Source organism: Oncorhynchus masou, chromosome 7 (genome assembly GCF_036934945.1).
Source record: "Oncorhynchus masou masou isolate Uvic2021 chromosome 7, UVic_Omas_1.1, whole genome shotgun sequence".
In the NCBI taxonomy this organism is placed as follows: Eukaryota; Metazoa; Chordata; class Actinopteri; order Salmoniformes; family Salmonidae; genus Oncorhynchus; species Oncorhynchus masou.
Window position 1 is genome coordinate 14,850,823 of NC_088218.1, and position 72,089 is coordinate 14,922,911.

Consider the following 72,089-nt stretch of genomic DNA (forward strand, 5'->3'; position numbering starts at 1 on the left):
CTCAGTGACCATGGTCCCCCTATATCACCATGGCAGGTGACCAGCCCATCGCTCAGTGACCATGGTCCCCCTATATCACCATGGCAGGTACAGCCCATCGCTCAGTGACCATAGTCCCCCTATATCACCATGGCAGGTACAGCCCATCGCTCAGTGACCATAGTCCCCCTATATCACCATGGCAGGTACAGCCCATCGCTCAGTGACCATAGTCCCCCTATATCACCATGGCAGGTACAGCCCATGACCGCTCAGTGACCATAGTCCCCCTATATCACCATGGCAGGTACAGCCCATCGCTCAGTGACCATAGTCCCCCTATATCACCATGGCAGGTACAGCCCATCGCCAGTGACCATAGTCCCCCTATATCACCATGGCAGGTACAGCCCATCGCTCAGTGACCATAGTCCCCCTATATCACCATGGCAGGTACAGTCCCCCTATATCACCCATACGCTCAGTGACCATAGTCCCCCTATATCACCATGGCAGGTACAGCCCATCGCTCAGTGACCATAGTCCCCCTATATCACCATGGCAGGTACAGCCCATCGCTCAGTGACCATGGTCCCCCTATATCACCATGGCAGGTACAGCCCATCGCTCAGTGACCATAGTCCCCCTATATCACCATGGCAGGTACAGCCCATCGCTCAGTGACCATGGTCCCCCTATATCACCATGGCAGGTACAGCCCATCGCTCAGTGACCATAGTCCCCCTATATCACCATGGCAGGTACAGCCCATCGCTCAGTGACCATAGTCCCCCTATATCACCATGGCAGGTACAGCCCATCGCTCAGTGACCATAGTCCCCCTATATCACCATGGCAGGTACAGCCCATCGCTCAGTGACCATAGTCCCCCTATATCACCATGGCAGGTACAGCCCATCGCTCAGTGACCATGGTCAGATGTGAACTCCACGGATACACGGAATAAAAACACCAGCTTTTAACAGCATACATATCATGTTGAGGAGGTGGGGGGAACCTGACAGTTTTGGAAAGAGAATTCCTAGCATTCATTGATCCAGCTCCACTTAGAAAGGGCAGGTAGAATGCAGAATTCTGTGAATGAGGTACAATTCTGAGAATAACATTTATAAAAACTCCCTCTACAAAGGGTTATAATAGGAGGTATGTCTCTCCCATGCTGGTTTTAGATCAGCTCACTAGTGGGCTGCAGAATAATCTAAAGATGCTCACGCTGTTACCATGGAGGCACAACGGTAATAAGGAAATGAGAGATGTCATTAAGACAGTTTAATATCTAGATAATATAAACATTAAATATATACAAAACAGTTTGAAGAAACTGTTGAAGAAGCAACAGTTTGAGTGGATAAGCAAGTTAAAATGCAGTGTCCGGGTTAAACATTTTGAGTGGATAGGCAAGTTAAAATGCAGTGTCCGGGTTAAACATTTTGAGTGGATAAGCAAGTTAAAATGCAGTGTCCGGGTTAAACATTTTGAGTGGATAAGCAAGTTAAAATGCAGTGTCCGGGTTAAACATTTTGAGTGGATAAGCAAGTTAAAATGCAGTGTCCGGGTTAAACATTTTGAGTGGATAGGCAAGTTAAAATGCAGTGTCCGGGTTAAACATTTTGAGTGGATAGGCAAGTTAAAATGCAGTGTCCGGGTTAAATATTTTGAGTGGATAGGCAAGTTAAAATGCAGTGTCCGTCCGGGTTAAATATTTTGAGACAGAGTGGACGTGGCAGTCATTCATGTGGAACTGTGATGTCAACACCAGTGTCGATTTTGTGGTGTCAACAGCCGAAAATGATGAGTTGGTCAATGGCTCATAGCTGTCATACTGATTCCTATAATGAGAAAGGGAAGAGGGATTAGACATCAACTCCCACTGAGTGACACAAATGGATCAGTTGGCTCCCATGTGTACTTCCTGCTTTCTTACAGGACCTAATCTTTCCATAATCCTTGTTTATGTCTCTAGAGTCTCGACTGATTCCAGGAAATCCTATGACCATTACAAAACATTACAGTATGCAATATTAATGTGTAGATTTAATGTATTTGTGCTTTAGGTATGGGGTAAATAAACATGTTTATTTCTGTGGTGTGTTTGACATGCTACTCCCAGTCACTGTGCTACTGATGGGTGCAGCCAGCAATGGTAAAGCTTGGCTTAGCACTGCCTCCTGCTGGTAGAAACAAGAAATACACTTCTGTCTCTGTTTCTCATCTTTCTCACTCTCTCTCTGCTTCTTGGCATTACTAACCATACAACTGTGCAGTTTGGGCTCTCCCATTCCTGAATATCTCTCTTTATTATTACTGCTCTAGAAAGCCACCAGATGCCATGGTTGTGTGAGTGGGCAGCACTTTGTGCTCTTTGGCAGGGCTTTACACACACACACACACACACACAGACAGCATGTACTCACACACTTGGCACGCATGGTTCTGTGAGTGGGCAGCACTGTCAGGGCTTCAAGCATACACACACACACACACACACAGCGCTTGTTTAAGCTCTTTCAGTCTTGTCTTTATTGTAGTCTCATCCACCAGCCGGCTCTCTCTTGCTCTCTGTCTCTCTCTCTCTTGCTCTCTGTCTCTCTCTCCATTTCTCTCTATCTGTTTCTCCCCCCCTCTCTCTCTGTTTCTCTCCCTCTCTCACTGTCTCTTTCTCTGATCCCCCCCCTCTCTCTGTCTCTCTCTCTCTCCCACGCTCTCTCTCTCTGTCTGTCTGTCTCTCTCTCTCCAGTAATTCCAGCCTGGGGACGAGGTTATCTTTATTGTAACAGGGTCAGTGGAACTACGTACCATAAAAGTAGCCAACCTGCCGATCCCTCTGCCATAGTTATACATTAATAGAGACCATTACTACCAGGTCATAAACAATGTCACAGAGATGAAGGATATTCACCCTGAAGTCAGTTACCTTAGAACATTAGGTCAATGTGTGAGGCTGTGAAGCATACAGCATGTCATTGGGCTTGATCTTACAGTGTAACATGTGGTACAATAGTAGGCTATACGGTCTGTTGGACCAGAACTCATCTGGTATCTATTCATCTATTAACAAGTCCATATTACGTATTATTAGGCCTTCAAAGGAAAAACATTCAGTTGAATAACTGAGTCTGAGCTGTCTACAGTCAAGTAAGAGCGAGGGATCGGTTCCATTTAACCGTGAATTCTACTCCGAAATGAACATTCCGTTAACCGAGATTCTGTCAGTTTGAAAAGATCACTATAAGGACTCTAACACTAGTCCTGCACAAATTGTGAAGGTTGGTTGTTCATCAACCTAGACAGGAAAGTTTCAGAAAATCCTGGTTCTTTAGTCTAGGATGTCATAAACAAGTGGACTCTGGGACACTGTCGTTGAGCTTTGAAGGGTAAATGAGTTGGGTAATCACTTGACAATGGTTAAAACTGAATAGGAGGTGTGGTGAAATCGAAGTTTCAAAAGATCAAGACATTTGTAGTTTATTCATCAATAGCCGAGGGCAGGAAACGGAACCTCAAGGTGAGTGTCATTCAAGGGTAGAGGCTTGAACAGGTGGGGCTCCAAACTCACATGCAGGCATTGTGGGTACACACACAAACAACTAGACATAATCTAACAGCACAAACTGGCCACAACGGTGTCCATAGTGCTATTGGCTGTACATCCAGAAGGGGGCATCTGTGAGTAACTGAGTGCAGCGAAAAACAACTCTGTAGTTACTACTGCAGATGGCCATGCTAGAAAGAACTAAAGTTACGATTTTGTCCGAACTAATGCGCAACTACGTACATTTTTGGTACTCGATTTAGTTACGGTTAAGGTTTGGGTAATGGTTAAGGGGAGCGGTGAAATGGACTATGTGGTTGTAACGTGCCGTCGTTTCAAGCATGATCAGATAGTAACAACTAAGCCACACCCTTCCTTATTTTATGACGCAGTGATCGTGTGAGCTCACTAGGGGGTGCAATAGAGACTTCTTTATTCAACTGTCACAAAGTGCACCACAGATAGAAAGAGCCAGATGTCTCACCGGATGTATACATCTGAAGCGTCCCATTTTGAACCTCCACTCACTCCGTTTTGTAGACTTGACCCTTCGCCAACGCTTCAAATGTTTTTGTTGTTTAGGAATGCAAGGGCGAATTGAGTTATTGCCGCAAACACACTTTAGAGAAAAGGAATTCCCTAACGGAAATATGCAAATGCTTGCAAACACGTGCCAATAGGATCTTGCTAGCTCGTGCCTGGATCTGCCCACCTCCTTGCTTGTTCTGTCCAATATGCTTAATTTGCTCACCGATGAGATATATTGAGTTAGTTGCCAGTATCTTTGGTATACCACGCAATGCCAGGTACAGTACAGGCCTGTAGGGTGTCTATGGTGTCAGGCACATTCAAATAATAAAAAATAAAACCACTGCTTTATTACTACTAAATTCTAAGTGTGACAGTTTTACAATTCTGTTAAAAAGACAAACTTCACTCTCACAACATGTACAGAACTGAGGCCTTGGTCTCTATAGAAATATATGCAAATGTTACATACATTCAACACAAAATCAACATTGGTTTAAGATGCAGGAAATAAACATGTAAAACGATAGGATATTTACATTCCAATTAGACAGCACTGGGTAAAAATTGACTTTACTATTATTGATTATGAGAAGTAAGGCAGTGATCTTGCAATCACATCACACATTTTAAGATTGTCATTGTAAAGTTTGCTAGTACTGCAGTAAACTTGTTCTCACATGGGTTAAGAAAGAACAGAGATACACACTGGCAGAGTAGAAGTGTGAGCAGGCTTTAAAGGCACATGGCTTAAGTTTGAGCAATTGCACTTTACCAACTGCATATTTCTATATAAGCGCAAACTTTAAATGAAGTATTTTTGCAAACTATCGTATTTCATGTAACAACAGGTATGTTTATATGCATTCAATAATCTGATTAATGTTAATACTCTGATTAATATTATAGTTTGATTAAAACGTTTACATGCTTTGCGAGAAGAACGATTTCCTCTACAATCCGGTGGACAGGTCATATTCAGGCAACCTGAAAATCACCAATCAACATAAACGTTCTATCACATCGATCATATCATTTTTGGGAAGCCTATTTGATTCAGAGTTTGGACATACTATATAATGTTTGCATGTGAAAACTATACATACTTTCAGATTTTCCAAACTCACTTCACCTGCGCCAGAAAAGGAGGTTCACGCTGCTCATGATAGCACATGTGCAGATCAAATACACCACTGGAAGTGAGATTAAGTTGTTTACATGCCATTGATACACCACTGGAAGTGAGATTAAGGTGGTTACATGCCATTAATACACCACTGGAAGTGAGATTAAGTTGTTTACATGCCATTGATACACCACTGGAAGTGAGATTAAGGTGGTTACATGCCATTAATACACCACTGGAAGTGAGATTAGGATGTTTACATGCCATTAATACACCACTGGAAGTGAGATTAGGATGTTTACATGCCATTGATACACCACTGGAACTCAGATTAGGATGTTTACATGCCATTAATACACCACTGGAAGTGAGATTAGGATGTTTACATGCCATTGATACACCACTGGAACTCAGATTAGGATGTTTACATACCATTATAATTGGAAAGATTGCGGCATATGCTTACTTCGCTTTTGACCTTACACCGATTAAGAAAATCAGAGTAAGGTGTTGACATGACTGATGCCAAACTCTGAGTATTAACCCTAATTAGCTAATATTTAATCATTTGTGTGCATGTAAACATACTCAGAGCTGTAGTCATTGGTGTCATAGGTTTGTCTATGATCCTAAGAATTTGTAAGGTTTAGCAATTTACTTTGCAAATTGTTCTTTCCTGCAAAGCATGTACACTTTTTATATATATATATATTTATTTAAATAAAATAAAAATTCTCCCCAATTTCGTGATATACATTTGGTAATTACAGTCTTGTCTCCTCGCTGCAACTCCCGTACGGACTTGGGAGAGGCGAAGGTCGAGAGCCATGCGTCCTCCGAAACACGACCCAACCAACCCGCACTGCTTCTTGACACAATGCCCGCTTAACCCGGAAGCCAGCCACACCAATGTGTCGGAGGAAACACCGTACTCCTGGCGACCGTGTCAGCATGCACTGGCCCTGCCCGCCACAGGAGTCGCTAGAGAGCGATGGGACAAGGACATCCCGGCCGGCCAAAGCCTCCCCTAACCTAGACGACGCTGGGCCAATTGTACACCGCCCCATGGGTCTCCCGGTCTCGGCCGGCTGCGACAGAGCCTGGACTCAAACCAGGATCTATAGTGGCACAGCTAGCAACTGCAATGCAGTGCCTTAGACCACTGCGCAACTCGGGAGGCCCTAAGCATGTAAAACTTGTAGTGTACTCAAGGCTTAAAAGGGCTTCTGAAATAAGTAATTTCCACTTTGAAACTTCTGACTTGATTTTCCTGTACAACAAAAAATATATAGGGGCGGCAGGGTAGCCTAGTGGTTAGAGCGTTGGACTAGTAACCGGAAGGTTGCAAGTTCAAATCCCTGAGCTGACAAGGTACAAATCTGTCATTCTTTCCCTGAACAGGCAGTTAACCCACTGTTCCTAGGCTGTCATTGAAAATAAGAATTTGTTCTTAAACCTGTTAAGGATGCTGCGAATTTTCACAGCTTTTTGTTAAAAATCGCGCATAATTTCAACGCCCTGCTAGTCATGCCAGGAATATAGTATATGCATATGATTAGTATGTGTGGATAGAAAACACTCTAAAGTTTATAAAACTGGTTAAATGATGTCTGTAACTATAACAGAACGTGTGTAGGAGGCAAAATCCCAAGGAAAACTGTTCACAAAAAAACAAAACAAAAATATCAATCCGCCAGTCTCTGTATTGTCTATGGCAAGGGAAAATAGATAGCGACCGGTTTACAGTTCCTACAGCTTCCGCACGATGTCGCCAGTGTTGGGAATTGTATTGAAGTTAATCATTGGTCAAATGAGTAATAGGCACTTCCTGTCGTCGGGTATTCCGGAGGAAGTTATGAAAGGTAGAATATGGACGATGATTTCAAGACTTGCTGCTATTGAATACAGATTGCCCCGTGATCAATTTAATCGTTTATTAATACCTAAAGTTGGATTACAAAAGTAGTTTGAAGTGTTTTGTCAAAGTTTATAGGCAACTTTTTTAATTTAAAAAAATGACGTTGAGTTTTTTCCTGGATCTGACCGTGTTCATAAATGGACATTTTGGGTATACATGGACCGATTTAATCGAAAAAAAGACCCAATTGTGATGTTTATGGGACATATAGGAGTGCCAACAAAGAAGCTCGTCAAAGGTAATGAATGTTTTATATTTTATTTCTGCGTTTTGTGTAGCGCCGGCTACGCTAATTATTTTGTTTACGTCCCCTTCGTGTATTTCTGGGGGTTGCATGCTATCAGATAATAGCTTCTTATGCTTTCGCCGAAAAGCATTTTAAAAATCTGACATGTTGGCTAGATTCACAACGAGTGTAGCTTTAATTGAGTATCCTGCATGTGTGTTTTAATGAAAGTTTGAGTTGTATCGAGTACTATTAGTTGGCGCTCTGGAATTTCCGCTGATTTTGATCCCTGTACAGGGACCGCAGCCACCGGAAGGTTGAAAGTTCCAATCCCTGAGCTGACAAGGTACAAATCTGTCATTCTGCACCTGAACAGGCAGTTAACCCACTGTTCCTAGGCCATCATTGAAAATAAGAATTTGTTCTTAACTGACTTGCCTAGTTAAAAAATACAAATAAATTAGCCCCTACAAACTGTATTATAAATACAAAATGTATTATAATACATATAATTAAAAGTTCCTTTCTGCAGGACTATTTTCCTGCAGTAACAAACTCACCTTAGCTCAAATTAAGATCCTACATCTGTAACTCAAATTGACCTCTATTTCTCAGATCGGGATGTAACATTCTTTTTGTCATCCAGTGCTCGTTGTCTAGATGTTTGTTTCTCTTGATCCACAGTGATCCTCTGGCCCACAGATCCACAGCTAAAACACATCAGTAGGAACAAGAGTTCAACACACTGGTAGAGTTAGCCTAAATTGGTTCACAATTAAGAGAATGAGGTGGATGCAGTATATATTATTTTACAGTCAAACTTACCGTCCTACAATACCGAATCATCTTTATGATCATTTTTCCTCGCCAAGGCTTCCTCTGCAAAATAACAAACAAAACAGGATAGTTGGAGCGCTCGAAGTCCCATTGCCATCGCTAGATAGAGCTACCACCTTATTGCTAACATCTAAATATAATACTGTTTATGCCATTAAGCAAACTCATTTATCCAAAGTGACTTACTGTACAGTCATGCATGCATACATTTTTCATTTGGGTGGCCCAGGAGGTTAAAGTTATATTCCTAACTCCTATTTGGTCCCTTCAGATCAAACATAGAAGTGGAAGATGCTGGGCATCATACCTTCCTTCCCCTGCCCCCCTTCAGCTGCTGTTGTGTTAACAGCAGAGTAGGAGACACCTGAGAGACATCTAATGATACTTCTGGCACTATTTCTGCATCATGCAGTCTAGAAGCAGCTCTATGACTTGCCTGTGGATGCAGAAACTCCATTTGATGTGTCAGTGGCTGAAGAGAGAGAGAGAGAGTTTAGCTTAATCATACACAGATCCTGTTTGTTGTGGTCAAGTAAAGGAAACACTTACTAGGTCCCACTTCTCTCTGGTTTTTCCAGAATTCTAGTAATGGAAAATAGAGAAGAGATATTCAATTAGGTCAGTAACCTCAGCAGTGACTAATGCAAGTAATACACTGGAGCAAAGGGACATGATCGTGAGGAATCGTGATGGCAGCGAAAACAATGAATGGAATTTAAATGAACATTACTACAAAAAAATGAATGGAATTTAAATGAACATTACTACAAAACAATGAATGGAATTTAAATGAACATTACTACAAAACAATTCATGGAATTTAAATGAACGTTACTACAAAACAATGAATGGAACTTAAATGAACATTACTACAAATTAAACGTAATGCATGTTTCCTACCTCCTTCCCAAGGCATTGATTCTGAAAGAAAAAAAGGAAAAAGGGATTAGTTTCATCAAATCACAACTATTACCCAAGATTACAGACAGACAGACAGACAGACAGAGACAGACAGACACACAGACAGAGACACAGAGACAAACAGACAGACACAGACAGACAGACAGACACAGACAGACAGAGACAGACAGAGACACAGACAGACACAGAGACAAACAGACAGACAGAGACAGACAGACAGAGACAAACAGACAGACACAGAGACAAACAGACAGACAGAGACAGACAGAGACACAGACAGACACAGAGACAAACAGACAGACACAGAGACAAACAGACAGACACAGACAGACAGAGACAGAGACAGACAGACAGAGACAGACAGAGACACAGACAGACACAGAGACAAACAGACAGAGACAGACAGAGACACAGACAGACACAGAGACAAACAGACAGACAGAGACAGACAGAGACACAGACAGACACAGACAGACAGAGACAGACAGACAGAGACAAACAGACAGACACAGAGACAAACAGACAGACAGAGACAGACAGAGACACAGACAGACACAGAGACAAACAGACAGACACAGAGACAAACAGACAGACACAGACAGACAGAGACAGAGACAGACACAGAGACAAACAGACAGAGACAGACAGAGACACAGACAGACACAGAGACAAACAGACAGACAGAGACAGACAGAGACACAGACAGACACAGAGACAAACAGACAGACACAGAGACAAACAGACAGACACAGACAGACAGAGACACAGACAGACACAGAGACAAACAGACAGAGACAGACAGACACAGAGACAAACAGACAGACAGAGACAGACAGAGACACAGACAGACACAGAGACAAACAGACAGACACAGAGACAAACAGACAGACACAGACAGAGACACAGACAGACACAGAGACAAACAGACAGACACAGACAGACAGAGACAGACAGAGACAGACAGAGACACAGACAGACACAGAGACAAACAGACAGACACAGACAGACAGAGACAGACAGACACAGAGACAGACAGAGACAGACACAGACAGACAGAGACAGACAGACAGACAGACAGACAATCATCCTACCTTTCTCATAGATCCAAACTCCTGTGGTATAGAAAAATAAGAATACATTTACTTTGACAATCCACCTCATACATGTGTAAGTCAAATTTGCAATATATATATATAATTTGTCCTTACCTGTTTTAGCTCTATGACCAAGAATGAACGATAGAACTCCAGCAACAGCAAGAACAAAGACAGAAATACCAAATAACCTGGCCTTGGTCAACCAGCCATCTGCAGTGAGGAAGGAATACATTTAATGTTAACATTTAATAAAATATGACACAACTTTCCAGTCCAGATGCTTTTTTCCAGATGCTTTTGTTCTATCTTCCCAAATCCCTCAGCTACACTGACTATACCAAACATTAGGAACACCTTCTTAATATTGAGTACCTCACCTATCAACAATCCCAGATTCATACATATAGTAGTCTTAGGCTATAACAACATACTGGGCAGTGTAACAACATCTATGAGTGTCCTGTCACCTGGGCCAAATAGGTCTTTATCAAAGACTTCACTGGCCTCGCTCACAGGGTCCTTGAATTGACAGGTGTAGCTGATTTTAGTGTTCACTCTTACGAGAGTCCTCTCACCTGAGCCTAACACCACTGGCTCGCTGACTTCACCTTCCCCAACAGAGTTCTTCATCTTGCAGAAGTACGTGGAACTGTTGGTGGATTTGCCAGCGTCGTTCTTATTGACATTAATCTGTTTGTCTAAGACCTCCCACGCCCTCTCCCCTTTTTCCAGCTGTAGGTGACTGGTTCAGCATCAGTGGTGTTGCCCTCACAAGTCAGAGTGCAGGAGGTTTTGTCTGGGTTACAGGAATAAGTGATTGTGGGTTTGGGGACTGCGTCTGAAAATAGAGGAGATCAAGACAGAACAATGGTTTTATTGGGGGGGGGGGGGTGCTTGTACTCGCTGTTTCGTGCACGCCAGACACACATGCAAACAGACACACACATGCAATTTCCATTCAAAAGACACTGAACCTTAGCCCGAAAACAGCTAATCATAACCCTAGCCCTAATCTTAACCCGAACTAACTCCTAACCCTAATCATAACCCTAGCCCTAATCTTAACCCGAACTTGCCCTAATCTTAAGGGCTTTTGGGGCCCTAATCTTAAGTAAAAATTCTAATCTTTTCCTAATAATCAAAAGCCCTAATTTAACTTCCTAACCCTAATCATAACCCTAGCCCTAATCTTAACCCGAACTAACTCCTAACCCTAATCATAACTAACTCCTAACCCTAATCATAACCCTAGCCCTAATCTTAACTAATCCGAACTAACTCCTAACCCTAATCATAACCCAGCCCTAATCTTAACCCGAACTAACTCCTAACCCTAATCATAACCCTAGCCCTAATCTTAACCCGAACTAACTCCTAACCCTAATCATAACCCTAGCCCTAATCTTAACCCGAACTAACTCCTAACCCTAATCATAACCCTAGCCCTAATCTTAACCCGAACTAACTCCTAACCCTAATCATAACCCTAGCCCTAATCTTAACCCGAACTAACTCCTAACCCTAATCATAACCCTAGCCCTAATCTTAACCCGAACTAACTCCTAACCCTAATCATAACCCTAGCCCTAATCTTAACCCGAACTAACTCCTAACCCTAATCATAACCCTAGCCCTAATCTTAACCCGAACTAACTCCTAACCCTAATCATAACCCTAGCCCTAATCTTAACCCGAACTAACTAACCCTAATCATAACCCTACCTAATCTTAATCATAACCCTAATCATAAGCCTAGCCCTAATCTTAACCCGAACTAACTCCTAACCCTAATCATAACCCTAGCCCTAATCTTAACCCGCCTAACTAACTCCTAACCCTAATCATAACCCTAGCCCTAATAACCCGAACTAACTCCTAACCCTAATCATAACCCTAGCCCTAATCTTCGAACTAACTCCTAACCCTAATCATAACCCTAGCCCTAATCTTAACCCGAACTAACTCCTAACCCTAATCATAACCTTAGCCCTAATCTTAATGAACTAACTCCTAACCCTAATCATAACCCTAGCCCTAATCTTAACCCAAACTAACTCCTAACCCTAATCATAACCCTAGCCCTAATCTTAACCCAAACTAACTCCAAACCCTAATCAAATAAAGATCAGAATCATATTCAGAACATATAGTACAAACTGGATTCGTAACATACAGTATCATACAAAATACAAAAACATTTATTATAATAATAAAGAAATACAAATGGCAAGATGTAACATATCATACGAAATGGATGACGTAGTATAACAAAAGGGGAGGACTTTTGGCACGCTTGCACCACATTCAAAACTACTGGCTGAAATTATACAAAAGTTTGAGAGTGCATCTTTAACCGTAACCCCAAACCCTAAACCCTAAACCTAACCCTTAAACCTAAAATAGCATTTTTACTTTTCAGGACATGCTAAATGTCTTGACTTTCCAGAATATTTCTTGTTTTCCTATGTTGTCAGGACATTCTGGTCAAGATTAGAGGTCGGCCGATTAATCGGGGCCAATTTCAAGTTTTCATAACAATCGGTAACCAGCCTTTTTGGACGCCGATTACATTGCAATCCACGAGGAGACGGCGTGGCAGGCTGACCACCTGTTACATGTGTGCAGCATCAAAAGGACCTTGTGGCTGCAAGGAGCCAAGGTAAGTTGTTAGCTAGCATTAAACTTATCTTATAAAAAACAATCAATCTTCACATAATCACTAGTTAACTACACATGGTTGATGATATTACTAGTTTAACTAGCTTGTCCTGTGTTTCATATAATCAATGCGGTGCCTGTTAATTTATCATCGAATCACAGCCTACTTCAACGTCGCCAAACGGGTGATGATTTAACAGAAGCACATTCGCGACAAATTTACCTAATCATAAACATCAATGTCTTTCTTAAAATCAATACAGAGATGTATATTTTTTAAACCTGCATATTTAGTTAACAGAAATTCATGTTAGCAGGCAATATTAAATATGGAAATTGTGTCACTTCTCTTGCGTTCAGTGCAAGTAGAGTCAGGGTATATGCTGCAGTTTGGGCCGCCTGGTTCGTTGCAAATGGTGAACTAATTTGCCAGAATTGTACCTAATTATGACATAACATTGAAGGTTGTGCAATGTAACAGCAATATTTAGACATAGGGTTGCCACCAGTTCGATAAAATACGGAACGGTTCCATATTTCACTGAAAGAATAAACATTTTGTTTTCGAAAAGATAGTTCCCGGATTTGACCATATTAATGACCAAAGGCTCGTATTTCTGAGTTTATTATATTATAATTAAGTCTATGTTTTGATAGAGCAGTCTGACTGAGCGGTGGTAGGCAGCAGCAGGCTCGTAAGCATTCATTCAAACAGCACTTTACTGCGTTTTGCAAGCAGCTCTTAGCAATGCTTGATCCACAGCGCTGGTTATGACTTCAAGCCCATCAACTCCTGAGATTAGGCTGGCAATACTATAGTGCCTATAAGAACATCCAACAGTCAAAGGTATATGAACTACAAATGGTATAGAGAGAAATAGTCCTATAATAACAACAACCTAAAACTTCTTAACTGGGAATATTGAATAACTGGGAATATTGAACCATCAGCTTTCATATGTTATTCATATATTCATATGTTCATGTTCTGAGCAAGGAACTTAAACGTTATGTTTTTTACATGGCACATATTGCACTTTTAATTTCTTCTCCAACACTGTTTTTGCATTATTTAAACCAAATTTAACATGTTTCATTATTTATTTGAGATTAAATAGATTTTATTTAAGTATTATATTAAGTTAAAATAAAAGTGTTCAATGTTCATTCAGTATTGTTGTAATTGTCATTATTACAAATATATACAGTGCCTTGCGAAAGTATTTGGCCCCCTTGAACTTTGCCACATTTCAGGCTTCAAACATAAAGATATAAAACTGTATTTTTTTGTGAAGAATCAACAACAAGTGGGACACAATCATGAAGTGGAACAACATTTATTGGATATTGCAAACTTTTTTAACAAATCAAAAACTGAAAAATTGGGCGTGCAAAATTATTCAGCCCCCTTAAGTTAATACTTTGTAGCGCCACCTTTTGCTGCGATGACAGCTGTAAGTCGCTTGGGGTATGTCTCTATCAGTTTTGCACATCGAGAGACTGACATTTTTTCCCATTGCTCCTTGCAAAACAGCTCGAGCTCAGTGAGGTTGGATGGAGAGCATTTGTGAACAGCAGTTTTCAGTTCTTTCCACAGATTCTCGATTGGATTCAGGTCTGGACTTTGACTTGGCCATTCTAACACCTCAATATGTTTATTTTTGAACCATTCCATTGTAGATTTTGCTTTATGTTTTGGATCATTGTCTTGTTGGAAGACAAATCTCCGTCCCAGTCTCAGGTCTTTTGCAGACTCCATCAGGTTTTCTTCTAGAATGGTCCTGTATTTGGCTCTATCCATCTTCCCATCAATTTTAACCATCTTCCCTGTCCCCACTGAAGAAAAGCAGGCCCAAACCATGATGCTGCCACCACCATGTTTGACAGTGGGGATGGTGTGTTCAGGGTGATGAGCTGTGTTGCTTTTACGCCAAACATAACGTTTTGCATTGTTGCCAAAAAGTTAAATTTTGGTTTCATCTGACCAGAGCACCTTCTTCCACATGTTTGGTGTGTCTCCCAGGTGGCTTGTGGCAAACTTTAAATTACACTTTTTATGGATATCTTTAAGAAATGGCTTTCTTCTTGCCACTCTTCCATAAAGGCCAGATTTGTGCAATATACGAGTGATTGTTGTCCTATGGACAGAGTCTCCCACCTCAGCTGTAGATCTCTGAAGTTCATCCAGAGTGATCATGGGCCTCTTGGCTGCATCTCTGATCAGTCTTCTCCTTGTATGAGCTGAAAGTTTAGAGAGACGGCCAGGTCTTGGTAGATTTGCAGTGGTCTGATACTCCTTCCATTTCAATATTATCGCTTGCACAGTGCTCCTTGGGATGTTTAAAGCTTGGGAAATCTTTTTGTATCCAAATCCGGCATTAAACTTCTTCACAACAGTATCTCGGACCTGCCTGGTGTGTTCCTTGTTCTTCATGATGCTCTCTGCGCTTTTAACGGACCTCTAAGACTATCATAGTGCAGGTGCATTTATACGGTGACTTGATTACACACAGGTGGATTGTATTTATCATCATTGGTCATTTAGGTCAACATTGGATCATTCAGAGATCCTCACTGAACTTCTGGAGAGAGTTTGCTGCACTGAAAGTAAAGGGGCTGAATAATTTTGCACGCCCAATTTTTCAGTTTTTGATTTGTTAAAAAAGTTTGATATATACAATAAATGTTGTTCCACTTCATGATTGTGTCCCACTTGTTGTTGATTCTTCACAAAAAAATACAGTTTTATATCTTTATGTTTGAAGCCTGAAATGTGGCAAAAGGTCGCAAAGTTCAAGGGGGCAGAATACTTTCGCAAGGCACTGTATATATATATATTTTTTTTAAATCGGCCGATTAATGGGTATCAGCTTTTTTTGGTATCGGCGTTGAAAAATCATAATCGGTCGACTTCTACTCAAGGTAGGAAAACAAGTCCACATACAGAAATACTTACTGATAACAGATAATGCATATGTCTGGTCAAGCAGTTTGCTGTTGAACTCCACAGAATAAACTCCACTGTCTGTTTTCTTCAATCCACTGATTCTCAGCTCTCCAGTAGTCTGGTCCAGGGTTGTACGCTCTTTGAAGGCACCATAGATGTCCAGACCACCAAACCCCTGGTCCCATTCTGCCACCTTGTTCTTCCCATGCTTCCATAGGATGCTTGTGATGGGGTCAGTCACTGTGGACTTGTCAGGCGTCAACACGAGCTCACCTCCCACCTTTCTGTAGAGCTGTTCACCTGGAAAACCAGACAATATGTCATACTTGTAACAGAATACCAAGGAGATGAACCAAGGAGATGTAGCCTATCCAGGTTAGGAGTCTGATAGCCTATATCTATCTACACATGTATACACAAGGCCTGCAGATTATTGTGGCCTTCTCATCCCATTGCATGAACATATTCCAACCATATTGTTCTGTTTTCTGCCATATATTTATAAATGAGAAAGAAGTTATACCTCATGAATAAACCCCTAGAGTCTATTGACGCACCGGTGCATCAATCTAAGTAACATAATAGAAATTAATCAAAATATGTCTGTTTAAGCTAGAGATATTTGTATGTGTCATACTTGAGTTAAAGTAAAGACACATTTACAGAAAATGTCAAGCAAAAGTGAAATTCACCCAGTAAAACACTATTTGAGTAAAAGTCTAAATGTAATTGGTTTGAAATATACTTAAGTATCAAAAGTAAAAATTATTTCAAATTCCTTATATTAAGCAAACCAGACGGCACTTTTTTTTTAGATGCATGGATAGCCAGGGGCACACTCCAACACTCAGACATCACTTACAAATGAAGCATTTGTGTTTAGTGAGTCCGCCAGATCAGAGGCAGTAGGGATAACCAGGGATGTTCTCTTGATAAGTGTGTGAATTGCACCATTTTCCCGTCCTGCTAAGCATTCTAAATGTAATGAATACTTTTGGGTGTCATGGAAAATGTACAATATTTTCTTTAAGAATGTACTGAAGTAAAAGTAAAAGTTGTCAAAAGTATAAATATTACAGTAAAGTACAGAAACCAAAAAAAGAGTACTTTGGTTAGGCCTCTATGTAACCAGCTCACACTAAGTCTCTCTGTCCCACTGGGCACACTGGTTGAATCAAAGTTGTTTCGACAGAACCAACGTCGAATAGACGTTGAAATGACGTATGTGTCCAGTGGATGGGGCCTACAGTAAAAGGTGCGGTCGTTTTTCTTATCGATAGGCTTAAGAACGCGTATTTATTACCACTTTCATGCGATTATGCTGGTGGTAGGTAGACTACTACACATTGTAAAAGCTTCAGTTCAGTTCACTCTCCATTTTTTAGGCTTGTGTAGCACATCCGTTGTTTTGGGTGTGGTTTGCTATTCTTGACCTTGTTTCTAATAAACACAGCCTAAATGACTAACAAATTACAATTTGCGAATGGCTTCCCACCCATATCTACTATCGAAAACCATGGATAATCCCTGCGCAACAAAACCTACCTGAAACTGTGCAGAGGATTGCTTCCGCAAGAAAGACAGTCAGAAGTGAGATCGACATTTTCTTTGAAATCTCGTTGACAATTCCTATCTGTTAACACTGCTATTGAAGTAGCCTGGGATACATTACGTGTTTCCCTTTCTGAGAAAGCCCCCTTTTCGTAGCCTATGAGGTGAAAGTCAACTTCCTACTCGATAACTTCTTGATAATGAAATTGCACTGTCGTGTGGCTAAAAGCATGTAGGCTAATGCCTACAATTTTCAACTATATATATTTTAAATAGTTACAATTTAGATTGCTAAAATGTAACCTAGATTACGGGCTACGTACATTTCTTAATTGTTACGATGTAGCCCCAGAAGGAATTATCCAGCCTTCTCTCGAATAGTCTCTTCCTAGTAGTGTATTACTATTTGGCGCCTCCTACGGGATGGCAATGGCATGGCATTGTATATTTCTTTCAACAATCAGGTTAGAAAAAAATTCGACCATTCAGAGGTCAATATAGAACTCAAGTCCTTCACTGAAACAATCAAAATATCAAACACCTCAAATTAACAAAGGTTTGGCAGATAGATTCAAGTGCATTTGCAACAATATTATGAAGTGTGAATATTTCTGCCACCCACACAGGAAAACGGTTCCAAATAAATGACATAACTCTTATAGCTCTTCCAGCCATAGGAAAACGGTTCCAAATAAATGACATAACTCTTATAGCTCTTCCAGCCATGTTATCTACATGATTAAATGTCCATGTGGGCTGTGTTATGTAGGTAAAACCTCTCGTTCTCTCAAACAGACAATTAGTGAACATAAAAGTTCAATCAGGAGAAACGACAGGGATTATCCAGTCTCATTACATTTTAATGACCAAAAACAGGACATTTCAACCTTTAGATTTTGTGGCATAGAGAAAGTCAAGATATCAGACAGGGGAGGGGATATACAGTAGACAACACTCTGAGCATAATATGTTTTTGGATTTTCACCCTCCAGACATTATTCCTAAAAGATCTTAATGATGAAATTCCAATGCATGGTACTTGAATATGAACATGAACTAATGCCACCACTTCAACCTACTCTGGCATTTTTTCTTGCACTGTATGTACACAAGGAAAACTTACTTGATAGGTTGATTTTCTCATTGTGGTTTTACATAAGTGTTTAATACATTTTATGTACACACTTTATTAGAATACTTATGAAATGAAAATTGTTATATTTGGTATCACGTTTATTTTCCCTTGACTCCAACCTCATTCGCTGCATTGAAAGGATGTGGGTGGAGCAATGTCTACATAAGGGTGCAAATGAAAAACACTCCTAAAAGCTCTGATGAAGACCTCGAGGCTGATACATTAAGCTTAATAAAATGCAGCGATACTACCAAGAGCAGTGTGCGGGTTTCTTCTTTTCTCTCTCATGTTATTCAGTTGTTACCATGCACCTGCTACAAAGATAGCTCAGATGTGCCTTTTGAATGGAGGTCATAATAACAGAATCCGATATAGAACTCAACTCCTTTATAGAAAATATATAAATATTACATCACAGATTAATGTTGAGATATATTTGAGAAAAAAGTAAAAAAATTCAGGTGACACAATTCTATTGTGAAAACAGATATTCTTAGATATATACCAGATGGTAATTTGAAGGAATTTGACAAAGACAATTTCAATATTAAGGTATTAAAACAAATACACATGCACCACTGTTGTTAGTAATAAAACATCTCAGTACTACAGAGCTCTCTCTTAGTAATACAACATCTCAGTACTGCAGAGCTCTCTCTTAGTAATAAACCATCTCAGTACTGCAGAGCTCTCTCTTAGTAATAAAACATCTCAGTACTGCAGAGCTCTCTCTTAGTAATAAAACATCTCAGTACTGTAGAGCTCTCTCTTAGTAATAAAACATCTCAGTACTGCAGAGCTCTCTCTTCATAATAAAACATCTCAGTACCGCAGAGCTCTCTCTTAGTAATAAAACATCTCAGTACTACAGAGCTCTCTCTTAGTAATACAACATCTCAGTACTGCAGAGCTCTCTCTTAGTAATAAAACATCTCAGTACTGCAGAGCTCTCTCTTAGTAATAAAACATCTCAGTGCTGCAGAGCTCTCTCTTAGTAATAAACCATCTCAGTACTGCAGAGCTCTCTCTTAGTAATAAAACATCTCAGTGCTGCAGAGCTCTCTCTTAGTAATAAAACATCTCAGTACTGCAGAGCTCTCTCTTAGTAATAAAACATCTCAGTACTGCAGAGCTCTCTCTTAGTAATAAAACATCTCAGTACTGTAGAGCTCTCTCTTAGTAATAAAACATCTCAGTACTGTAGAGCTCTCTCTTAGTAATAAAACATCTCAGTACTGCAGAGCTCTCTCTTAGTAATAAAACATCTCAGTACTGTAGAGCTCTCTCTTAGTAATACAACATCTCAGTACTGTAGAGCTCTCTCTTAGTAATAAAACATCTCAGTGCTGCAGAGCTCTCTCTTCGTAATAAAACATCTCAGTACTGCAGAGCTCTCTCTTAGTAATAAAACATCTCAGTACTGCAGAGCTCTCTCATAGTAATAAAACATCTCAGTACTGCAGAGCTCTCTCTTAGTAATAAAACATCGCAGTACTGCAGAGCTCTCTCCCTTTGCAAGGCAGATGAGGACGAGCTCTACCTCTCAAGGCTGGTTCCTCTCAACCAATAAACAATAAACAATACCAACCCATACAAGGCTTACAAAGCTTGAAGAACTTTGAAATTCACAAGCTGCGATTTAAAACAGAAAGTGCATTGGGTTGGCATTAAGTGCTCCGGGGAAAATACCTGAAAAGGAATCATACAACCACAAAGTGATTGACACTATCAGACCTCATGATAAGGCCCAGACAGTTTGAAGAAACAAAAGTTTATTACAAACAGAGTAGGTAAAACGACAGGTCAACAGGCTCATGGTCAGGGCAGGCAGAGGTTAGTAATCCAGGACAGTGTCACAAGGTACAGAACGGCAGGCAGGCTCAGGGCAGGCAGGCTCAGGGCAGGCAGGCTCAGGGCAGGCAAGGCTAAGGGCAGGCAAGGCTCAGGGCAGGCAGGCTCAGGGCAGGCAAGGCTAAGGGCAGGCAAGGCTCAGGGCAAGCAGGCTCAGGGCAGGCAGGCTCAGGGCAAGCAGGCTCAGGGCAGGCATGCTCAGGGCAGGCAGGCTCAGGGCAGGCAGGCTAAGGGCAGGCAAGGCTCAGGGCAGGCAGGCTCAGGGCAGGCAGGCTCAGGGCAAGCAGGCTCAGGGCAGGCATGCTCAGGGCAGGCAGGCTCAGGGCAGGCAGGCTAAGGGCAGGCAAGGCTCAGGGCAGGCAGGCTCAGGGCACGCAGGCTCAGGGCAGGCAGGGCAGGCATGCTCAGGGGCTCAGGGCAGGCAGGCTAAGGGCAGGCAAGGCTCAGGGGCAGGCTCAGGGCAGGCAGGCTCAGGGCAGGCAGGCTCAGGGCAGGCAAGGGCAGGCAAGGCTCAGGGCAGGCAGGCTCAGGGCAGGCAGGCTCAGGGCAGGCAGGCTCAGGGCAGGCAGGCTCAGGGCAGGCAGGCTCAGGGCAGGCAGGCTCAGGGCAGGCAGGCTCAGGGCAGGCAGGCTCAGGGCAGGCATGGTCAAAACTGGGAAAACTAGAAAACAGGGACTAGAAAGACACAGGAGTATGGGGGAAAAGGCTGGTAGGCTTGACGAGACAAGATGAACTGGCAACAGACAAACAGAAAACACAGGTATAAATGCATAGGAGATAATGGGCGACATCTGGGGGGAGGAGTGCGGGGGGGCAGACTGTCAGCTTTAATTTGAGGGTTTTCTCATCCGTATCGGGTGAGCCGTTTAGAAATTACAGGACGTTTTCTACATAGGCCTCCCATTGTATGGACCCAAAGTATTGGGACAAATGCACCATATTTGGTCCCATATTTCTAGCACACAATGATTACATCAAGCTTGTGACTAAAAACTTGTTGGATCCATTTGCTGTTTGTTTTGCAGATTAATTTGTGCCCAATAGAAATGAATGGTAAAGAATTTATTCTGTCACTTTTATTGTAAATTAGAATATATGTTTCTTTACACCTCTACATTAATATGGATTCTACCATGATTATGGATAATCCTGAATGAATCATAAATAATGAGTGAGAAAGTTAGACGCACAAATCAGACCTCCAAGACTTGCTAACCTCTGCATCTAACTTTCTCACTCCTCAATGCATTATTCATGATTCATTCAGGATTATCCGTAATCATGGTAGCGTCCGTGTTAATGTAAAAGTGTTTAGAAACATTATTTTCTTATTTAGAATAAAAGTGACTCAATAATACACATAAGTGAATTTGTCCCAATACTTTAAGGTCCCCTAAAATGGGGAGACTGTCACACCTTGGTCATTGTATTTTGTGTTTTCGTTATATATTTGGTCAGGCCAGGGTGTGACATGGGTTTATATATTGTATTTTCGTATTGGGGTTTGTAGTATTTGGGATTGCGGCTGAGTAGGGGTGTTGTTTAGGTTTGGCTGCCTGAGGCGGTTCTCAATCAGAGTCAGGTGATTCTCATTGTCTCTGATTGGGAACCGTATTTAGGTAGCCTGGGTTTCACTTTGTATTTCGTGGGTGATTGTTCCTGTCTCTGTGTAGTGTTCACCAGACAGACTCGGTCACTTTTGGATTTTCTTTTTTTCTTGTATTGGAAGAGAAGAGTACGAGCGCCCTTCTCCTTGCGGAGATGGTGCTAAATACATCATCACGGTCGATCCCTGGGATTGGGCTGGCCAACACGATTTGTTTTGCTTGGAAGGAAAAGGAGTTGGAGCCTTTAGGACGAGAATCTTTTGGAAGGATTATATTGATGGGGATTCTAAAGCTGACGGTGAAGGACGTGTTTTGTTTCCAAGGCAACTTGTTGGAAGGAGCATACGACGTCGCGCTATATACAGAGGAGAAACATGATGATATCCTGAGAAGGGCAAGAGCAGTGGGAGGTGAGAGGCCGATGTGCCACTACGAAATATCAAGCCTGGCGAAGAATAACTTTAGGGTTGTAACTGTTAACATTTACAACCCTTACGTTAAGGATGAAGAGGTGAGGGCTTTTCTGGGGAGATACATGGATAACGTTTCCTCAGCTAGGCACCTCAAAGACTCCCTTGGGTTTTGGAATGGGAGGAGAGGTTTCCAGGCCCTCCTCAGGGAGGACCCAAAGGGACATGGTGGCTACCTTCATCCTCCTGCTATGTTCTCCCTTGGGGCTGACAGGGGGACATTGTTTTATGCACGTCAGCCCCCATTTTGCAGGCGCTGTATGGCCTATGGACACATTTTCGCCTCGTGCAGCATGAGAAAATGCAGATTTTGTGGATCTGAGGATCACGAGGCGAGGGATTGTGACAAGCCTAAGACATGTCATGGGTGTGGCTCGTCAGCACACCTGTGGCGGGGGTGCCCGGCCCGTCAGAGGTCATATGCGTCTGCGGCTGGGGGGGAGCAGGAGCGGGGGATGGGGGAAGAAGAGGAGGGGAAGGAAACACGCCTCATGACAACAATACAAGTCCAGAGGGGAAGGCCACAAGGAAGGAAGAGGAGCAAGAAGCAGCGGATGGAAGAGGGAAGGAAACGGAAGGCACGGGAGTAGGAGAACCAGGAAAAGCGGTGGAAGAAGGCAACCGAGTGGAGGAGAATGAGAGAGAAGAAAGCGAGGGAGGAGTGGTGGAGAAGAAGACGGTGGAAGAGCAAGTGGACTGGGGGGGAAAGTGACATGGTGGAAGAGATGAGGGGTATGGTGGAGGAGCTGGCGGGCGGGGGGGGGTGGTATCTCTCCACTGCCGCCATCACCAAAGAAGAGAATGAAGAGGAGGGTGCGATTGGTCGACAGTGAGGGGGAGGGGATGGCCAAGAGAGTGATGGGGGTGGGAGAAACCTCTGGGTTGCTGCTGGTTTCCCAAGACTCTCAACTTCATTTGGGTGGGGACACACCAAACAAGACTCAGGACTGGGTACAGGAGGAGGTGGGGAGTTTTTTGTTTGGGGACTCAGCCTCCCCAATTTTTTTCCAAACCAGCTGCAACACTGGGGAGGGGGAGGATTGTGGGGGTAGACCCAGGGTGCAGGGCACCCCGAAGCCAAACACTATTCCTGCATCCTGGGATGGTGTGATGGAGGAAGAGGGGGGGATGTCGGGATTACAGATGGTGTTCTCACCGGTAGATATGGAGCAGGGGAGCATCGGGTGAGTCTCCTGTTTTTGTTTTTTTTTCTGTCTGAGTTTAGAATTTGTGTGTATTACATGTTTTATTTTTTTCATGGAGTCTAATTTTACTTTTGTTAGTTTAAATGTAAGGGGTTTAAGAGATATTGTTAAGAGGAGGGTGGTTTTTAGTTATTTGGAGGGTGTGGGTTTTGATTTTTGTTTTTTACAGGAGGTTCACCTGAGGGATGGAGGGGATGTTAGTAGATTTAAGAGGGAGTGGGACAAGGGGGAGTCGGTTTGGGGTGTAGGGGGGGGGTGCACTCATCGGGGGTAGGGATTTTGTGTGGGCACAGGGAGGTAAAAGTGGAGGATTCATTTGTGGTAATGCAGGGGAGGGTTATAGGGGTGGATGTCACGATAAGGGATTGTAAATTTAGATTAGTGGTGGTGTATGGGCCACAGGTGGTGGCAGAGAGGAAGGAGATGGTGGACTGTCTGACGCCCCTGTGTGTCACAAATAGGAAATTAGTGATAGGGGAGATTTTAATACAGATTTAGGAAGAGGGGGGGATAACAGTGCAGGCGCCATTGCTAGGCTAATGGCTTGCCATGGTCTGGTAGATGGTGGTATGCACACTACTCCGAAAATGGACGGTCCTACATGGCGTAACTCCAGGGGGGTTGAGCGGAGGCTCGATTATATTTTTGTACCCAGGTCTTTGGGAAAGTTGTCTGGGCGGCTGTTGCCTGTTTTCTTTTCGGATCACGACGGGGTGCTCCTGCAGGTGGGGTCGTCGGTCTGCCTCTTTGGTAAGGGGTACTGGAAGCTAGATCGGGATGTGCTGGAGGAGCAGGCTTTTGTTGACGGGTTTTATGTTTTCTTTAGGAGGCTTGAGGGTCTCCGGTCCATGTGCGAGGGGGTGTTAGAGTGGTGGGAATTAGTTAAGGTGAGGATTAGGGCTTTTATAATAGGGTATTGCAAGAGGGAAAAAAGGGAGGAGAGGAGGGAGGTGGATCGTATCCAAAGGTTAATTGAACTCGAATACGAGGCAGGCAACCTCGGCGGGTCGTTTGACTGGGAGAGATCCTCAACCCTAAAAGTGCAGCTCAGGGAGTTGCAGGAGCGGAAGGCTCGAGCTTTCCTGGAGCGTGCGCATAGCGGCTTTCTAGAACATAATGAGACTTGTTCTGCTATGTTCTTTAAGTTGGTTAGGGCAAGACAGAGTAGGAAGGTAATGCATGGTGTTAGGGAAGAAAATTGTAGTATAGTTAGAGAACCAGAGGATATGGTCAGGGTGACAACTGATCATTTCAAAGGTTTATTTAAGGAAAGGGAAATAGATGTAGAGCAGGGAAATGTGTTTTTAGAACACTTGTCCAGGCGGTTGCCGGAGGACATTAGAGAAGTGATGGAGGCCCAGATTTCACTAGAAGAGGTTGAGAGCGTTCTTAGGAGGATGGGAAAAGGGAAGGTGCCTGGGATGGATGGGCTGCCGGTTGAGTTTTATCTCAAGTTTTGGGGTATACTTGGACCAGTGTTCCTCGAAGTCTTGAAGGCCATCCTTGAGACGGGGGTCCCGGGGGGGATCAATGGCTGTTGGTGTGCTGTCACTTTTATATAAGAAGGGGGAAGTAACTGACCTTGGCAACTGGCGGCCGTTGACCATGCTGTGTGTAGATTACAAGCTACTTGCAAAGGTTTTAGCAGACCGGTTGCGCACAGCCCTTCCCTACGTCGTTCATGAGGATCAGACGTGCGGGGTAGAGGGCCGCTCTATTAGATGGAACCTACAGTTAATCAGGGACTCCATTGCTTGGGTTGAAGATAGAGGACTGCCTTTTATGGTAGCAGCGCTAGATCAGGCGAAAGCCTTTGATCGCGTGAATAGATCCTTTTTATTCAGAGTGTTAGGTCGATTAGGATTTGGGGAGAAGTTTATAGGATGGATTCGTACATTATATGTCGGAGCGGGGTGCCGAGTTAGTGTAAATAGTCACTTGGGTGATGTTTTTGACCTCTCGTCTGGGGTCAGGCAGGGGTGCCCACTCGGCTCTCCTCTTCGTTCTGTACATGGAGCCTCTGGGGGCTGCCATTAGGGCAGACACAGGGGTGGAAGGTCTGCTGATCCCTGGAAGTGGTGGACTGCGTGTTAAGATGACGCAGTACGCCGACAACACTTCCTTGTTGTTGTGCAAGGACTCGTGCCTGACAAGGTCCCTTGCCATCTTTGGGGATTTCACTCGAGCGTCGGGAGCAGTTCTGAACCATGCAAAGTCTTCCGTCAAGTTTTTCGGAAGATGGCGCGGTAGAACGGATGTGCCTGGGGGTTATCTCTCTGTGAGGGGGCCCTGAGGATTCTCGGGGTCCATTTTGAGACCTCCGGCTCAGCGACGCTAAACTGGAACATGCGTATCGCAGTGGTACAGAGGAAGCTAGCAATGTGGAAAGCTAGGTATTTGTCTTTTATGGGCAAAGTCCTGGTCCTAAAGGTGGATGTGTTGCCGTCGCTTTTGTATTTGGCATACATCTACCCATTGCCGGCTTGTCTGAGAAGGCCTCTAGTGAAGCTTGTGTTTCAGTTTATGTGGAGTGGCAGGTATGAGTGGGTCGCCAGGGCACGCATGATCTGTCCCATCGGGGAGGGAGGTAGGGGGTACCACATTTCCCCTCAAGCTGGACACAATTTTTGTTTCTTTCTTGTTAACGGAGCTTGCTCAGCCAGTGATACACCTGTCCGGTTACCTCCTGCGGGTGTTTTTCTCGTATCAGGCGAGAAGCATAATGGTGTGGTCTAACACGGGTCCTCGGGCGGAACAGCTGCCGTGGCACTTTGGTCATGCGGCCAAGTGGCTGCGTGCGCACCCAGAGGTTGAAGTTGCCCGAGTAGGTTTAGATCATAGGCACCTGTACGAGGAGGTCAGAAAGGCAGAGAGTCCGGCGCCTGTAGTAGGCATCTCGGAAGTGGTCTGGGAGGGAGTGCAGGTGAGGGGTCTGGACAACAGGCTCAAGGACCTGAATTGGTTGAGCCTTCATAAGTGTTTGCCGGTACGTTCCATCTTGTACCGGTATAGTTTAGTGCAATCCCCCACCTGTCCAAGATCCTCTTGTGGCAGGGAGGAGACTGTGCGCCATGTCTTTTGGGACTGTGCCTTTGCTGGAGTAGTATGGGCTAGGGCACGGGTGTTGTTAGGTTTGGTAAAGGGGGATTTTGTATTGACGTGGGCCAGGTTAGAGAGGGGTGTAGGGAGAGCGAGAGGGACGGATAGGGACAGGTTTCTGCTCTGGCTTCTCATTAGTCTCTTTAAACGGGGGCTGTGGGAAGCAAGGCTGAACATGGAGAAGACAGTGAGAGATTGGGGGTGGAAGGGATAGTGAGGAGAGTGGAAGGAGATTTGAGGGGGAGGATGAAGAGGGAGGAGAGGAAGTGGGGGCAGCATGCTGCTCGGGAGAGGTGGAAGGGGGTTTAGGGCTGGGTGTCATTTAGATTTGTAAGAGGATAGATTAGGGACAGGGAGATAGGGGAAGGTATTTTGTAGGGTGACGGGGAGGGAAGATGCTCCCCTGAGGTTTTGTTTGGGGTTTATGTTTAGTTTAATTTAATTAGTTTAATTAAAAATACCATTATTTGAGTATGTATGTAAATTATGAGTTGTAAAGAATGAATGGTATTGATGATAATAAATTAATTTTTATAAAAAAATAAATAAAAAAAACAGGCTGTATAGGTTTTTTCACGTTCCGTTTGTTGTTTTTGTTATTTCATGTATCGTCATTTGTTCTACTAAAACATGAGTAACCAACACGCTGCATTTCGGTCCGACTCTCTTTCGACAAACGAAGAACGCCGTTACAGAATCACCCACCACACACGGACCGAGCAGCGTGTTAACAGGCAGCTGGAGCAGCGAAGGGAGGACGTTATGGACAGCAGAGGATTGGAGTATACGACGTGGGAAGAAATAGACAGGTGGGCGGCCGACCCAGAGAGAGTGCCAGAGCCCGCCTGGGATTCGCTGGAGCAGTGCGAAGAGGGCTCTGTTACCAGGTAAACTATCTGCTTAAGTTTCGTACACACCTTCATTCCCCTGACCAGCTTGGTCTGCGTCCCCTTCCCCTTCATTCCCGTTGAAAGCAAGTATCAGAAGCATTCTATGTGTGCTATTTCTATGCTTCCCGTTTCGGGTTTTGTACACCAGCTTCAAACAGCTGAATAAACAATATGTTTGATTATTCAAAATATATTTTACACAATGATTGCTTATTTTGTGACAAAGTGAAATTATGTACACTTTTATAATTATATCACCCAGGAAATGGAGGAATGATTTCTGTATAGTCCATCTTTAAAGAATTTGCTTCTGTTTGTACAGCCTTAAATTTAACTGGATGACTTGCCTTGTTCTGACTGGACTACATCACTGCCTTTAGTTGAGAAGAAGAGAAGAGAGAAGTTGAGTTTAGCATTCTCATACACAGATCACATTAGCATTGGTTGTGTTCACTTCTGGATGACAATGAAAAGGATGCTAAGTGGCAGAATTCCAGGTGAATGCCACTGTCTTCTTACCCTCAGGCTTTGACTCATCTTTAGGACTATTGGATCTGCTAGGTTTATCTGCTAATGAGAACAGAAGGACAAACTTTTTCTAATTCGATAATTTGAAAAAAATCTCCAATACTTTTATAATACACAGTATAATGTATACTAAACAAAAAAATGCTTGTGAGGCATTGCATAACCTTCTGTTTCTACATGACCACACACAGACATACACACGGGCACATACACACAGATATATACATACGCACACAGAAACACTTACTGATAACAGTGTACAGTCGTGGCCATACGTTTTGAGAATCACACAATTTATTTTCACAAAGTCTGCTGCCTCAGTTTGTATGATGGCAATTTGCATATACTCCAGAATGTTATGAAGATTGCAATTCATCTGATCAAAGTCCCTCTTTGCCATGCAAATGAAAAAACATTTCCAATGCATTTCAGCCCTGCCACAAAAGGACCAGCTGACATCATGTCAGTGATTATATCGTTAACACAGGTGTGAGTGTTGAAGGCTGGAGATCACTCTGTCATGCTGATTGAGTTCGAATAACAGACTGGAAGCTTGAAAAGGAGGGTGGTGCTTGGAATCATTGTTCTTCCTTTGTCAACCATGGTTACCTGCAAGGAAACATGTGCTGTCATCATTTCTTTGCACAAAAAGGGCTTCACATGCAAGGATATTGGTGCCAGTAAGATTGCACCTAAATCAACCATTTATCGGATCATCAAGAACTTCAAGGAGAGCGGTTCAATTGTTGTGAAGAAGGTTTCAGGGAGCCCAAGAAAGTCCAGCAAGTGCCAGGATTGTCTCCTAAAGTTGATTCAGCTGCGGGATTGGGGCACCACCAGTACAGAGCATGCTCAGCAATGGCAGCAGGCAGGTGTGAGTGAGTAGACTTTTGGAGGATGACCTGGTGTCAAGAAGGGCAGCAAAGAAGCCACTTCTCTCCAGGAAAAACATCAGGGACAGACTGATTCTGCAAAAGGTACAGGGATTGGACTGCTGCGGACTGGGGTTAAGTCATTGTCTCTGATGAATCCCCTTTCCGATTGTTTGGGGCATCCAGAAAAAAGCTTGTCCGGAGAAGACAAGGTGAGCGCTACCATCAGTCCTGTGTCATGCCAACAGTAAAGCATTCTGAGATCATTCATGTGTGGGGTTGCTTCTCAGCCAAGGGAGTGGGCTCACTCACAATATTGCCTAAGAACACAGCCATGAATAAAGAAATGGTACCAACACATCCTCCGAGAGCAACTTCTCCCAACCATCCAGGAACAGTTTGGTGACGAACAATGCCTTTTCCAGCATGATAGAGCACCTTGCCATAAGGAAAAAGTGATAACTAAGTAGCTCGGGGAACAAAACATCAATATTTTGGGTCCATGGCCAGGAAACTACCCAGACCTTAATCCCATTGAGAACTTGTGGTCAATCCTCAAGAGGCAGGTGGACAAACAAAAACCCACAAATTCTGACAAACTCCAAGCATTTTGCAAGAATGGGCTGCCATCAGTCAGGATGTGGCCCAGAAGTTAATTGACAGCATACCAGGGCGGATTGAAAAAGAAGGGTCAACACTGCAAATATTGACCTTTTGCATCAACTTCATGTAATTGTCAATAAAAGCCTTTGACATTTATGAAATGCTTGTAATTATACTTCAGTATTCCATAGTAAAATCCATAGTATTCCATAGTAAAATCTGACAAAAAAATCTAAAGACACTGAGGCAGCAAACTTTGTGGAAAATAATATTTGTGTCATTCTCAAAACTTTTGGGCACGACTGTATATGTCTTGTCAAGTTGTTTTCTGTTGAACTCCACAGAATAAACTCCACTGTCTTATATCTTCAATCCACTGATTCTCAGCTCTCCAGTAGTCCGGTTCAGGGTTGTGCGGTTTATGAAGGCAGCATAGATACCCAGAGCACCCGGATCTGTGTACTTCCCATGCTTCCATACGATGCTTGTGATGGAGTCAGGCACTGTGGACTTGTCCGGCGCCAACACGAGCTCACCTCCCAGGTGGTGAAGGTAGGAAACAACATCTCCACCCCGCTGATTCGCAACACTGGGGCCCCACAAGGGTGCGTTCTCAGCCTTCTCCTGTACTCCGTTCACCCATGACTGCGTGGCCGTGTACACCTTCAACTCAATCATCAAGTTTGTAGACGACACTACAGTGGTAGGCTTGATTACCAACAACGACGAGACGGCCTACAGGGAGGAGGTGAGGGCCCTTGTAGTGTGGTGTCAGGAAAATAACCTCACTCTCAACGTCAACAAAACAAAGGAGATGATTGTGGACTTCAGGAAACAGCAGAGGGAGCACCCCCCCCCCATCCACATCGACGGGACAGTAGTGGAGAAGGTGGAAAGTTTTAAGTTCCTCGGCGGACATATCACAGACAAACTGTAATGGTCCACCCACACAGACAGCGTGGTGAAGAAGGTGCAACAGCGCCTCTTCAACCTCAGGAGGCTGAAGAAATTTGGCTTGTCACCTAAAACACTCACAAACTTTTACAGATGCACGATCGAGAGCATGCTGTCGGGCTGTATCACCTTCTTGTACGGCAACTGCACCGCCCTCAACCGTAAGGCTCTCCAGAGGGTAGTGCGAGCTGCACAACGCAGCACCAGGGGCAAACTACCTGCCCTCCACGACACCTGCAGCACCCGATGTCACAGGAAGGCCAAAAAGAGCATCAAGGACAACAACCACCCGAGCCACTGCCTGTTCACCCCGCTATCATCCAGAAGGCGAGGTTAGTACAGGTGCATCAAAGCTGGGACAGAGAGACTGAAAAACAGCTTCAATCTCAAGACCATCAGATTGTTGAACAGCCATCACTAACATAGAGATGCTGCTGCCAACATACAGACTCAAATCTCTGGCCACTTTGATAAATTGACTTAATAAAAGTATCATTAGTCACTTTAAATAACGGCACTTTAATAATCTTTACATAGCCAACATTACTCATCTATATACTGTATTCTATACCATCTACTGCATCTTGCCTATGCCACACGGCCATTGCTCATCCATATATTTACATGTACATATTCTTATTCATCCCTTTACATTTGTGTGTATAAGGTAGTTGTTGTGAATTTGTTAGATTACTTGTTAGATATTACTGTATTGTCAGAACTAGAAGCACAAGCATTTCGCTACACTCGCATTAACATCTGCAAACCATGTGTATGTGACCAATAAAATCTGATCTGATTTCATGATAAAGATCATCTGAAAAGCAGACATTTCATACATGTATCATAGTATCAATGTATCCAGGGTAAGACATTATGGTGAGGGTATACTAACCCTACTGGCATTGAAAGTGACATTATTATCAACCTTTACTATTTATATCTAGAATACTGTTTGCTGATGTGTATCTGGTCTATGTAGTCTGAACACTGTGACTAGTATGCCCCCCCCCCACCACCACCACCACCGGAGCAGAAATGTATCTAGACTACACCACAGATTAAAGTCTTTGGGGACACCCTGTCCACTATTATATCAATATAGATCCTATTAAACCACTAGAGGGGCTATGTCATAGTCCCTCAATGTTCCAGAATGGGGCAAAAATGGCAAACATCTTGTTCAGGGAGAAATCCAAAACCAGTCTAATTGGATTGGACGGCAGTAGAGGCATAGATGATGCACTTCCTGATTTTACTGATGCAGGAAAATAAAAGTAAGGCATGAGATGTATCAGAAATTGTGTAATGAAATTATAGTCAACCTAAAATATTGTCATATAATTATAGATACAGCATATAGGAAGAGGATGAACTTTAATGTCCCAAGGGGAAAATAGTCTTAGACACACAGTTCTGCTGTATACAAAATAGACACTGTACATGGCACACTCAACATAATACATACATTACACATAAGCCTTATCATACACTTCTCATACAGCCACGGGGAGGGATGTTGTCTCACACCCATATGGGTTTTATACAAATTGTGTGTACTGTACACATAGTCATTAAGATTTATTGAATAAAAATAAAAATATAAATGTAACATGTAAAGTGTCGGCCCAATGTTTCATGAGCTGAAATAAAAGATCATAGAAATGTTCCATATGCAAAAAACATTATTTCTCTAAAGATTTCTACACAAATTTATTTACATCCCTGTTAGTGAACATTTCTCATTTGCCAGGATACAGTGCATTTGGAAAGTATTCAGACCCCTTGACCTTTTCAACATTTTGTTACATTAGTCTTATTCTAAAATGGATTCAAAAGTTTTTCCCCCCTCATCAATCTACACACAATACCCCATTGTCTGCGGTCGAACGACCACCCCTCATCACTGTCAAACGCTCTCTAAAACACTTCAGTGAGCAGGCCTTTCTAATTGACCTGGCCCGGGTATCCTGGAAGGATATTGACCTCATTCCGTCAGTAGAGGATGCCTGGTTATTCTTTAAAAGTCCTTTCCTCACCATCTTAAATAAGCATGCCCCATTCAAAACATGTAGAACTAAGAACAGATATAGCCCCTGGTTTTCTCCGGAACTGACTGCCCTTGACCAGCACAAAAACATCCTGTGACATTCTGCATTAGCACCGAATATCCCCCCTGATATGCAACTTTTCAGGGAAGTTAGGAACCAATATACACAGGCAGTTAGGAAAGCAAAGGCTAGCTTTTTCAAACAGAAATTTGCATCCTGTAGCACAAACTCCAAAAAGTTCTGGGACATTGTAAAGTCCATGGAGAATAAGAGCACCTCCTCCCAGCTGCCCACTGCACTGAGGCTAGGAAACACTGTCACCACCAATAAATCCGCGATAAGTGAGAACTTCAATAAGAATTTTTCTACGGCTGGCCGTGCTTTCCACCTGGCTACCCCTACCCCGGTCAACAACCCTGCACCCCCCACAGAAACTTGCACAAGCCTCCCCGATTTCTCCTTCACCCAAATCCAGATCGCTGATGTTCTGACAGAGCTGCAAAATCTGGACCCCTACAAATCAGCCGGGCTGATCCTCCGAAATTGTTGCAACCCCTATTACGAGCCTGTTCAACCCCTCTTTCATATCGTCTGAGATCGCCAGAAATTAGAAGGCCGTATTCTCTTTGTTCTTGTTTCCTTATTAGGATGCCGGTGGGCGGAGTTGGGAGGGTCGTCAGCTACATGGGAAACACCTGGGCCCCGCTGTGTCATAGAATAAATACACCACTTCCCCATTCATGGAGGAGACTCTCTCCATGCAGACACCTTTATAGATTTTGTTGTGTTTCTTGGTGGCTTTTTGGTTGGTTTGCTTTGGCATCTTTCAACACCCTGCATTATCACAATTATGCATGCAAAACACTCACTTACACTACTGATTACACACACCATTGTTTATTGTACTTAGTTTAGTTTATTTAGTAAATATATGTTTTGTTACTCCTTATCTCCACATTGTCTCCCTTTTGTTACGGGCTTTGAGGCGGTTCGTAACACTATTCTGTATACTTCTGGCCCTTCTTTGGACACTGTGTTAACTAACCTCCAGATGAGCTTCAATGCCATACAACTCTCCTTCTGTGGCCTCCAACTGCTCTTAAATGCAAGTAAAACTAAATGCAATGCCTTTCAACCGATCGCTGCCCACACCTGCCCGCCCGTCCAGCATCACTACTCTGGACGATTCTGACTGTAAACTCTCCTTCCAGAGTCACATCAAACATCTCCAATCCAAAAGTAAATCTGGAATCGGCTTCCTAGTTCGCAACAAAGCCTCCTTCACTCATGCTGCCAAACATACCCTCGTAAAACTGACTATATAAACCGATCCTCCGATGATCTACTCAGCAAATTGGATTCAGTCTATCACAGTGCCATCCGTTTTGTCACCAAAGCCCCATATATTACCCACCACTGCGACCTGTATGCTCTCGTTGGCTGACCCTCGCTTCATATTCGTAGCCAAACACACTGGCTCCAGGTCATCTATAAGTCTTTGCTAGGTAAAGCTCCGCCTTATCTCAGCACACTGGCCACCATAGCAGCACCCACCCATAGCACGCGCTCCAGCAGGTATGTTTCACTGGTCACCCTAAAAAGCCAATTCCTCCTTCAGGCCGTCTTTCCTTCCAGTTCTCTGCTGCCAATGACTGGAACGAACTGCAAAAATCACTGAAGCTGGAGACTCATATCTCCCCCACTAGCTAAGCACCAGTGGTCAGAGCAGCTCACAGATTACTGCACCTGTAAAGAGCCCATTCAACTACCTCATCTCCATACTGTTATTCATTTTTGCTTCTTTGCACCCCAGTATCTCTACTTGCACACTCATCTTCTGCAAATCTATCACTCCAGTGTTTAATTGCTATATTGTAATTATTTCACCACTATGGTCTATTTATTGCCTGTATATATACCTTTTCTATTGTATTTTTGACGGTATGTTTGTTTATTCCATGTGTAACTCTGTTGTTGTTTGTGTCGCACTGCTTTGCTTTATCTTGGCCAGGTTGCAGTTGTAAATGAGAACTTGTTCTCATCTAGCCTACATGGTTAAATAAAGGTGAAATTAAAAAATTAAAAATAGTCAAAAAGTCAAAGTCAAAAAGAGATTCAGTTCCTTTAAATCCACGATTCTCAATAATGATTAAATTCAGATCTTTCCCAAAAACGGTAAATCCACAAAACCTCAACCTCAGAGGGGCATCCATGTCATCCAGTGCTGTTGGTCAAGATGGGACGGTGCCTCTGGTCCACAGTTCCCTGGCTAGAGAGATGTCAGTTAGGAATAAATCATTAGGAATAAGAGTTGGTAACAGACTAACAGTCTACTTATAGTGAGTTGACCAGAAGTAATGCACAATAAAGGGAAATGAAGTGAAAACAGTCTACATTGTTATCACACTCCAACTTACCGTCCGTCCTACAATGCTGAATTCTCTTCTGCTTCCCCCTTTCCATTGTCGTACTTCACCGTGGCTTCTTTCAGCAGCACGGACCCCTCTGCAAGAAAACACAATAGGAGACCTCAACTAGAAAAATGGAACCATTCAGAATTAATGTGATTCAAGAATGCTGTAATGTGATTCAAGAATGCTGCACTGATTCCTTCTCTGTTATCAACGTTTGTGACAGTTTAAGATGATGCCAGTCTTTCCCATCTATTTGAGACTGAGGTCTGTACATTTATCCTGACGCATACAGAGGGACTTGAGGTGAACTGTCCCTTTCTCATACACACCTCCATTTGCCTCTCCTTTTTCAGTGGTGTCAAGGTCGCCCCCTGGTGCAGTGCTGCCATTCATTGTAGTCTCATCATCGCCCCCTGAGGAAACACACAGAGAAGGTAAAACATGTACGACAGCCTCTCTACTGAACCACCAGTGTTTCCCAGACAGTGTTTTCTTAGACAGGACAAGCCCTCCCACCACAATATGTTTTTTAAACCAGACTTGTTCTAACAATCCTCAACATATTTTTATGGTAGAATTCCAGTGTAACACCACTTTCACCTCAATCTGTAACCAGGTTTCCATCCAACCTTTTTATGCGTACCGTGTACATTTACACCATCAACATTGTTTACAGCAAACAGAGTAGAAGAGGTTCCTTGAATTTAAAATGTATTTGCCCTTTAAATTTGCATAAGGTTGAGAAAAAAATATTCTCGGCGGTGGGATTTACAGCTGTGCAATCTCTCTCACACACACACACACACAAAGGTCCCTAATTTAATTAAAACAGATTTCTGGAGATGGCCATTAGTGGAACCGTAACCTCTGCAGAATCAAATAAAAGGAAAACATCAACTACAGCCTCTCTCCTACTGCATCAAACACTGCTTAAAGCAACAATATGTAACTTTTTGGGCGATCCAACCAAATCCACATAGAAATGTGAGTTATAGATCTTTCACTCCCATTGCAAGCAGGTCTAAGTGGTAGATCTGTTCTATGTGTGATAGTTCTATGCTTGCCATTTTGGTTTTGAACACCAGCTTCAAAAATATGAATATACAATATTTTTGGTTAGGGAAAATATATTTTTCAGAGGTTTAGATGGTAAAATGATTCTCTACGCAATGGCAGCTTGTTTTTTTTTCACATAAACTGAAATTAGGCAAACTACTAGAATTTTATCAACAAGGAAATGGAGTGATTTCTGTGCAGTAGATCTTTAAAGAAGTTAAAGGTAGTGACGTAGACCAGCCAGAACAAGGCAAGTCATCCAGTTAATTTAAGACTGTATAAACAGAAGAAGAGAGCTTTAGCATTCTCATACACAGACCATATTAGTATTTGTTGTGTTCACTTCTGGATGAGAACGAAAAGGAGGCTCAGTGAATTCCAGGTGAATGCCACTGTCTTCTTACCATCAGGCTTTGACTCACATTTAGGACTGTTTGACCTGCTGCTAAGGAGAACAGAAGTTCAAACTTTCTCTAATTAGATAACTTGAAAGAAAAACTGCAATACTTATAATCCACAGTATAATGTGTACTGAACCCCAACAAATGCCTGTGAGGCATTGCATAATCTGCTGTTTCTACACGGCAACGCACACACATGGGTACATACACACAGATATATGCACACGCACAGAAACACTTACTGATAACAGATATTTTATATGTCTTGTCAACAAGTTTTCTGTTGAACTCCACAGAATAAACTCCACTGTCTGTTTTCTTCAAGCCACTGATACTCAGCTCTCCAGTAGTCTGGTCCAGGGTTGTGCGGCTTCTGAAGACACCATAGATCTCCAGATTACCAAATTCCTTGTCCCACTCTGCCACGTAGCACTTCCCGTGCCTCCATAGGATGCTTGTGATGGGGTCAGTCACTGTGGATGTGTCTGGTTTTAACATCAGCTCACCTCCCACTTTAAGATAAAGATCTGGAAAAGCAGACATATCAAACATGTATCAGAGTATCAATGTGTCCAGGGTAACACATTATGGTGAGGGTATAAATATGTAGTCCTAACCCTATTGGCATTGAAAGTGACATTATTATCAAACTTTACTGTTTATATCTAGAATTCTGCATGCTGGGTGTATCTGGTCAATGTAGTCTGAACACCGTGACTAGTATCCCCCTCCACCACCACCACCACCACCACTGGAGCAGAAATGTATCTAGACTACACTACAGATTAAAGTCTTTGGGGACACCCTGTCCACTATTATATCAATATAGATCCTATTAAACCACTAGAGGGGCTATGTCATAATCCCTCAAAGTTCCAGAATGGGGCAAAAATGGCAAACATCTTGTTCAGGGAGAAATCCAAAACCAGTCTAATTGGATTGGATGGCAGTAGAGGCATAGATGATGCACTTCCTGATTTTACTGATGCAGGAAAATAAAAGTAAGGCATGAGATGTATCAGAAATTGTGTAATGAAATTATAGTCAACCTAAAATATTATCATATAATTATAGATACAGCGTATAGGAAGAGGATGAACTTTAAATGTCCCAAGGGGAAAATTGCCTGAGACACACAGTACTGCTGTATACAAAATAGACACTGTACATTACACACTCTACATAATACATACATTACACGTTACCCTTATCATACAGCCACAGGGAGGGATGTTGTCTCATACAATCTGTATAAATAGCCTTTAATATATACTGATTAAAGATATAAACGTAACAGGTAAAGTGTTGGTCCCATGTTTCATGAGCTGAAATAAAAGATTCCATATGCACAAAAAAACATGCACAAATTTATTTACATCCCTGTTAGTGAACATTTCTCCTTTGCCAGGATACAGTGCATTTGGAAAGTATTCAGACCCCTTGACTTTTTCAGCATTTTGTTACATTAGCCTTATTCTAAATTGGAATCAATCGTTCCCCCCGCCCCTCATCAATCTACAGACAATACCCCATAATGACAAAGCAAAAACAGGTTTGTTTAAATTTTTCTAAATGTACTAAAAAAAATCAAAAATGTAAATATTACATTACATTAGTATTCACACCCTTTACTCAATACTTTGTTGAAGCACATTGGCTGCGATTACAGCCTCGTGTCCTCTTGGGTATGACGCTACAAGCTTGGCACACTTGTATTTGGGGAGTTTCTCCCATTTCTCTCTGCAGATCCTCTCAAGCTCGGTCAGGTTGTATGGGGAGCATCGCTGCACAGCTATTTTCAGGACTCTCCAGAGATGTTCAATCGGGTTCAAGTCCGGGCTCTGACTGGGCTACTCAAGGACATTCAGAGACTTGTCCCGAAACCACTCCTGCGTTGACTTGGCTGTGTGATTAGGGTCGCTGTCCTGTTGGAAGGTCAACGTCTGCCCCTTTCTGAGCGCTCTGGAGCAGGTTTTCATCAAGGATTTCTCTATACTTTGCTCTGTTCTTCTTTCCCTCGATCCTGACTAGTCTCCCAGTCCCTGCCGCTGAAAAACATCCCCAAAGCACAATGCTGCCACCATTCTTCACCATAGGGGTGGTGCCAGGTTTCCTCCAGACGTGATGCTTGGCATTCAGGCCAAAGAGTTCAATCTTGGTTTCATCAGACCAGAGTCCATCAGGTGCCTTTTGCCAAACTTCAAGTGGGCTGTCATGTGCCTTTTACTGAGGAATGGCTTCTGTCTGGCCACTCTACCATAAAGGCCTGATTGGTGGAGTGATGCAGAGATGGTTGTCCTTCTAAAAGCTTCTCCCATCTCCACGGAACTCTAGGAGAATCGGGTTCTTGGTCTCCCCTGATTGCTCAGTTTGGCCGGGCGTCCAGCTCTAGGAAGAGTCTTGCTGGTTCCAATTTTTTTCAATTTAACGATGGAGGCTACTGTGTTCTTGGGGACCTTCAATGCTGCAGAAACGTTTTGGTACCCTTCCCCACATCTGTGCCTCGACACAATCCTGTCTCTGGGCTCTACGGGCAATTCCTTTGACCTCATGGCTTGGTTTTGGTTTTATATACACAGGTGTTTGCCTTTCCAAATCATGTCCAACCAATTTAATTTTCTACAGGTGGACTCCAATCAAGTTGTAGAAACATTTCAAGGATGATCCATGAAAACAGAGATGCACCTGAGCTCAATTTTGAGTCTCATAACAAAGGTTCTGAATACTTATATAAATAAAGGTATTTTTGGTTTTTATTTTTTATACATTTTCCAAAAAAATCAATAAACCTGTTCTCGTTTTGTCATTATGGGGTATTGTGTGTAGATTGATGAGAAAAAATGAATTTAAACTATTTTAGAATAAGGCTGTAACATAAGAATGGTGAAAAAAGTCAAGGGGTCTGAATACTTTACAAATACACTGCAATCCATCCACCTGAAAGGTGTGGCATATCAAGAAGCTGATTAAACAGCATGACAATTACAAAAGTGCACCTTGTGCTGTGGACAATAAAAGGCCACTCTAAAATGTGCAGTTTAGAGGGAGTGTGCAATTGGCATATTGACTGCAGGAATGTCCAACTGAGCTGTTGCAAGAGAATTTAATGTTCATTTCTCTGCCATAAGTCACCTGCAACGTCGCTTCAGAGAATTTGGCAGTACGTCCAACCAGCTTCAATACTGCAGACTGTGTAACCATGCCAGCCCATGACTTCCACATCTGGCTTCTTCACATGCGGGATCGCCTGAGACCAGCCACCCAGACAGCTGATTAACCTCACTAGGGTAGGGGGCACTATTTTCACATCCGGATGAAAAGCATGCCCAAAGTAAACTGCCTGTTACTCAGGCCCAGAAGCTAGGATATACATATAATTGGTGGATTTGGATAGAAAACACTAACATTTCCAAAACTGTTAAAATAATGCCTGTGAGTATAACAGAACTGATATGTTAGGCGAAAACCTGAGAAAAATCCATCCAGGAAGTGGGATTTTTTTAAATGTTTGTAGTTTAATATTGAATGCCTATACAGTATCCCATTACTTACTTAGGACTCCAATTGCACTTCCTATGGCTTCCACTAGATGTCAACAGTCTTTAGAAATAGTTTTAGGCTTGTATTCTGAAAAATTAGGGAGTAAGACCGCTCTGAGTGAGTGGACACTGGGAAGTCCCCAGACTTGTTTGCTGCGCACGACCGAGAGCGCGCCTTTCTGGTTTTTCTGTCATATTGGCGAAGCTATTGTCCGGTTGAAATATGATTGATTATTATGACTAAAAACAACCTGAGGATTGATTATAAACATTGTTTGACATGTTTTTTTTGTCTGCCTGTTGTGACTGCCTTTGAGCCATTGGCTTACTGAACAAAACATGCCAACAAAACAGAGGTTTTTGGATATAAAGAGGTACTTTATTGTGGAACTGGGAGTCTTGTGAGTGCAACCATATGAAGATCGTCAAAGGTAAGTTATACATTTTATTGCTATTTCTGACTAATCTACTTGGCTGGTAACTGTATGTCATGTTTTGTGTGCTGGGCGCTGTCCTCAGATAATCGCATGGTATGATTTTGCCGTAAAGCCTTTTTGAAATCTGACACAGCGGCTGGATTAACAAGAAGTTAAGCTTTATTTTCATGTATAAATCTTGTTAACATATATTTTGAAGAATGTTAAATATTTGAATTGAGTATTTTTGAATTACGCGCTCTGCAATTTCACTGGATGTTGGCCAGGTGGGACGCTACATCCCACGTACCCAAGAGAGGTTAAACTTGATTTGTGTCTGTAATAAAGCCTTTTTGTATAGAAAAATTCATTCTAATTGGCTGGGCCTGGCTCCCCAGTGGGTGGGCCTGCCTATGCCCTCCCATGCCCACCCATGGCTGCGCCCCTACTCAGTCATGTGAATTGCATAGATAAGGGCCTACTGAATTTAATTGAATGATTTCCTTATATGAACTGAAACTCAGTAAAATCGTTGAAATTGTTGCATGTATATATTTTTTTCAGTATAGTTAGCCTTTAAGAATCAGTAAGTTACAGGAATCAACTCTGTTACCGGGTAAACTGTCCACTTAAGTTTCTTACATACCTTCATTCACCTGCCCCTTTTCAGCTTTATCTGCATTGTTTTTCCCTGTTTTGGGGACACACACACACACACACACACACACACACACACACACACACACACACACACACACACACACACACACACACACACACACACACACACACACACACACACACACACACACACACACACACACACACACACACACACACACACACACACACACACACACACACACACACACACACACACACACACACACACACACACACACGTGAGTGAAGGTCCATAATTGAGTTAAAACAGATTTCTGGTGGTGGCATTAGAGGAAAAGTAACCTCTGCAGAATCACACAGAAGGAAAACATCAACTACAGCCTCTCTCCTACGGCACCAAATGCTACTTAAAGAAGTTACTTCTGCTTTATACAGTCTTAAATGAACTGGATACTTGCCTTGTTCTGGCTGGACTCCATTGGTGCCTTTAGCTGAGAAGAAGAGAACAGGAGAAAAGTTGAGTTTAGCATTCTCATACACAGATCGCATTAGTATTTGTTGTGTTCACTTCTGGATGACAATGAAAAAGATGCTAAGTGGTAGAATTCCAGTCGAATGACACCGTCTTACCATCAAGTGTCATTGACTTAAACAGCGACTTCATATTTAAAGTAATTAACAGAATTAAAATAAAATAGCAATCAATGTATGTTCTTGTGATATTCTGAGATATGCAGATGAGCATCTATGCTACTTCTGTTTCATGACGTCTTAAATTAGCTGGAGGACTTGCCTGTGGTTTGGTTGTTTCCATCCCTGGCTTTAACTGAAACAACCAAACCGGTACGGGTAGGCATAGTTGAGCTCCATGGTGCTGAATGGACAGCACCTCTGTCTCGTAGACAGCTATATCATTCTACATACTTAATGAGGAGTGTGTGTGACATTTGGTGTGGCGTTCATTTGGTGTGGCGTTTTTAATTTGTACACTTGGTTTGTAAACCATCTGTCAACGATGGTTTTACAGGGGTGATGTGTTGGGACTGATCTTGTTGATCGTGTACATACCCGCTACAAACGGACCAAATTATGAAAACGCTGCTGGCAGCGGAATCCGCAAAAAGTTTCTACTACAATGCAACTCAAACACGATGGATATCTAATCCCTGATTGGCCCATCTAATCCCTGATTGTCTGCGACAGGATTACAAACCCAAACGCAAATGTGGAAAACTCGGGGGAATCAGACACCACCTCTCTTACCCACCACCTTGCTGATCAATGCCCAGTCACTGAGGGGAAAGAGGATGAGTTGTCAACGACTCTGCGCTTCCAACACGAATACCGGGAGGCCTGTTTGTTGGCGTTTACTGAGACTTGTTTGGATGACAGAGTACCAGACAGGGAAGTGGCTTCACACTGGTCAGAGCGGACCGTGATCTGACCGTCACAGGGAAACATCACGGTGGGGGAGTCTGCCTGCTTGTCAGGGACCAGTGGTGTAAATCGATACTGGTAAGAGAGAGACTCCGTACCCCCGACATTGAACTGCTTCTGTGTCACTGTGACCCTACTATCTGCCCTGTGAGTTCCCCCAATTGTTTGTTACCATTGTGTACATTCAACCAAAAGATAATGTAACAAAAGCATCAGAGATTATTCATAATCTGTCACGGAAACTGGAATCCATCTCCCCCGACACGCCCACATTTATTTTAGGGGATTTTAACAACTGTACTTTGCACTAGGTCCTGTTCACGTACCACCAGTATGTGAAATGTCACACTAGAAAAAATAAGACTCTTGATTTGTGCTCTGGGACAATAAATGCTTTCTCTGCCACCACCAGACCTCCCCTGGGGACATCAGACCACAATCATGTCTACCTCCGTCCGACCTACTGAGGGAGAAACCTACAGTTAAAACTGTCCACATCTGGAACGACAATAGCGTCACTCGTCTCCAAGGGTGTTCTGACTGTACTATGTGGGAGGTACGAGGACAGCAGCTCTGATCTTGATGAACTCACAGGTGTCTTATGTGAACTTCTGTGTTGAATCAGTTGTGTAAAATCTTCCCTAACAATAAACCTTGTGTATCAAAACATCTAAAATCACTACTTAATGGGAAGAAGGCAGTTTATGAGGAGGGTAATAGACAGGCTTTAAGAGACGTACAACATGAGATCAAAAGACAGATACTGGTGGACAAGGAGGCATAAAGGAAAGGGTGGAAAGAACCCTCTCCTCAAGGGTGGCCTGGCAAGGGATTAAATCCATGGCAAGTGCCCTCCACATAGGCAGGGGAAAACCAATGTTGAGCTTGGGAGACATGAAGGGCCAGAACATGGCTAATGAACTGGATGCTTTCTTCTCAAGATTAGAATCTGACGACCTTGTGTCGGAGCTAAAACAAATGGAAGCATCATTACGAATGTTTGAGAGGGTTGTTGTTAAACAGGCTGATGTTGTGAAGTTGTTCCTGGATGTAACTCCCACTAAAGCCCAGACAAAATAACTGGGCATGTGTTAAAGCACTGGGCTGAACAATTGGCTGGCGTTTTTACATTTTCCAATCCTCGGTCGACCAGTAACACATTTAATCCCTCTGTGCTGAATGACTACCGCAATGTCTCCTTGACATCCTTAGTAATGAAATGATTTGAGAAAATTGTGAAAAGTCATATTCTCCGCGCCACCGAGAAGCTCCTCGACCCATTTCAGTTTGCCTATCAACCCAGCAGAGGAGTTGATGACGCCATTCTTAATCTTCTCAACATAGTCTATAGACATCTAGAGAGTGCCAAATCCCCTGTCAGAGTTTTATTTGTTGACTCTTCTTCTGTTTTCAACACAATCCAGCCTTACATTCTGTCACAGAGACTCATTCGGGAATTCTCCTAAGATGGGGGGCTGGTTTTGTGGCTGTTGGACTTCCTGAGCCAGAGGTCACAGCGGATCAAAGTAGGTCCCCACATGTGGGACATCACCATCAACAGAGGCTCTCCTCAGGGATGTGTTTTGTCCCCACTCCTGTACACTAATAGTTGTACTAGTTACCATCCTGACAGACACCTCAATAAGTTCTCTGATGACACTGCCTTGATCAGCCTGTTGCATGATGACGAGGAACAACATGGTCCGGTCCTTTGTAAAGTGGTGTGATGAATTACACTTGGTCCTCAATACCAACAAGACCAAAGAGATGTTCATAGACTTCAGGAAGCGTATAACACCAACCTCTGCAACATCTTTCAGAGGTCAGAATATAGAGATTGTAGAGGAATACAAAATATCATGGTGTCCTCTTGGACAATAAGCTTCAGTGGAGTAAATGTACAGACCTGATCTACAAAAAGAGTCAACAGAGACTGTACTTTCTCAAAAAGCTGGGATCTTTTAATGTTGACTTTACTATATACTGACAATGTATTGTTTGTTGATTTGGCAATGCCACTGTCAGCCAGAGAAATATGCTGAGAAGGATTATCACCACAACAAGCAAGTTACTTGGAGTCACACAGACAGTCCTGGATGAGATCCTTAAGGTCAGGGCCCTCCGTAAGGCACAAAATCATTTTGGACCCAAGCCACTTTAAACATGTACATGACACAGCAACAACATTTCCCCATGGGGACAATAATGTCAGTAAAGTAGGAACTGCAGGACTTTGTTCCAACTCGGCACCACACCAGACAAACTGAACTGATCAGTGATTGCCTACATTCAACACACCTGTTGGACCAGGTCAGTTAAATCAAAAACATGATGTGCCTGTGGCCCTCCAGGACCAGGGTTACCTACCCCTGCAGTAGATGACTACTGTAAGTTCTTAAAGACACAAAACCTGCAAAGGTCTTGAGACGTTCTGAAACAATCCACATCTCTAAAGTGGTAACCGTCATATCAAACAAAACAACATGGAAACAGTTGTCAGAACTGAAAGCGTCCTGAATGACAACCATGGAGTAAATCAAACAGAGCAGAAGATTGCGAAATAATAGGCTTTTCAACAGTACAAACTAGCAAGGGATGATAGTGACAATCTTTATCCACAGTGTTACCTCTATGGGTGACATTTTGACAGTGCAAAAATGCACAGATGTAAAGATAAACCAAAACCAAGCAGGTTATTTCAAATACTCATCACAAGTACATCATTTACATTTAACATTTTCCTTGCAGATTCCAACAGCATAATGCACATTTATATATGTTAGTCCACACACACACTGCTAACTTTAAACTCACATTAGTAATCACCTTCTCATACTGTATGTAGATGTCACTAAAACATGTTCTTCAAATAAATGCCACCACTAATAATATGACAAACACATTTCTGACAACATCTCCACATATCTGCATGGTCAAAATGGCCCTATAGAAGTACCATGTAAAAGGTGTGTTAGTGTTACTACCAGTGTTAGTGTGCTGATAGTTATTATTCTGATTCATGGAGTAATCTCTAGAAGACTTCTCTCCTACAACGCTGTAAACTGTATCCAGGGCAACAGTATTCTGATTGTTGCCTGCATCCCCTGTAAAGTTACACCATCCATCAACATTGTTTACTGTAAACAGAGTAGAATAGGTTCCTTGAATTTAGGAGGTATTTGCCCTTTAAATTTGCATAAGAGAAAACATGGAAATATTCTGGGTTGTGGGATTACTGCTGTGGACTCTCTCACACACACACATAGATTAAATGTTTTCTGGAATGGGACAAATACAACACTACTGTCTTGTGCTGTGAGGAAGCATGTGTGTAGTGCATGGAAGGTTGTGAATATAGTACAGTACATGAATAATGTTGTGTTTGTATTACTTTGGGGACCCTGTCAGCAGGTTGCATATGGATCAGAGTCAAGTTAAGGTAAGCAACACTTACCACAAATTCTACCATAAATTCCACCACAATACTTTCTCAAAAAGTCGATCCAGGTGTCTTGGAGATATTCTGAAATGAAATAGAAACTCAAAAATGTAAGACAATAACATTTTCATCCAAATAGTTATTTGTTTTCACTGGAATCCAAATGTTCTGTGAAGTAGTGAGAATGAATAACTGAGACAGGAAGAGACAGAATCATCCTACCTGTCTTTTTCTTCCACACCAAAAATCCTGAGGAGTACAAATATACACATTTTATTTTCCATGTTGACCCATGGTTCAGTAGCTTATGTGTCATGTTTAACAGAATGAGAAATAACCCCTCTTAAAGTACAAGTCTGTGTATTAACCATTCTGTCAGCTGTTGAGTGTGACTGCAATAAGGAGACATCATTTCTGAGAGCACCAATAAACAACATGCGTACAGTACCTGCACCAGGCCGACTTCAATGTGAAAGTAACTAGTGCATAAAACAGCCGACGATGAATGCAAACTATGCTCAATAAATACTACACATGCATTGAAATAAAACCATACATCAAATGACATACTAAGGCCTACAATCGACAAGGATGCATGAAGACAAAAAAACCTAAACAAATTTCGAAAATCACAAAATCTACACATGCTTTTTTAAGGGAACCTAAGGCTGCGTCCGTGACTCAGCACCGCCTCAGGACAGGTAGGCATAGTGGAGCTCCGTGGCATGGTGCTGAATGGACAGCGCCTCTGTACAGGTAGGCATAGTGGAGCTCCGTGGCATGGTGCTAAATGGACAGCTCCTCGGTACAGGTAGGCATAGTGGAGCTCCGTGGCGTGGTGCTAAATGGACAGCTCCTCGGTACAGGTAGGCATAGTGGAGCTCCGTGGCGTGGTGCTGAATGGACAGCTCCTCGGTACAGGTAGGCATAGTGGAGCTCCGTGGCATGGTGCTAAATGGACAGCTCCTCGGTACAGGTAGGCATAGTGGAGCTCCGTGGCATGGTGCTAAATGGACAGCTCCTCGGTACAGGTAGGCATAGTGGAGCTCCGTGGCGTGGTGCTGAATGGACAGCTCCTCGGTACAGGTAGGCATAGTGGAGCTCCGTGGCATGGTGCTAAATGGACAGCTCCTCGGTACAGGTAGGCATAGTGGAGCTCCGTGGCGTGGTGCTGAATGGACAGCGCCTCTGACTAGTAGACAGCTATATTATGATTTAGTTTGTGGGCAGTTAGACATTTTTTGGGCATGGTTAGGTAGCCTACAATGCGCAAATGAAAATCATAACTGCCACGCAGAACTTTAGAAATGGTAGGAATAACTGTAAATTGGCACTCCAGATGAAAAAGGTTGCCGACCCCCTAGACTATAGCCATCCTTGTGGAACGGAGCATACAGTGAAGATCTGTAATGACCTCCCACCAACTTTGTAGAAAGTGGGAAGAGCACAAGACAATGTTGGTGGGAACTCGTGATAAGTGTCTTCAACGACAAAGGAGAAGAGAAGACGAACAGACTAAAAACCATAAGTAGCCTAGCTTATATAAAACAAACAGGACATTTCTTTTGGGGAAGTTGTTCAGTTGTGTTTATTTTTATAACAATACATTAAACCAAAATGGCACTAACCTCCTGGGCCGAATGAATGAAGATACCAATTAGGCTACAACTATCACAACCTATATTTTAATAGCTATAAAATAGCTTTTGGTTTTGAATGGTCACTAAAAAGGAGGACTCCAACACCTCCCAATTCCCTGGCTATCAGATTACAAGGTTTACAAGGCCGAGTTCAAATCCTGACATCAAATTCAAAGCAATCGGTGACCAGCCTAAACTGCTGACCGGCAAAACAAACTGTCACTATCTACTTTCTAAAAGTGAAACAAAAGGTACCATGCTGGCAGCTGCTCTCCGAGCCATGCCAATGATTTTAGTCTACTTTTTTGTCTACTTTAAATGATTGTTCTTGAGTGACTGCTAGACCCCGCTATACCCAATGGAAACCCCTAGGGTTAGGGGTGACTGACTACATGTAACCTACCCAGCCAGGGAAACACCACAATTCTTATGGTAAAGCCAAACACACACACACACAGCTAAAATGAATCATCATGTTATGGACCAGCAGATAGGCCTTATTGACCGTCACATAATACAGTTATAGCGGATGGTTGATATGGTATCGAACATGTAGCATACTTGTGCGACTAAGGGAGAATATCAATGGCATACTCCTTGCATCCTCTCTCCTACTTCTCAAAACACATTGGATGAGAAAGACAGAGGTCCCTCCCCTCTGACCTTCTCCTCCAATGGGTTTTGAGAAGGAAGCGAGGAGAGAGGATGCAAGGAGTAAATCATTCAGATTCTACCCATGACTTATTATTAGCAGTTTTCTTACATTATGTTTTATTGATTTGTGATGTACTTCAAGTGCGCCGCGATGGTGGGAAATATTTCCATAAAGTTCAGCTTTCCCCAACTTTGGTCCCGCCCTGTTCACAACCCTCGTCCATGCTACCAACTGTCCCCCACACACTTTGCTTCTCTTCCATTGGAAATAAATGGCTTTCCGTGGTTTCATCACCCATATCGTCTTCAGAGAGGCACTGTGAGCCTTTTCTTTAAAGTCATGTTTGTAGTTTGTTTGTAACAACAGTTGTATAGTATGTTGACTGTGGCTATGTCTTCATATGTTTAGGTTAACACAGTAATTACCATTCCTTTAAATGATTCATTCAGGTTAGACTAATCCATTCTGTGCGGGGTCCAAATTGGTGCCTCCTTGTGACACATTATGAAGACTGTTCCCTACAGCAGGTGGTGCATCTAACCCCTTGTCTTGACTGTAACAGTAGCCTGAACAGTCCTGTAATAACAGGTAGAACAGGTATCCCCTTCAGGGGGTATAGCTCACTGTTGTTGGTGCTCTTATGTCAATCTGTGATTGACAACTATGTACATGTACAGTGATCTGTTACTATAGATGTGCTGTTCTTACCTATTATGACAGCAAACACTACAATGGTAACGACAACCAAAGCAACAACAGCACCGATACTGGAATGCTCTGAAATGAAAACACATTTTGTATTGATACTTTGACAGGAGTTGATCAGGAACTCAACATTTTGCCACACTCAAAATGTCCTACAACACTAGCAGTGTTACTAACATATCAATACATTAGACTGTAAAACACTTATGAGTGTCCCCTCACCTGGACCAAACACCTCTACCACTGGCTCACTGACTTGCGAACTAACAGCATTACTCAGCTTGCAGGTGTACTTGATACCATTGGCTGATTTGCCAGTGTCGTTCTTAGAGACACTTAGCTGTTTGTCTAAGACCTCCCACGCCCTCTCTCCCTTTTTCCAGCTGTAGATGACTGGTTCAGCATCAGTGGTGTTGCCCTCACAGGTCAGAGTGCAGGAGGTTTTGTCTGGGTTACAGGAAGAAGTGATGGTGGGTTTGGGGACTGCCTCTGTAAATAGAGGAAAGAAACAGAAATCATTTGGGAAAAAGCTTGTGAGGCACTGCAATACAGAACCTGCTGTTTCTACACAGCTGCAACACGACTGTTGCGTTATATATAGACTGCTGTGCTATATGTGCTGTGTTATATAGACTGTTGTCTGTTGTGTTATATAGACTTATCTGTTGTGTTAAAGGACTGTTGTCTAGACTTATCTGTTGTGTTAAATAGACTGTTGTGTTATATAGACTGTTGTGTTATAGACTGTTTGTAGACTGTTATATTGTGTTATATAGACTGTTGTTATATCTGTTGTGTTAAATAGACTGTTGTGTTATTATATAGACTGTTGTGTAGACTGTTGTGTTATATAGACTGTTGACTATATAGACTGTTGTGTTAAATAGACTGTTGTCTGTTGTGTTATATAGACTTATCTGTTGTGTTATAGACTGTTGTGTTATATAGACTGTTGTGTTATAGACTGTTGTGTTATAGACTGTTGCGTTATATAGACTGTTGTGCTATATAGACTGTTGTTATTACTGTTGTGTTAAATAGACTGTTGTGTTATATAGACTGTTGTGTGACTTATCTGTTGTGTTAAATAGACTGTTGTGTTATATAGACTGTTGTGTTATAGACTGTTGTGTTATTGTGTTATATAGACTGTAGACTGTTGTTATATAGACTGTTGTGTTATATAGACTGTTGTGTTATATAGACTGTTGTGTTATAGACTGTTGTGTTATAGACTGTTGTGTTATATAGACTGGGTTACAGGAAGAAGTGATTGTGGGTTTGGGGACTGCCTCTGTAAAGAGGAAAGAAACAGGAAACAGGAATCAATTAGGAAAATGCTTGTGAGGCACTGCAATACATAACCTGCTGTTTCTACACAACCACACAAGCACACACACACACAAGCACACAGAAACACTTACTGATAACAGATAATGTATATGTCTTGTCAAGCAGTTTGTCGTTGAACTCCACAGAATAAACTCCACTGTCTGTTTTCATCAATCCACTGATTCTCAGCTCTCCAGTAGTCTGGTTCAGGGTTGTACGCTCTTTGAAGGCACCATAGATTTCCAGACCACCAAAATCCTTGTTCCAGTCTGCCACCTTGTTCTTCCCATGCTTCCATAGGACTATTGTGATGGGGTCAGTCACTGTGGATGTGTCTGGTTTTAACATCAGCTCACCTCTCACTTGAAGATAAAGATCTGGAAAAGCAGACATTTCAAACATGTATCAGAGTATCAATGTATCCAGGGGAACACATTAGGGTTAGGGTATAAATATGTAGTCCTAACCCTATTGGCACTGAACTTACATTATTATCAACCTTTACTGTTTATATCTAGAATTCTGCTTGCTGGGTGTATCTGGTCTATGTAGTCTGAACACCGTGACTAGTATCCCCCCCCCCCCACCACCACCACCGGAGCAGAAATGTATCTAGACTACACCACAGATTAAAGTCTTTGTCTACACCCTGTCCACTATCATATCACTAGCTAGGTTTCCATCCGATCTGCGACAGATTTTCATGCTATTATTCTAAAATCTGCATAAAACAATAATCACATTTCCCCTCAGAGATATGTTTCCATCAGACTGACTTTTTGATGATGAAAGTCTGAGTTATGAGGTAGTGTACATAGCCCTCCACACATCTCTGATTCAGAGGGGTTGGGTTAAATGAGGAAGACACATTTCAGTTGAATACATTCAGTTGTACAACTGACTAGGTATCCACATTCCCTTTCACTTTACATAAAAATAACTTTTGCAGATAAATTCCCATGTACCAAATGAAAAATACAAGTTTAAATGGGTTCCAAAGCATTTTCAACTATACTGATGGTTTGTCACAAACTGCTACGTTATATAGACTGTTGTGTTATATAAACTGTTGTGCGTTATATAGACTGTTGTGCGTTATATAGACGGTTGTGCGTTATGCAGACGGTTGTGCGTTATACAGGCTGTTGTGCGTTATACAGGCGGTTGTGCGTTATACAGACGGTTGTGCGTTATACAGACGGTTGTGCGTTATACAGGCTGTTGTGCGTTATACAGAAGGTTGTGCGTTATACAGACTGTTGCGAAATATAGATTGTTGTGCGTTATACAGACGGTTGTGAATTATACAGACGGTTGTGCGTTATACAGGCTGTTGTGCGTTATACAGAAGGTTGTGCGTTATACAGACTGTTGCGAAATATAGATTGTTGTGCGTTATACAGACTGTTGTGCGTTATACAGACGGTTGTGCGTTATACAGACGGTTGTGCGTTATACAGGCGGTTGTGTGTTATACAGACGGTTGTGCGTTATACAGACTGTTGCAGTATACAGACGGTTGTGCGTTATAAAGACGGTTGTGCGTTATACAGACTGTTGCGATATATAGATTGTTGTGCGTTATACAGACGGTTGTGCGTTATACAGACGGTTGTGCGTTATACAGGCGGTTGTGTGTTATACAGACGGTTGTGCGTTATACAGACTGTTGCAGTATACAGACGGTTGTGCGTTATAAAGACGGTTGTGCGTTATACAGACTGTTGCGATATATAGATTGTTGTGCGTTATACAGACTGTTGTGCGTTATACAGACGGTTGTGCGTTATACAGACGGTTGTGCGTTATACAGGCGGTTGTGTGTTATACAGACGGTTGTGCGTTATACGGACGGTTGTGCGTTATACAGGCTGTTGTGAGTTATACAGACGGTTGTGCGTTATACGGACGGTTGTGCGTTTTACAGACTGTTGCGATATATAGATTGTTGTGCGTTATACAGACTGTTGTGCGTTATACAGACGGTTGTGCGTTATACAGACGGTTGTGCGTTATACGGACGGTTGTGCGTTATACAGACTGTTGCGATATATAGATTGTTGTGCGTTATACAGACTGTTGTGCGTTATACAGACGGTTGTGCGTTATACAGACGGTTGTGCGTTATACGGACGGTTGTGCGTTATACAGACTGTTGCGATATATAGATTGTTGTGCGTTATACAGACTGTTGTGCGTTATACAGACGGTTGTGCGTTATACAGACGGTTGTGCGTTATACAGGCGGTTGTGTGTTATACAGGCGGTTGTGTGTTATGCGTTATACGGACGGTTGTGCGTTATACAGGCTGTTGTGAGTTATACAGACGGTTGTGCGTTATACGGACGGTTGTGCGTTTTACAGACTGTTGCAGTATATAGACTGTTGTGCATTATACAGACTGTTGTGCGTTATACAGGCTGTTGTGCGTTATACAGACGGTTGTGCGTTATACAGACGGTTGTGCGTTATACAGGCTGTTGTGCGTTATACAGACGGTTGTGCGTTATACAGACGGTTGTGCGTTATACAGACGGTTGTGCGTTATACAGACTGTTGCGATATATAGATTGTTGTGCGTTATACAGACTGTTGCAGTATATAGACTGTTGTGCATTATACAGACGGTTGTGCGTTATACAGACGGTTGTGCGTTATACAGAAGGTTGTGTGTTATACAGACTGTTGTGCGTTATACAGACTGTGGTGCGTTATACAGACGGTTGTGCGTTATACAGACTGTTGTGCGTTATACAGACTGCTGCGGTATAAAGATTGCAGTCTGTTGTGTTATATAGACTGCTGTGTTATATAGACTGCTGTGTTATATAGACTGCTGTGTTATATAGACTGCTGTGCGTTATATTTTTTATTTTATTTCAGCTTTATTTAACCAGGTAGGCCAGTTGGCCAGGCTATCAACAACAAGGCAACTCCTATGACTAATTGGGAATGGGACGCAAGCGTAGGATTGATCACCCTGTCGCTGGCTGCCTTTGGGGAGGGTGTATAGTGTGAAAGGCCGAAACACCCTAGGAACCAAAGGTACACTACTGACGATGCGCTCCCCAAATTTCACCACGCTCACTGTTCATTAACTCTTGGAAGTGCTTGCACAAAGGATAGTAACATCTCATCCTGTGTTCTTGGAATCTATATAGACTGCTGTGTTATATAGACTGCTGTGTTATATAGACTGCTGTGCGTTATATTTTTTATTTTATTTCAGCTTTATTTAACCAGGTAGGCCAGTTGAAAACAAGTTCTCATTTACAACTTCGACCTGGCCAAGATATAGCAAAGCAGTGCGAAAAAATCAACAACAAAGAGTTACACATAGGATAAACAAACATACAGTCAATAACATAATAGAAAAATCTCTATACAGTGTGTGCAAATGAAGTATGGAGGTAAGGCAATAAATAGGCCAATGGTGGCAAATGAATTACAATTGAGAAATTTACACTGGAGCGATATATGTGCAGATGAGGATGTGCAAGTAGAAATACTGGTGTGCAAAAGAGCAGAAAAACAAAATCAAATATGGGGATGAGGTAGGTAGTTGGTTGGATGGGCTATTTACAGATGGGCTGTGTACAGCTGCAGCGATCAGTATAAGCTGCTCTAACAGCTGACACTTAAAGTTAGTGAGGGAGATATAAGTCTCCAACTTCAGTGGTTTTTGCAATTCGTTCCAGTCATAGGTAGCAGAGAACTGAAAGGAGAGGCGGCCAAAGTAGGTGTTGGCTTTGGGGATGACCAGTGAAATATACCTGCTGGAGTGCGTGCTACGGGTGGGTGCTGCTATGGTGACCAGTGAGCTGAGATAAGGTGGAGCTTTACCTAGCAAAGACTTATAGATGACCTGGAGCCAATGTGTTTGGCAATGAATATGTAGCGAGGACCAGTCAACGAGAGCATACAGGTCGCAGTGGTGGGTAGTATATGGGGCTGTGGTGACAAAACGGATGGCACTGTGATAGACTGCATCCAATTTGCTGAGTAGAGTGTTGGAGGCTATTTTGTAAATTACATCGCCAAAGTGAAGGATCGGTAGGATAGTCAGTTTTACGAGGGTATGTTTGGCAGCATGAGTGAAGGAGGCTTTGTTGCAAAATAGGAAGCCGATTCCAGATTTAACTTTGGATTGGAGATGCTGAATGTGAGTCTGGAAGGAGAGTTTACAGTCTAGCCAGACACCTAGGTATTTGTAGTTGTCCACATATTCTAAGTCAGAATCGTCCAGAGTAGTGATGCTAGTCGGGTGGGCAGGTGCGGGCAGCAGTCGGTTGAAGAGCATGCATTTAGTTTTACTTGCATTTAAGAGCAGTTGGAAGCCACAGAAGGAGTGTTGTATGGATTTGAAGCTTGTTTGGAGGTTTGTTAACAGTGTCCAAAGAAGGGCCAGAGGTATACAGAATGGTGTCGTCTGCGTAGAGGTGGATCAAAGAATCACCCGCAGCAATAGCGACATCATTGGTATATACAGAGAAAAGAGCTGTTGACCGGGGTTGGGGTAGCCAGGTGGAAAGCATGGCCAGCCGTAGTGAAATGCTTATTGAAATTCTCGATTATATTATCGTGGATTTATCAGTGGTGACAGTGTTTCCTAGTCTCAGTGCAGTGGGCAGCTGGGAGGAGGTGTTCTTATTCTCCATGGACTTTACAGTGTCCCAAAACGCTTTGGAATTAGTGCTGCAGGATGCAGATCTCTGTTACAGGCTGCTGTGCTTTATAGACTGCTATGTTATATAGACATTTGTCTGTTATATAGACAGTGGTGTTATATAGACTGTTGTGTTATATAGACAGTGGTGTTATATAGCCTGCTGCGTTATATACTGTTGTGTTATATAGACTGTTGTGCATTATATAGACTGTTGTGCGTTATATAGACTGTTATGCATTATGTAGACTGTTGTGCATTATATAGACTGTTGCGCTATATAGACTTGTGTTATATAGCCTGCTGCGTTATATAGACTGTTGTGTTATATAGATTGTTGTGTTATATAGACTGTTGCGCTATATAGACTTGTGTTATATACACTGTTGTGTGTTATATAGACTGCTGTGTGTTATATAGACTATATTATATAGACTGTTGTGTTATATAGACTGTTGTGCGCTATATAGACTGTTGTCTGTTGTGTTATCTAGAGTAGACTGCTGCGTTAAATAGACTGCTGCATTATATAGACTGTTGTGTTATATTGACTGTTGCAAGATATGGACTGGTGCGTTATATAGACTGTATTATAGACTGTTGTGTTACATAGTAAATGTGCCCAATCTGGTCTTGGCACATGCGCTCTAGCCAACAGCTACAGTGGGGGTAAACTATCTACATTATGACATTATTATGGATAAGAGCAATTATTATTTTTATTTGTCAAATGGCCGCAAAGCATCGATCATCATGTCACCAAAATAAGAATGTCAATATTTAATGGAAAGGAGCATCAAACTCATAACCTTGCACTTTCACCACCATGCGAAGTTCATCATCATTTATGTCATCTGTAGTCTAATAAACTACATACAGTACCTTCCCGAGTCATAGCGGGAGGACCACACAACATATTATCACATAACTCCAAGTTTACTTCGATGTGATGGTTATTATATCAAAATGTGTGCATAAAGGATGGAAGGCGTTATGGGGGCCTGCCCACCCTACTGTACCTCCTTGCCTCCTCCTCCAAATAAAATATTTAAATATTGATCATTTATTTGACCGAGACGCATGCCAACAGAAAGAATCATCCATCTCAGATAAAGCATCAGAGCGAGCGAAACAGCGCCCCTCTGTCTCTGTATCTGTAGATCATGTATCTGATGCTGTCTGGACAAAGGGAGTATGACATGTCATACTTTTTCTGGCCAGACAGTACCAGATACATGGGCTACATATAGTAAAACAGAGGGGCGCTGTTTCACTTGCTAGTTTCAGCAGAGAGGAAGAGGCTCAGCGAGAGGGTTCACTCTCACCAAAATCTGTCCTGAATAAGCCCGCAGTCTCCGGACAATTCTTGCACATTCATTGTTACATTGTGTGAATTGTTTGCCCTTTTGATTTGGATCAATACCCCATGTAAAGGGAAAGGGGGATACCTAGTCAGTTGTACAACTGAATTTATTCTACTGAAATGTATCTTCTGCATTTAACCCAATCCCTCTAAATAACGTATTTCTGTTTTTAATTTGTAATAAATTTGCAAAGATTTCTAAAAAACTGTTTTCAGTTTGTCATTAATGGGGTATTGTGATGAGGAACATTTTCTATTGAATCCATTTAAGAATAAAGCTGTAACGTAACAAAATGTGTAAAAAGAGGTCTGAACACTTTCCGAATGCGCTGTATGTAACCAGTAGGCCTAAATACACCATTCATCACTGGCATTTGGTTACATGAATTACTGTTAATGCAAGCATTCCATTCATTTACCGTCATCATTTTTGGAGTGGAAACATTGTTTGCAGAGTTCACAACCTACTACACTTGTGAGAAACAAATTTAGGTTAATTTAATAACCGTCATTTAGGAGTTGTACATTTTTTTTATTGTCTTTTGTTTTCAGTGCTCCATGTGAGCAATGAGCATGTGTAGTTTCTCTGTCCTGATAATGTTGAGGGATCGTGCGAGCAGAACTAACCAGATGAATGGGCCTTTGATATCCATAGGTGGACACGGCTTGCGCGTTCACATTTTTTTTACAAGATGTTATAGTGAAGCTCATAGGCAGCTCGTGGGTTTCATGTTTGGGGAAGCTTACAACTTATCTTACTGTTTCTACCTATCTGCATGAAAGTTTAAGCACGGCTGGCCCTTAAATGTACACGGAGAGCTAACATTAATGATATGCATGTCAATCTCTCATGGCTGAAAGTGGAGGAGATTGACTTCATCAATACTTGTTTTTATAAGAGGTGTTGACAATCTGAATGCACTGAGCTTGTCTGTTTAAACTACTAGCTCACAGCTCAGACAACCATGCATACCCCACAAGACATGTCACCAGAGCTCTCTTCACAATCCCCCGGTCCAGAACAGACTATGGGAGGCGCACAGTACTACATAGAGCCATGACTACATGGAACTCTGTTCCACATCAGGTAACTGATGCAAGTAGTAGAATCAGATTATAAAAAACAGATACAAATACACTTTATGGAACAGCAGGTACCATGAAGAGACACACACTAATTAATATTACCTTTATTTTACTAGGCAAGTCAGTTAAGAACAAATTCTTATTTTCAATGACAGCCTAGGAACAGTGGGTTAACTGCCTGTTCAGGGACAGAATGACAGATTTGTACCTTGTCAGCTCAGGGATTTGAACTTGCAACCTTTCTGTTACTAGTCCAAAGCTCTAACCACTAGGCTACCCTACCAGCACACACACTCTACACAGATGTACATTGTAATATTGTTGTATGGTGGTATTATACATGTTGTATTGTAGATGTGTAGTGGTGTAATAATGTGATATGATGTAGTGTTTTATCTTTGTTTTGTGTGTAATGTAAGTAAGTGCCTTAATGTGTTTGGACCCCAGGAAAAGTAGCTGCTGCCTTGGCATCCCAAATACTTTAGGGGAAGCCAGCCTCCTTTATCTGGCCTCTGGATCTGATATAACATGCCATACTCTTTTGGTCCAGACAGAATCAGATACATTGTCTACACATACAGAGACAGAGGAGCACTGTTTCCTCGCTCGGGTTCTTAATCTGAGATTGATGGGTCTTACTGTCGGAGTGCGTCTCAGTCAAATAAATGATCAATATTTCAATATTTTATTTGGATGGGCCCCCGAAGGCTCCTAAGGCTCGCCCATAACGCAGGGCCTGCCATGATCACGCAGACCCGTCTGTAGGTTTTAGCCTTGGTTAGGGCCAGGATTCAACATCTGATAACTTCCTGAAGTTGGCTCTGTGTGTAGCTAAACGGAATGGGTGCGGTCCGTAACGTAACCCACACAGACGTCGTTTAAAACCATTATTCAATAGGAAGAGGTGTGTTTAGACTATCACTCCATAATGTCGTTTATGATTTTAGATTGCCATGTTCCTTATTTTCTTTATGAATCCCACTCGGCGGCTGCAGCGCGGTGTTCATAAGGCACGTTTAGTATGTTGTTGTAGGCTAGGCTATACAACTAGCACACAATAGCAAACAAGTAGCCTAACAAATATTAGGTAGGCCAAACGCTACATTCGGCCCGCCAGTCGGTTCAACTTACCTTCGGAGACCACCGTTCGCACCAGATAAAACCAGAAGCACAATCTGATAAGCATACGTTTGGACATCTTTGTTAGTTCGTTCGTTTATTTCTATAGTAAATACAAGTAAGTTCAAATGATATATGCTAAAACACTATGTGGTTCATAACCTTGTCTACAGAGGCTGTGAAAGTGAAAGTAAAATGTGGATTTTAGTTCCTCCCTCTGCCTTCCTCTGAAGTCATGACCACTTGATTGAAAATGACGTTCCATTTGATTTGTAAATCATGTTTAATAGCTGAAATACAATCACACTGTATACCAACCAACACATTGTATTATGTTGATATGCTATAATAACTTTTTTTTTTAATTCTTCCCCAACGTCTGGAATAATCCTTGCCCATACATACCTGGTCTCTGGCGCCTCCCTGTGTGTATAATTGGCTGCAATGTACAGAATTATATATATAATTAAGAATGGATAGGATCACTGTGCTATAATGTAACCAAAGTTGGCAATATTGTAATATTCAAAGGTAACTTAATAACTATAGTTCATTTAATTTTCCTCCGGTCCACTGGGCCTACTGTATGAGGCATGCACACTAAAACAGTCACACAATGAAATATTTTCTTATGAAATAATACATTTGCCATCTTGTTGCATGGATCAAGATTTCATTATAATTCACATTATTGAGAGTTCATAAAAGTCATAGTAGCCTAAACATGACAGCACATACAGGATAACAATATGATACATGATAACCCAAAAGAGATAGAAAAGGAGAGATGAGTTTACTGGAGAGAAACAAACCTTCCCTGTACAGAATCAAAATATTTATCAAACAAACTATATATTCAACAAGTGCTTTTCAACTGGCTTCTTCTGGTACAGACTCTGTAGTTGTACTGGTCTGGTCTCTGTTGGTACAGAGGATTTCCCTAAACTTCCCTGTGAAGTAGACAGAGTATCTGAGCTACTCTCTAATGCTGTACAAATTGTATCTGAGCTCATGTCTACTGCTCTGGAAGGTGCACCTGAACTGTAGTTTACTGGAGTAGATATTGTACCTACATGCTCTCGCTCTGAGACCAGCTGACAATCCTGGACTGCTTCTATCAGGACTGTCTGTACTGTCTGACACTGAGTTAGTGGGTCTCTTCAGAACTGATAGGTCAGGTCTTCCTCCCTCTCGGTCCACCTGACCACTGCTCCTCTGGGTTTCCATTGTATTCACTACGCTTCCTTGTTCTACACCCATCTGATAGCCATGATATTGTCTTATAGATCAGGGTATTCCTTGGGTCTTGATGTATGGGAATTCAGGATGGGGGTGTTTGTTTGGGAGGAGTTGGGTTCTTTCACCTCTATCTCTGACGCTCCATATTTGTTCTTTCTCTGAGGGGTTGGTGGAGACCTCTGACCGTCAGTCTGGCTGTTGAGTGGGGCTCTGCTGGATTCCTCCTCTTCCTTCTCTTCATCCTGTGTTTTCTCTTCCTTCCCCTCTCCATCTCTTCTACCCTCTCCCTCCCCCTCTCCATCTCGTCTTCCCTCATTCTCTTCATCTCCCCCTGTCTCTGCATCATAATCTCAGACCATTGCCTTATGTGACTCCTGGTCAGATCCATTCCCATAATCCTCTGTCCCCCACAGTGTATCCTGATTGTGCTTCAGGCTGTATCCATCTCTGGGCTTTGGAGGGGGTCAGATGAGCCCGTGACATAGCCTCCTCCCCTCCCTTACTCTCTTCCTTCACTCCCCTCTCTCTTTCCATTATTCCTGAGTCAGTGTCCTCACTTGAGATCTATGCTGGAAGGCATTGGAATTCCGGCCCTGATTCAGGAAATTTCATTTGAGGTGGCTGTTACTCACAACATCACCTGTGTTATCAGTAGATCCTGCCTCATCTAGTAACGGCTTCTTCTCTTCCTCACTCTCTCTGGTTATCACAGCCTTGCTGGTGTGGGTAATCTGGTTATACTTAACAAAAAAGGGGTAAATGGGAAAGGGGGATACCTAGTCAGTTGTACAACTGAATACATTCAACTGAAATGTGTCTTCCGCATTTAATCGACATCCACGTGTTCGGCATCCGGGGAACAGTGGGTAAGCTGCCTTGCTCAGGGGCAGAACGACATAAGGCCCAAGGAGGTGTGGTATATGGCTAGTATACCATCACTATGGACTGTTTTTATGCACGACGCAATGCAAACCCGAGGTCAATTATTTCTATTATAAACTGGTTACCAATGTAATTAGAGCAGTAAAAATAAATGTTTTTTCATACCCGAAAATGCGTGTGTGAGCAAGGAGGCCTTACAAACCTGACTCAGTCCACCAGCTCTGTCAGGAGGAATGGGCCAAAATTCACCCAACATATTGTGGAATGCTTGTGGAAGGCTAACCGAAACGTTTGAACCCAAGTTAAACAATTTAAAGACAATGCTACCAAATACTAATTGAGTGTATGTAAACTTCTGACCATTGGGAATGTGATGAAAGAAATAAAGGCTTAAATTAATCATTCTCGCTACTATTATTCAGACATTTCACATTCTCGAAATAAAGTGGTGATCCGAACTGACCTAAGACAGGGAATTTTTACTAAGATTAAATGTCAGGAATTGTGAAAAACTGAGTTTAAATGTAAACTTCCGACTTCAACTGTACATATTAACCACAATAACAGTTATCAGTTTACAGATATGTGGTTATTATGCTACGTGTGGTTTATGTATAGCCCTTAAAATAAACTGATGCCAAAATAAAGGGGAGAAGTGTGGGTTACCATGTACAATTTCAGCTGTTAAAATCTCTCTCCTTGCCAATACAATAGGCCAATAATATGTTATCATTGGGGGGCAGAGGTAGAAACCCCAAGGGTTGGGGAGTAACTGACTACATGTAACCTACCCAACCCTGGAAACACCTGGTAGAAACCCCAAGGGTTGGGGAGTAACTGACTATATGTAACCTACCCAACCCTGGAAACACCTGGTAGAAACCCCAAGGGTTGGGGAGTAACTGACTACATGTAACCTACCCAACCCTGGAAACACCTGGTAGAAAACCAAGGGTTGGGGAGTAACTGACTACATGTAACCTACCCAACCCTGGAAACACCTGGTAGAAACCCCAAGGGTTGGGGAGCAACTGACTACATGTAACCTACCCAACCCTGGAAACACCTGGTAGAAACCCCAAGGGTTGGGGAGTAACTGACTACATGTAACCTACCCAACCCTGGAAACACCTGGTAGAAACCCCAAGGGTTGGGGAGTAACTGACTACATGTAACCTACCCAACCCTGGAAAACCTGGTAGAAACCCCAAGGGTTGGGGAGTAACTGACTACATGTAAAACCCCTGGAAACACCTGGTAGAAACCCCAAGGGTTGGGGAGTAACTGACTACATGTAACCTACCCAACCCTGGAAACACCTGGTAGAAACCCCAAGGGTTGGGGAGTAACTGACTACATGTAACCTACCCAACCCTGGAAACACCTGGTAGAAACCCCAAGGGTTGGGGAGTAACTGACTTCATGTAACCTACCCAACCCTGGAAACACCTGGTAGAAACCCCAAGGGTTGAGGAGTAACTGATTACATGTACAGTGCCTTGCGAAAGTATTCGGCCCCCTTGAACTTTGCGACTTTTTGCCACATTTCAGGCTTAAAACATAAAGATATAAAACTGTATTTTTTTGTGAAGAATCAACAACAAGTGGGACACAATCATGAAGTGGAACGACATTTATTGGATATTTCAAACTTTTTTAACAAATCAAAAACTGAAAAATTGGGCGTGCAAAATTATTCAGCCCCTTTACTTTCAGTGCAGCAAACTCTCTCCAGAAGTTCAGTGAGGATCTCTGAATGATCCAATGTTGACCTAAATGACTAATGATGATAAATACAATCCACCTGTGTGTAATCAAGTCTCTGTATAAATGCACCTGCACTGTGATAGTCTCAGAGGTCCGTTAAAAGCGCAGAGAGCATCATGAAGAACAAGGAACACACCAGGCAGGTCCGAGATACTGTTGTGAAGTTTAAAGCCGGATTTGGATACAAAAAGATTTCCCAAGCTTTAAACATCCCAAGGAGCACTGTGCAAGCAATAATATTGAAATGGAAGGAGTATCAGACCACTGCAAATCTACCAAGACCTGGCCGTCCCTCTAAACTTTCAGCTCATACAAGGAGAAGACTGATCAGAGATGCAGCCAAGAGGCCCATGATCACTCTGGATGAACTGCAAAGATCTACAGCTGAGGTGGGAGACTTGTCCATAGGACAACAATCAGTCGTATATTGCACAAATCTGGCCTTTATGGAAGAGTGGCAAGAAGAAAGCCATTTCTTAAAGATATCCATAAAAAGTGTCGTTTAAAGTTTGCCACAAGCCACCTGGGAGACACACCAAACATGTGGAAGAAGGTGCTCTGGTCAGATAAAACCAAAATTGAACTTTTTGGCAACAATGCAAAACGTTATGTTTGGCGTAAAAGCAACACAGCTCATCACTCTGAACACACCATCCCCACTGTCAAACATGGGACAGGGAAGATGGTTAAAATTGTTGGGAAGATGGATGGAGCCAAATACAGGACCATTCTGTAAGAAAACCTAATGGAGTCTGCAAAAGACCTGAGACTGGGACGGAGATTTGTCTTCCAACAAGACAATGATCCAAAACATAAAGCAAAATCTACAATGTAATGGTTCAAAAATAAACATATCCAGGTGTTAGAATGGCCAAGTCAAAGTCCAGACCTGAATCCAATCGAGAATCTGTGGAAAGAACTGAAAACTGCTGTTCACAAATGCTCTCCATCCAACCTCACTGAGCTCGAGCTGTTTTGCAAGGAGGAATGGGAAAAGATTTCAGTCTCTCCATGTGCAAAACTGATAGAGACATACCCCAAGCGACTTACAGCTGTAATCGCAGCAAAAGGTGGCGCTACAAAGTATTAACTTAAGGGGGCTGAATAATTTTGCACGCCCAATTTTTCAGTTTTTGATTTGTTAAAAAAGTTTGAAATATCCAATAAATGTCGTTCCACTTCATGATTGTGTCCCACTTGTTGTTGATTCTTCACAAAAAAATACAATTTTATATCTTTATGTTTGAAGCCTGAAATGTGGCAAAAGGTCGCAAAGTTCAAGGGGGCAGAATACTTTCGCAAGGCACTGTATATTGATTGCAATTGTTCCCGAATGAGTGAGCATTCATGTGAAAAGGATTAGCATTTCAATTGTTATAATTATCAACTGTGTGTTGTCTTATCTCAGTCGACCCCCACTCGCTTTTGTACACCAAGCCACCATGCCGGCACATCCCCCTATCATTTCTTGTAACCATATTTACTTTGTTTGATTGTGCTCTTCTGCGATTGTTTAGTTAGTTAATAAATAAATGATTTAAGACAATTGATATATGGATGACTCATAGTGAAGACTGGGTTCGTGCAGATAACCAACAATTTACGTCGTTTGGAATGAGATTAACGTGAGGTAAAGTCAATAATTCATTAATTCGAAGACTAATTGATCAGATATAAAATATCTGAAAAGTTATATTAGGAAATTATAACTTTGTAATCTGAATATTTTCCTTGGTGCACCAACTTCTTAGTTAATTACAGTTACATGATTAACCTGTGAGGACTTTAAAACTAGGATGCACATTTGGGTCATTTTGATAATATACATTTATGACGCCTCCGTGCGAGGAATCTAAAATAGAATTGGACTTTGCTGTGGAATTCTACATATCAATTGTGCAAACAGAATTGTACAAACAGAATGATTTCTATACAAATTGGTTGTGTGTGTGTTTCCATTTTGGAACAAGATATTTTGGGAGTGCCTCCGGTCCTGTGTCGATAGCAATGAGTGATAAATTCCAGATTTAGTCCGTTAGGCCAAACGGTACTATTTAACTTCTAGAGCAAGGGCAGAGAGCCAGTAAGGTTAGAAACTCGGGGACCGAACCAAAGTATTCTGTCCGCCTACCGCACTAAGCAAGTGTGGGCAGACCACGGGCATATCTGTATTTATGTACCCTGTCGCTCCGGTCAACATAACGCTAGCAAAGTATGCTGAATGGTTTAATGTCAGACATCACTAGTAAACCCACCCTTTCCATGGTGAGAGGACCCTATTTTGTGCTTAGAAGTGATATTTCTGATCAACGTAGGATTAGCTTGCACGGGATGCTAAGCTAACAAAGGGGGAACATTTTTCACTTCCTGTTTTCCGTTAAATTCCTCCGCCTTGCGGAGTCCCGCCCTTTGTACTTCCGTTTGATTTCAACATTCTGCATCACTGGTGGTGAAGAATCGCAAGTACATCTTTCTAGCACAGGCGGAACCCCTCGACAACATTTCTCTGAAAAGGCAGTACGCGAAATTCATTTTTTTTTTTTATATGTAACTTTCACACATTAACAAGTCCAATACAGCAAATAAACAAAGATAAACATCTTGTTAATCTACCCATCGGTGTCCGAATTCAAAAATGCTTTACAGCGAAAGCACAACATATGATTATGTAAGGGAACACCCCCCAGAAATGGACAAAAATGAATGGGAAGTCATTGGCACCGTACGAAACATACACGGTGTCCAATACCACTCAATTCGGCGTTGTTTCATTCAAAGTTGATTGCAAATGCCATATGGCAAATGCCAAGTGTAACACTCCAAAAATCCAACAGATGGCGAGTGCGCTCCACCGTGGTTTTTCATATTGCAAATGTAACACAAGTCAAGACCCAAAAGTAAAATTTTGAAAAATGTAAAATTTTTTCAAAAACGTATCACCCCCTTAAAAAAGTGCTTTCTGGACCATTTTTTCAAAATTCTTTCGATTTGTTTGTCAATTACACATGTGTAAGAACTGTATGAATATACTTTTGTCAAATTTTATTATCATTATCTAAAAAAAAATTTTTTTTTACTTGTGCATAAGGCATATGTTTTGTCCATATGCAATATAATTTCATATGAAGTCAAAGGTCCAAAATGGCAAAACATTTGAAAAAACTTATCAACCCCTTAAAAAAGTGCTTTCTGGACCGTTTTTCGAAATTCTTTCGATTTTTGTGTCAATTACACATGTATAATAACTGTATCAACATACTTTTGTCATATTTAATTATCATATTTTTTTATTTTTACAATGTAATTCATAGGAAGTCAAAAGTAAAAAAGTCACTTTTTTGGGGGCAAAATGCCATAAGAAATTTCCAAATGCAATATGAAAGATTTGAACTTGCCAAATCAGGATGTTATGTCCATTTGCCTGCCAAAATGATATATAGCACTATGTTAAGTCATGAATCAACCTAGATGGTTTATTTGTCATGTATGATGAGGGAGAAGTGGGACTGTTGTTTTTTAACAATTTTTTGAAAAACGTCCAAAATGACAAGGGGCACCCCCTATTGGATGGGCACGGGTGGGGGGTGCTCCCTACCCAACCGTGGACCCCTTGCTACCCCATAATGGCATTAAAAACCATTTAAAAGTGTGCTCCTGGTAACCCGTTCCAGGTGCACGGTTGTGCATTTTAGTATGTTTCAATGTGCATTTACCATTTTTTTTGTCATGCTCAAAAATACTGCAGAAATGCAAAATTGACTGGCATGATGAACTCATGATGGCCGGGCAGTGATAGTCGTTCCTCTCCATCGCTCGTTGTGTTGATTTCCTCATGTCCATTTGGGGATGTTTTTTCACTGTTGAATCATATTGCAAATGCACTGTGCACAGGTAGACCTCATAGTGGCCTGATGGATTGTCATCGAAGACAGGTTCATAAGACATTATTAACCCACATAGGCTCTAGGTTGAATTTAGGGTAGCAGGCAATGTATTCCTAAAAGGAGAGATGTCATTGTAATCTGTGAGATCAAAAATCCCTGATTTACTGTTAAGGGTTAATGCCACACGGTCAAGGTTAGGCTTGCTCAGATCGGGAGTTTCTCAGGAACGTACCTGAGGTCGAATTGTGCTTTTCACCCTAACGGTTCTCTCACTGTCACCCAAAAGCAAATGACATTTAGGGCCAGGCTTCATTTTGGGCATACTTTTTCTCATGGTCGCTGTGCTTAGACCGAGCGAGCTACGGTCAAGCGGGGCACCTCGTTGAACTCGGTACAGCCTAGAGATTATGGTAATGCCATTGCAGGCTCTGTGTGTCTTTAAGCACCACACTTTGTCACTCCATCCTTGCTGTGTGCGTGTGTGTGCGAGTGAGAGGTTTTTCTTTGACATCTGTTGGGAGAAATGACTGATTTACAGTTCATGAGGGTTACCTTGTCCCACATAGGAAGTTTTGGAAAGATGTGACTTTTTTAACCCTTCGAAACAGACACTGTGACCCCAATTAAAGGCACTTCCGGTTGGCACAGGAAGCTACAAGTAAACACATATCTTGCTTGGGGTGTGCTCTTACAGAATCCTGAGTTTAAAGTCTTTATGTTAAGAATTGACGGATCTACACAGGGTTGAATGCAGTCATTTTCACATTTGCAGGTTATGTACATCAAAATACCTTTTGGGTGAATTTAACAGCTTCTGGCTGCTCCGGGAAGCTTAGAATCGACACAGGTAGACCTCATAGTGGCCTGACGGATTGTCATTGAAGACAGGTTCATAAGGCATTATTAACCCACATAGGCTCTAGGTTTAATTTAGGGGAGCAGGCAATGTATTCCTATGGGGAGAGATGTCATTGTAATCTGTGAGATTAAAAAACCCTGTTTTACTGTTAAAACCTGTTAAGCCTACCACCTACTTTTTCGAACATTCTGTTAAAAATCGCGCAACATTTCAGCGTCCTGCTACTCATGCCAGGAATATAGTATATGCATATGATTAGTATGTGTGCATAGAAAACACTCGGACGTTTCTAAAACTGATTAAATCACGGCTGTGACTATAACAGAGCCTGTGTTTCATCGAAAAGCGCAAGAAAAACTGATCACTGAAAACTGGAAAAAGTATCAATGCGCCACTTGCATGTATTGTTAATAATGGGAAACCAAATTACATAGGGCTGAGATTGCAAGTCCTACAGCTTCCACGCGATGTCGCCAGTCTTGTCAATTGCCTGGGCTTTGTTTCTTGGTCAAACGAGTAAGAGAGAGCCCATTCCTTCCGGTCTCCGACAGGATGTTTTGGAGGAGAAATTTTCGACCATGAGTTCAAGACGTGGAGCTATTGAATACACATCGCCCCGTGATCAATTTGATAGATTATTAACGTTTACTAATACCTAAAGTTGGATTACAAAAGTATTTCAAAGTGTTTTGTGAAAGTTTATCGTCGACTTTTTTAATTTAAAAAAATGACGTTGCATTTTAAAACGCTGTTTTTCCTGGATCACACACTTTTCATAGATCGAAATTTAGGGTATATATGGACCGATTTAATCGAAAAAAAGACCCAATAATGATGTTTATGGGACATATAGGAGTGCCAAAAAAGAATCTCGTCAAAGGTAATGAATGTTTTATATTTTATTTCTGCGTTTTGTGTAGCGCCGGCTACGCTAATTCCTTTGTTTATGTCCCCTTCTGGTATTTCGGCGTGTTGCCTGCTATCAGATAATAGCTACTCGTGCTTTCGCCGAAAAGCATTTTACAAATCTGACTCGTTGGCTAGATTCACAACGAGTGTAGCTTGAATTTAGTACCCTGTATGTGAATTTTAATGAACGTTTGAGTTTTAACGAGTGCTATTAGCATTTGGTGTAGCGCATTTGCATTTATTGTTGGCAAGGTGGGACGCAAGCGCGTCGGGTTGCCTAGAGAGGTTAAGGGTTAATGCCACACGGTCAAGGTTAGGCTTGCAGAGATCGGGAGAACCTTAGGAACATTCCTGTGGTTGAATTGTCCTTTTAAACCTAACGGTTGTGCCGCTGTCCCCCAAAAGCCCCTGAAATTTAGGGCCAGGCTTCATTTTGAGTCTGCTTTTTTCACGGTTGCTGCACTCAGAACGAGCTACGGTCAAGCGGGGCATCTCGGCACGGTCTGGAGACTATGGCGACGCCATTTTTAGTGTTGATTTCAGAATGTCATTTTGGTGATGGTCCCTCTCTGTTAAAACATATTGCAAATGTACAAAAGTCAACTAGCAAGTCAGTGTCCATCAGTCAATTAGATGTCATTCTGACACCAAACTGATACCATCTGACACCAAACCCACTTTTTCCAACTCGTTTAAAAGCCAACTATCACATATTTCAGAGCTGGCACATAATTCACAGCGCCTTCAATTTAAAACATAATAAAAATGTAAAACACGTAGTTACGTTCTAGCTACGGGTCCAGTTCTGATATTATGTGTAGATCTATGTGAGGCGACCCCGAATCCCGAGTTTCGGCTCGATGGGTCATTCGGTACCCGAGCAAGACCCTAATTGGTGCTGAAAATCCACTTTCTTCCATGCCTTGCTACGGGGTCCTTGAATGAGCTATCGGACAGAAACGTTAGGGTTCATCTCTATGGGCCGAGCCGGTTTCAATGGACCTAGTCTTGCGACTCTGGGACATTTCTAAATGTTGTAATTTTCATAACGGTCCAAATGAATTGACGTTATTGCAAATGTACAAGGCTGTTTCTTGGTCCGAGAACCTTCTAGTGCCACGTAACTCACCACGCACTATCGACCTGAGGTCTAAAACAGGTTTCTAAAGTTTCAGAACTCTAGATCTGACAGTTATTTTTTAGTTCGAACAAAGGTAACTATTGCAGGCATTGTCTGTCTCTACATCCCTATGTCCTAGCTGTGTGTGTGTGATTTTCTTCTTGGAAATTTTATGGGAGACATGACTGATTTACAGTTCATGGGGGTTGCCTAATCACACATATGAAGTTTTGAAAATATCAGACCTTTTTAACCCTTCGAAACAGCCCCTATGACACCATTTAAGGCACTTCTGATAGGCACAGGAAGCTATAAATAAACACATATCCTGATTGGGGTATGCCTTTACAGAATCCTGAGTTTTAAGTGTTTACGTTAAGAACTGACCGATTTACACAGGGTTGAATGCACTATTTATCACAAACTGCTGGTTGGGTATGGAAAAACACTTTTAGGGTGATTTTAACCACTTCCGGTTGCTCCAGGAAGCTTAGAATCAACGCAGGTAGACCTCATAGTGGCCTGATGGATTGTCATGGAAGACACGTTCATAAGACATTCATAACCCACATAGGCTTCAGGTTGAATTTAGGAGTGCAGGCAATGTATTCCTATGGGGAGAGAAGTCATTGAAAACTGTTGGATGTAAACACCTTCTTTTAACTTTTAAGGGTTAATGCCACATGGTCAAGGTTAGGCTTGCACCGATCGGGAGGACGTCAAGAATGTTCCTTCCGATCGGGAGGACGTCAGGAATTGTGCTTCTCACCCTAACTGTTCTCCCGCTGTCACCCAAAAGCACCTGCAATGTAGGGCCAGGCTTCATTATGAGCTCAGACCAAACAAGCTAGAGTCTAGCGAGGCATCTCGTTGAACTCGGCACAGCCTAGAGATTATGGTAATGCCATTGCAGGCTCTGAGTGTCTTTTTGCGCCGCACTTTGTCACTCCATCCTTGCTGTGTGTGTGTGAGAGAGAGCTTTTCATTGACATCAGTTGGGAGAAATGACTGATTTACAGTTCATGAGGGTTGACTAATAACCCATATTTAGTTTTGAAAAGATCAGACCTTTTTAACCCTTCGAAACACCCCCTATGACACAATCTTAAGGCACTTCCGGGTTTACACAGGATGCTGAAAGTAAACACATATCATATTGAGTTTTAAGTCGTTATGTTAAGAACTGACTCATTTACAGGGCTGAATGAGTGTGTGTTATTTCAGAAAATCACAGAAATCTCGCATAGCTCGGAAACACAATTCAAAAAGATTCATCTGAACACGCTGCAACTGGATCTGTAACTTAAAAAAATAAAATCAATTGAACATCACCAATTTGACATTGTACGATTTCTCTTAAATTACGATAGATAAATGGCTGCTTCTTTTTTTATTGACACAGTAGGTTAATTTCCTTTGACATGAAGCGGAAAAATTATTGCTCTATTTTCATTTTTGACCTTTAATCCCAGAAAAATGTCCATAACTCAAAAACTGTTGAGGCCTGGACGCCCTCTTGTTCGGGGCCAACGTCCCATGATGCCAAACCTATGCTCACCAAGTTTCGTCTTCGAAGTCTTTTCCGTTTAGGAGATAAGGCCATGTCGTGATTGGTGATGTTTTGAACATTTGCAATATGATTCCACTCGCCCTCTTGTGTGATTTACCGGGACGGTGGAAAAATGACCAAAATTTTAACATTTCATAAAACAGAAACCGAATGTCTGAGAGACTTTGTTTGATGACTTCCTGGAAGATCCGGCCCTGCTGCACGGCCCGAGGCCATCCGTGAAGTTTAGAAATGTTTTCGGACGTCTAGTAAGGGACCGTACATTTGCAATGTGGACTTTCTCACTAACCATATGGCAAATGTCAAAATGTTCCCTTAATGTATGTTAGGTCATAGCCAAGTAGAAAAACACAGCCATTTTTCCAGCCAAAGATAGGAGTCACAAAAAGCAGAAATATAGATAAAATTAATCACTAACCTTTGATGATGACACTCATAGGACATCATGTTACACAATACATGTATGTTTTGTTCGATAATGTGCATATTTATATCCAAAAATCTCAGTTTAGATTGGCGCCTTACGTGCAGTAATGTTTTGATTCGAAACATCCGGTGATTTTGCAGAAATACTCATAATAAACATTGATAAAAGATACAAATGTTATTCACAGAATTAAAGATAGACTTCTCCTTAATGCAACCGCTGTGTCAGATTTGAAAAAAACTTTACGGAAAAAGCATAATCTGAGAACGGCGCTCAGAAGCCAAAATAGCCAGAGGAATATCCGCCATTTTGGAATCAACAAAGTTAGAAACAACACCATAAATATTTTCTTACCTTTGATGATCTTCATCGGAAGACACTCCCAGGAATCCCAGTTCGACAATAAATGACTGATTTGTTCCATAAAGTTCCATCATTTATGTCCAAATAGCCACTTGTTGTTAGCGTGTTCTTCCCAGTAATCCATCCAGACAAAAACTCTAAAAGTTCCGTTACAGTCCTTTATAAACATGTCAAATGATGTATGGAATCAATCTTTAGGATGTTTTTAACATAAAACATCAATAATGTTCCAACCAGAGAATTCCTTTGTCTTCAGAAAAGCACTGGAACGAGAAGTAACTCTGGCGGGAGCGCGCGTCATGAGACCAAGGCTCTCTGCCAGACCACTGACTCAAAGAGGTCTCATGATCCCCTCCTTTATAGTAGAATCCTCAAACCAGTTTCTAAAGACGGTTGACATCTAGTGGAAGCCGTAGGACGTGCAGCCTCATCCATATCTCAATGTGTATTCGGTAGGCCAAGCTTTGAAAAACTACAAACCTCAGATGTCCCACTTCCTGGTTGGATTTTTCTCAGGTTTTCGCCTGCCATATGAGTTCTGTTATACTCACAGATATCATTCAAACAGTT

The 72,089-nt window shown here is 42.2% G+C and overlaps 1 pseudogene; it reads right to left on the bottom strand.

Moving 5' to 3' along the window:
• Positions 1 to 4,388: 4,388 nt before the first annotated feature.
• LOC135543348 (uncharacterized) lies at positions 4,389 to 58,706 on the bottom strand (annotated as a pseudogene).
• Between the last annotated feature and the right edge of the window lie 13,383 nt (positions 58,707 to 72,089).